The following is a 60,948-nucleotide window of genomic DNA, read 5'->3' on the forward strand; positions in this document are numbered from 1 at the left end:
AAATAAATCTTTTTTTTAAAAATAAGCATTAGTTGTTCAAAAAAAATAAAAAGAGAGAGATACATGCACCTCAATGTTCATAGCAACACTATTTACAATAGCCAAGACATGGAAGCAACCTAAGTGTCCATCAACAGAGAAGTGGATAAAGAAGATGTGGTGCATATATACAATGGACTATTACTCAACCATTAAAAAGAATAAAATAATGTCATTTGCAGCAACATGGATGGACCTAGAGATTATCACAGTAAGTGAAGTAAGTCAGACAAAGACAAATATCATATGATATCCCTTATATGTGGAATCTAAAAGAATGTTACAAATGAACTTATTTACAAAACAGAAATAAACCCATGGACATAGAAAACAAACTTATGGTTACCAAAGGGGAAAGGGGGGGAGGGATAAGTTAGGAGTTTGGGAATAAAATATACACGCTACTACATATAAAATAGATAACCAACAAGGATCTACTGTATAGCACATGGAACTATACTCAATATCTTATAACAACCTATTTGGAAAAGAATCTAAAAAAGAATACATATACGTATATGTATGCATGTATAACTGAATCACTTTGCTGCGTACCCGAAACTAACACAACATTGTAAATCAACTCTATTTCAATAAAATTTTTTTAAAAAATCAAAGGTGATTGTACATGGGAGTGTTGTAGCCTGAGAAATATATGTCCACTAAAAAGGGGAGAAACAGCGCTGAAGTAGAACCTCAAAGACCTGCGTGCTAGTCCCGCCTTTCCCTCTGACATGGAGATGGTTTAAGGCAAATCCCTTAATCTTGCAGTTTCAGTCTCTTTGAGGTTCATGATACCTTGGGAGGGGGCCAGTTGCTGAGGGTCCATGAACCAGGGAATGGGACCTCACTTGTCACCATACACTGTGACAAGCCACCAAAGGGACAAATGTGAACCCCCTGAAAAGAAAATCGTGTGACTCCCACTTAGAAGAAGGTGTAGTGAAGGACTTTTTTGTTTGCTGAGCGCAAACTATCTCTATCCTTCTATCCTGGTCTCTAGCAAACATGAAGGCAGTATTGATAAATGGTAGTAGTTTGCATGTTTGGATATAAAAGCTGAGAGAGCTCTCACTTGTCCAATCTGAGATAGGGAAAGAGGACAATTCTCAGGAACAGTGAGGGAGAGGGGGTGACTGAAGCCTGGCACTCTGGAAGCTTCAGCCAAGGAGAAATAGGCTAGGAGACACTTTGCAGAAAGCTTTTTTTGAAGTCGTGTGCTGTATGGAGTGTCGTGTAAAACTCTCCATCACTTCCCTACAAAATCTTTAGTAGGATCTGCACTGCTTACTAATGCTTAGGGAAACATGACTTCTTTTTCAGGAGATGTGAAGAAATACCAAGTGCTGCATTAGCTGTATCACAAGGTGAAAACTGAAGTGATCCTTAAGGAGAAGCCAATATACCAATTGTCATAACATCCTTGGCCTCAGGAAGTTCAAACCTCAGAGAGTGAGATCTCTTTATCAAAGCAATCATTAAAATATAATCTGGTATGATTGAACTTGGTGTACCTCAAAAAAAATAATAAAAAATAATAAATAAATAAAAGCAGAAAAAATATATAATCTGGTAAATATTCTAGAAATACAAAGTATTGTATGCACACATTGGCGGCAGTAACTAGCTCTACTTGGGAAACTGAAGAACATTTCACATTTCAAGGTGAAATGATAGTTTGACAGATGGAGAAGTAAAGAGAAAATTATTCCCTTAGAACTAACAGAAACTGTCTCAGAATAGTCACGTTTCTCTTGACTGCTGCAGATAACAAAGTAAAAGAGGGCAGAATCCTAGGAAAATGGAGTAGATGAAATAAGTGAATAGGCAATGAATTAGAGCACTAAAAAATAAAATACAGATGAATAAAAAAGGAAGCAGGAACTACATCCTAACTGAGATTTGATTTAAAGAAGAAAGTATTAAACTAAACAAAGAGGTTTATGTTAATGATGACAGAGGTACAACACACATGAAGATCTAACCATCATAAGTGTTGATATACCAAATGACATGCCCTCAAAGTGCTTACAGCAAAAACAGCAGAAACTATAAGGAGAATTAGACAAAAACACAGTGGCAGCAAATGTTCATTCAATTCTCTCAGCGCATGACAGATCGAGTAGATGAAATATAGGTAAGGATATAGAGATTACAATCAGTACAGTTAATGACGTTGAGCTTATAAATAGAGGCATAAACATGAAAATGATAGTCAGTCAAAAACTATTTCTTGAGCACCTACCATGTGCCCAACACTACTCTAGGTGTTCAAGATACAGGAGTGAATACAACAGAAATAAATCCCTGTGCCTGGGGACTTACGTTACAGTGCAGAAAGAAAGATATGATCATTGGGCTGAGGTGATGCCAGCCAGTTCCCTCCACTGTCAAGCTACTATTTTTCCTTTTGTAAACAAATACATTTTCTTTGGGGAGATACTCTGAATTATGTAAATATCCTGTTTCTCATCACACATTTACTTACCAGTTTTAATATCCATTGATGACGCTTGCCTGAAAAAATTATTGCTGTGGTCACTGCCACGTGGTGATTTCCTAGTTCCTTCATTGCTTCTATATTTACTAATTGGAATTCTACTGTAAGCAAAAGCTTTCCCTCCTCCCCCACTTATTTATTTATCCATATAGTTACTTAAGTCTATGTGGACTCATGGATTCTTATTTTATTCCACATATCATCATCCACATTACTATCATTATTTATTTTGTTGTTCAGACTGTCCTGGATTTGGTCAGTGGGAGACCCTTAACACTGGCTCCTAAGTCCTCTTCACATGTCCCCATCATTTGAGTACTTCCCTTGCTTGCTGGTATAAGATATTCCAAGTTCATACTATACTTTCCCTGCCCTTGCCTTGGAGTCAGACATTTCTCCAAGACACCCTAACTCTTTATATTGGAGAATGGGACTTAGACACCAAGATGTGGGTACTAGGTTCATTATTACCAGGGTGTCATTGCTTCATTGCTTCTAGGCCAACTCAGAGATGATAGATAGATAGGTAGATAGAGAGATAGATAAATACATAGATAGATAGATAGATAGATAGATAGATAGATAGATAGATAGATAGACAGACATATACATAAATAAATCTATTTCTGTTTTTTCTACCCATATTTTTTTTTGGCTGCACCACACAGCTTATGGGATTTTAGTTCCCTAATCACTGCCCTTAGCAATGAGAACATGGAGTCCTAACCACTGGACAACCAGGGAATTCCCTCTACCAATATTTAAAACCATGAACTCACACTGATATTTCAAGTTCCAATCCAACACCATTGGGTTTATTCAAGCTGTTACTTTTCCCACATTTGCCCCTTTTTCTGGCAGTCAGAAGCTTGTCTCTCATTTTTCACAATATATTTCCTTACTAGGATACATGTAAAATAGTTTCAGAATTGTTACTTTCTTAAAAACAAATATTTTGAGGAGTTCCTTTTCTAAAACATTGAAAGACTATGGCTTGGTCTTTTTAGAGGAGAGAAAGAGGCGAGAAAAGTAGAGCCCAAAATATGCACTGAAGAGGGATACCAGAGGTATAAAAACAGATCTTTTCAACAAATCAGCAGGGAATCCCAAGTCCACAGATGAGAATCTCTCATTTCTTTTCCAGCAGGATGAGAACCTCACGTGTGACGCTAGTTTAGCTGAACGTAAAAGTCTGAGTTCAAAATTGCTTTGCCTCACAAATTTGAAATCACTGATTAAATTGCCTTGCAGGAGGCTTTTAGATTTATCCTCCATATTTCTTTTTTTTTTTTTAAGAACTTTTATTGAGATACAGTTGACATACAATAAACTGCATATATTTAGAGTGTACAGTTCGGTATCCCATTCTCCCAATTCATGCCCCCTCAGTCCTCCCCACTTTCCCCACTTGGTGTCCAGATATTTGTTCTCTACATCTGTGTCTCTATTTCTGCCTTACAAACCAGTTGATCTGTACCATTTTTCTATAGTCCACATATGTGTGTTAATATATGATATTTGTTTTTCTCTTTCTGACTCACTTCACTCTGTATGACAGTCTCTAGGTCCATCCATGTCTCTAAAAATGTCCCAGTTTCACTCCTTTTTACAGCTGAGTAATATTCCACTGTATATATGTACCACATCTTTTTTATCCATTCATCTGTTAATGGACATTTAGGTTGCTTCCATGTCCTGGCTATTGTAAATAGTGCTGCAATGAACATTGGAGGGCATGTGTTTTTTGAATTATGGTGTTCTCTGGGTATATGCCCAGCAGTGGGATTGCTGGGTCATATGGTAGTTCTATTTTTAGTTTTTTGAGGAATCTCCATACTCTTCTCCATAGTGGCTGTATCAATTTACATTCCTACCATATGCAAGAGCTTTCCCCTTTCTCCATACCCTCTCCAGCATTTACTATTTGTTGATTTTCCGATGATGCCCATTCTAACCAGTGTGAGGTGATACCTCATTGTAGTTTTGACTTGCATTTCTCTAAGAATCAGTGATGTTGAGCAGCTTTTCATGTGCCTCTTGGCCATCTGTATGTCTTCTTTGGAGAAATGCCTATTTAGGTCTTCTGCCCATTTTTTGATTGGGTTGTTTGTTTTTTTGATATTGAGCTGCATGAACTGTTTATATATTTTGGAGATTAATCCTTTGTCTGATGATTCATTTGCAAATATTTTCTCCCATTCTGAGGGTTGTCTTTTCGTCTTGCTTGTAGTTTCCTTTGCTGTGCAGAAGCTTTGAAGTTTCATTAGATCCCACTTATTTATTTTTGTTTTTATTTCCATTACTCTAGGGGGTGGATCAAAAAAGATCTTGCTATTATATATGTCAAAGAGTGTTCTTCCTATGTTTTCCTCTAAGAGTTTTATAGTGTCTGGCCTTACATTTAGGTCTTTAATCCATTTGGAGTTTATTTTTGTGTATGGTGTTAAAGAGTGTTCTAATTTCACTCTTTTACATGTAGCTGACCAATTTTCCCAGCACCACTTATTGAGGAGGCTGTCTTTTCTCCATTGTATATCCTTGGCTCCTTTGTCATAGATTAGTTAACCATAGTTTATCTCTGGACTTTCTATCCTGTTCCATTGATCTGTATTTCTGCTTTTGTGCCAGTGCCATACTGTCTTGATCACTGTAGCCTTGCAGTATAGCCTGAAGTCAGGAAGCCTGATTCCACCAACTCCGTCTTTCCTTCTCAAGATTGCTTTGGCTATTCAGGGTCTTTTGCATTTCCATACAAATCGTAAGATTTCTTGTTCTAGTCCTGTGAAAAATGCCATTGGTAATTTGATCAGGATTGCATTGAATCTGTAAATTGCTTTAGGCAGTATAGTCATTTTCAGAATGTTGATTCTTCCAATCCAAGAACATGGTATGTCCCTCCATCTGTTTGTGTCATCTTTGATTTCTTTCATTAGTGTCTTATAGTTTTCTGAGTACGGGTCTTTTACCACCTTGGTTAGGTTTATTCCTAGGTATTTTATTCTTTTTGTTGCAATGGTGAATGGGATTGTTTCCTTAGTTTCTCTTTCTGATCTTTCATTATTAGTGTGTAGAATGCAAGAGATTTCTGTGTGTTAATTTTGTATCCTGCAACTTTACCAAATTCATTGATTAGCTCGAGTAGTTTTCTGGTGGCATCTTTAGGATTTTCCATGTATAGTATCATGTCACCTGCGAACAGTGACAGTTTTACTTCTTTTCCAGTTTGGATTCCTTTGATTTCTTTTTCTTCTCTGATTGCTGTGGCAAGGACTTCCAAAACTATGTTGAATAGTAGTGGCAAGAGTGGACATCCTTGTCTTGTTCCTGATCTTAGAGGGAATGCTTCCAGTTGTTCACCATTGAGAATGATGTTTGCTGCGGGTTTGTCATATATGGCCTTTATTATGTTGAGGTAGGTTCCCTCTATGCCCACCTTCTGGAGAGTTTTTTATCATAAATGGGTGTTGAATTTTGTCAAAAGCTTTTTCTGCATCTATTGAGATGATCATGTGGTTTTTATCCTTCAGTTTGTTAATATGGTGTATCACATTGATTGATTTCTGTATATTGAAGAATCCTTGCATTCCAGAGATAAAACCCACTTGGTCATGGTGTATAATCCTTTTAATGTGTTGTTGGATTCTGTTGGCTAGTATTTTGTTGAGGATTTTGCATCTAAATTCATCAGTGATATTGGTCTGTAATTTTCCTTTTTTGTAGTATCTTTGTCTGGTTTGGGGATCAGGGTGATGGTGGCCTCATAAAATGAGTTTGGGAGTGTTCCTTCCTCTGCAATTTTTTGGAAGAGTTTGCAAAGGATGGGTGTTAGTGCTTCTCTAAATGTTTGATAAAATTCACCTGTGAATCCATCTGGTCCTGGACTTTTGATTGTTGGGAGATTTTTAATCACAGTTTCAATTTCATTACTTGTCATTGGACTGTTCATATTTTCTGTTTCTTCCTGATTCTGTCTTGGAAGCTTATACCTTTCTAAGAATTTGTCCATTTCATCCAGGTTGTCCATTTTATTGGCATATAGTTGTTTTTGGTAGTCACTTATGATGCTTTTTATTTCTGTGGTGTCCATTGTAACTTCTCCTGTTTCATTTCTAATTTTATTGATTTGAGTCCTCTCCCTCTTTTTCTTGATGAGTCTTGCTAGAGGTTTATCGATTTTATTTATCTTCTCAAAGAACCAGCTTTTAGTTTTATTGATTTTTGCTATTGTTTTCTTTGTTTCTATTTCATTTATTTATGCTCTGATCTTTATGATTTCTCTGCATCTACTAACTTTGGATTTTTTTTTGCTCTTCTTTCTCTAGTTTCTTGAGGTGTAAGGTTAGATTGTTTATCTGGGATTTTTCTTTTTTCTTGAGGTAGGATTGTATTGCTATAAACTTCCCTCTTAGAACTGCCTTTGCTGCATCCCATAGGTTTTGGATCATTGTGTTTTCATTGTCATCTGTCTCTAGGTATTTTTTGATTTCCTCTTTGATTTCTTCAGTGATCTCTTGGTTATTTAGTAGCATATTGTTTAGTCTCCATGTGTTTGTGTTTTTTACAGTTTTTTTCCTGTAATTGACTTCTAATCTCATAGCATTGTGGTCAGAAAAGATGCTTGATATGATTTCAATTTTCTTGAATTTACCAAGGCTTGATTTATGACCCAAAATGTGATCTATCCTGGAGAATGTTCCATGTGCACTTGAGAAGAATGTGTAATCTGCTGTTTGGGGATGTAATGTCCTCTAAATATCTATTAAATCAAGCTGATTTATTGTGTCACTTAAAGCTTGTGTTTCCTTATTAATGTTCTGTGTAGATGATCTGTCCATTGGTGTAAGTGGGGTGTTAAAGTCCCCCACTATGATTGTGTTCCTGTCAGTTTCATCTTTCATAGTTATTAGCATTTGCCTTATGTATTGAGGTGCTCCTATACTGGGTGCATATATATTGATAATTGTTATCTCTCCTTCTTGGATTGATCCCTTGATCTTTATGTAGTGTCCTTTCTTGTCTCTTGTAACATTTTTTTATTTTAAAGTCTATTTTATATGATATGAGTATCGCTACTCCAGCTTTCTTTTGATTTCCATTTGCATGGAATATCTTTTCCAGCCCCTCACTTTCAGTCTGTATGTGTCCCTAGGTCTGAAGTGGGTCTCTTTGAGACAGCATATATATAGGTCTTGTTTTTGTATCCATTCAGCCAGTCTGTGTCTTTTGGTTGGTGCATTTAGTCCATTTACATTCAAGGTAATTATCAACATGCATGTTCCTATTACCATTTTCTTAATTGTTTTATGTTTTTGTAGGTCCTTTTCTACTCTTATGTTTCCCGCTTAGAGAAGATTTCTTAAGTTTTCTCTCATAATTTCTTTTCTTTTCCTTTTGTTGTCCTTTTATGCTGCATGCTGAGACAAACCACCACAGATTTTATTTTCACTGATGTCTTTTCAATAATTTAGTCTTTTCAATAAATAGACTAAATTATTGAAATTAATTATTGAAATTAATGATCTTACATAAAGATCATTTCAAGATCTTTAATGGTTCTTTTTCATATCAGCCTATAAAATGTTTTGTGAATGCTATTTCTTATCTAATGACACTTAAAACATGAGTTATATTTACTTTAAAGTCTTGCTTTCCCATATTTCCTATTTTCCTCTTTCCATGCATGTTAGTTTTTCAGGTTACTCAATTTGTTACCTACTTTTTAATAATGTTCTTTCCCAAATATTTTTGTGATTCCTGAAGGTATGCTTACCTTTCAAATGAGAAAAAGAATAACCCAGGAGCTCCAAGAACTTTTAAAAATGTAAAACCAGTTACCCACATAAGAAAAAATAATCATAGTATCATCAGGATTTTTAACAACACTAAATAATAGAAGACAGAGAAGCAGTGTCCATGAAGTTTTTAGAGAAAATTACGTCTAGACTTCTAGCTCTAGTCCAATCTATGAAGAAACACAGTGCCATAAAAGAAGAGCCCCAAGCCTATTAAAGAGAAAATTAACCCCTAAAAAAATTACAGTTAGTTGAAGAGGCAAAAGAAAATATTAAATTGTATAATTAATAGTTTCAGAAATATTCAATAAGTAATCACACATTAAAAACTCCTGTTAAGAAAAGTAAATAATTTAATTATTAAATTACTTACCTTTTAAATAATTTAAAACTGGAAAATTTTAAAAACATGCTCACTGTGCTTTGACAATATATGGACAGTGTAGACTTATGGACTTAAAAGTCTGAATTTACAGTCTGAATGATCAAGTTGAGAAACTCCTAGAATGAATCATAAAAGGACAAAAAGATTAAAAGTCTTAGGTAAAAAAATTCAGAGAAGTAGAGAGTAAATACAGAATTTCTACCATTTGTCTATCAGTAGCTCCAGAAAAGGGGAACACAGAAAATGGAGGGGACAAAATAATAAAAGAAATAATAAGGGAAAACTTTCCCCATGGTAAGGAAATATAAATCTATGAATAGTCAAACTGTGCATAAAATGTATTAAAATAAAGTTGTTTTTAAGACATTCAAGCGTTCAGAGAATTGACCTCTCATTCTTCTAAAAAAAAAAAAGCCCTCATTCTTTAAAAAAAACAATCAAAAAAGAGGAAAACATAGAATCTAAGATAGAATGGAGCTACCTTAGTAATACATGAAAGCGAGAGCCCTGGACATTTGTGTAGCAGGTCCAGAAAGCAACTAGTTTATATCTAAGCTGGAAGTCAGAGGGCTATGGGTGAGATGTCTTTGTAAAAAAAGACTACACTCAGCAGAGAGTGGAGTTAGACATCTGTTAGAAATATGGTTATGCTTAGGGTAATCAGGAAGGCACGCTTCTTGTGTGGGTTACAGAGAGAAAGAAAAAAAAAGGAAAGGCAATGAGAAGTTCCAGAACTACTCCCCGCCAAAAAAAAAAAAGGTATATAAGAAAGTTAGGGTCTAAATATAAAGCCAACCTAAGTGTGAAATGATTTTTGAGCAACTGATGGATTCTAAGAAGAGATAATCCACTTCATTTGGATATACTGGAACACTTACTTTCAAGCACACAGGTTTAGCAACATAAGATCATATTTTCCTTTCTACAAGTCCAATCACACTATTTGGCTCTGCAATGAAAGACATTTACATTATCATAATATTTATAATATCATAATAATAGGTAGTATTTGCTTATTTTCAATTTCTGTACTAAATCGATTAGCAAAATGTAAATATTATGAACTTTGCAATGCACAGAAGTTGGGAGGCAGAGGACAGTGAAAAGTGTAGGAGTACTAATTTCTACATCTTTGATAGTATCAAAAGGTATTGTTTAAAGATAACGGAACAATAAATGAAAGTTCATAGATCATATTTAATTTACAGGAATAATTGCGAGACCTACCAATAAAGCAGCTAGTTAAATTTGGAGGTGGGACTTTTAAGTAAAACTATTCCTTTTTTTGTTTTGTTTGTTTGTTTTTGCCAGTTAACAACAATTTATTCTCTTTATTCCTTTGCCTGAAGAAATTTTCCATAGTTTTGACAGTATTATCATCAGTTTCACAAAGATATCATGGCACTTTTTTTTTTAATCTGGAACTATTTTGCTTTTTTATTTTTTTAATTTTTATTCTATATTGGACTACAGTTGATTTACAATGTTATTAGTTTCAGGTATACAGCAAAGTGATTCAGTTGTACATATATATATATCTATTCTTTTTCAAATTCTTTTCTCACTTAGGTTATTACAGAATATTGAGCAGAGTTCCCTGGGCTATACAGTAGGTCCTTGTTGGTTATCTATTTTAAATATAGTAGTGTATATGTCAATCCCAAACTCCCAGTCTATCCCTCCCCCCAAACTTTCCCCTTTGGTAACCATAAGTTTTTCTACATCTGTGAGTCTGTTTCTGTTTTGTAAATAAGTTCATTTGTATCATTTTTTTTTAGATTCCACATATAAGCGGTATCATAGGATATTTGTCTTTGTGTGACTTACTTCACCTAGTATAATAACCTCCAGGTCCATTCATGTTGCTGCAAATGGCATTGTTTCATTCTTTTTACTGGCTATGTGGTATTCCGTTGTATATATGTAAGGTAAGACTTTTCCTTAACTTTCAAAATGGAGCTTCAACCAATACTGTCAGTATAGGATAAATTTGAGAAGAAAAAGTATAAAAATATTATTTCTTATGAAAGTAACAATCATAATAATTCAAAAGGGAAATGGTTAAAAAATAAGATCATGCTGAGGAGTGGAATCAGGGGTGGGAAGTCTGGAAAAGTTTTGCTTTTCATGTTATGACTTTCTGTATTGCTTAGCTTTTTCTTCATGTTTGTGCTCTAATTTAGTAATGATTTTTTAATGTGTTAAAATATTAGGGCAACCACTGAAGAACAGAATAGGATCTATAACTTCCAAAACCCAATATGGAAAAAAATGAACCAAAGAAACTCAATCAATGCAATAATATGCAGGGGAATGGGGGAGGGGAGGACAAGAACAAGGAAGTATTGTAAACAGAAAACAGAAAATATGATGGAGGAAAAAGGTACAAAACTCCTAAAAGGCAAACTGGTCAGAAGGTAAATCTATTGTATTAAAGGAGAGAACATATCAAGAAGTAAATTGGCAAAGGGTTTGGATACATTACGTATGGCATGCTAATAGCAATAAAATTCAAACTGTGAATTCAGGGAGGGCCTTAGGGCAAAAAGACTTGAGAAGAAGGAGAGAGAACAAAGGGTTGTATATTCTTAGGGCCCCAGGAGTGAGGTGAGCCAAAACCATAGATGAGTACAGCCAGGTTCAGCTGGGGGCTCCAGCTGTGACTGAATGGGGCCAAGGCCATGTCTGACCACTCAGAGGGTTATGGGCTGAACTGTGTGTCCCCACTCCCACCCCCATTCATCTGTCCAAGTCCTTACCCCTAGTACCTCAGAATGTGACTATATTTGGACATAGGGTCTTTTAAGAGGTGATTAAGTTAAAATGAGGTCGTAAGGGTGGGCCCGAATTCCATATGACTGGCGTCCTTCTAAGAAGTGGGATTAAGACACAGACACACCCAGAGGGAAGACCATGTGAAGACGCAGGGAGAAGACAGGCATCTACAGTCAAGGAGAGAGGTCTCAGGAGAAACCAATCCTGCTGGCACCTCGATCTCAGATTTCTAGCCTCTAGAACTGTGAGAAAATAAATTTCTGTTGTTCAAACCACCCAATGTGGCAGCCCCGACAAACTAATACAGAGGGTCTCCTTTTCTTAATAATGATATTACAATTAGAAAACTCGCATGCCAATGAAATGGACAGAATAAGCAGGTAGAACAGCATATGGTCTAGCCAGCTCCACTTTGGCAGAAGGTCTGGGGCGGGGTGGGGTGGGGGGGGCAGGGGGCGGGTTGAGAGGTTTATGACCAATGAGCAAAGGGTAAGAGGGAGAGATGAGCTTGGGATGTAAACTCAAGGAATCGGGCTGAAGCTGAGAGCTCAGCAAATTCTTGGCTACTGCAGCCCTACTCTGCTGTTCACTGACATGGTCATAATTTAGGTAGAAAATGTTGGTAAATCCATGTTGCCTAATTCTTTTATCTGACAACCATTGATTAGTGGAAGGAAAAACCCACACGAGTAAAAACAGGCTCATTCTCCTGATGGCTTTGTGAACCAGCTTACTAGCAGTCGGACAGTCATCTGCCTTGTTTTTCTTATCCCTTGCTGTTACCAAGAAAGATTGGGCCTAATTAAAGAAATTAGGATACATAGAAGAAAGTCGACAAAGTACTTCAGTAATCTCCAGTTAAAAGACAAAGACTCAAAGTAAGGATAGGCAAATAGATCAATGAAACAGAATAGAGTCCAGGAAGACTCACACCTACTCAATCCACTTATTTTCAACAAAGGTGCCAAGTCAATGCAATGAAGAAAGAGAAGAATTTTTAACAAATGATGCTGCAACAATTAGAAAAAATAAAAATAAAAGGACCTCCACCTCTGTCTCACTCTATATACAAACATGAATTTGAAATGAACCATAGGCTGAAATGCAAAAAGCTCAGAGCCCCATTTTTTAAAGGGCAAAACACTTGAACAGAAACGTCATGTTACCAATAAGCACAGGAAAAGGTGCTTGATGTCATTATTCACCAGGGAAACACAAAAGACGGAGACTCTTTATTTCTGTGTCCTGCTACCCCGCTACGGGCTGTACATTCCTAAAACAAAAATAATTGCTTAAAAAATGTGGGACATGAAAGGGTTGGAAAAATCACTCTCATTCTTCATTAAGAATGTAATTGGCACAGCCTTTTGGAGAGCAATTCAGCAGAATTTAACATCATTTTTTGCAATCATCTTTGACCCAGTGGTATCAATTGCAGTGATAATCTAAAGAAAACTCACCCCTGTGCACAAAGATGCATAGGCAGAAGTGTTCACTGTGGATTTATTTGGAGTGAGAATCTGGAAACTCTCTAAAGTGCCCATTAGTATGGGGAAAGGTTAAGTTATGCTGCATCCATTACTCATATGAGAGATGCAGTTGTTAAAATCACAGGGTAGATGTCTATTTACTGACATGGAGAGATCTCCGAGGTATATAGATGTATTGCTAAGTTAAAAAAAAGAAGTCACTGACCAGTGTAAATTGTTTACATTATTAAAAACTTAGCATCTTTAAAGACACATAAATAAAGGCAAAGGTAAATTTCTGGAAGGATACACATGAGAATGTAACAATGTCCACCTCTGTGCACACAGGGATTGAGGTTACCTTTCATCACTTTTTACTTTTTCTATGTTGTTTGCATTGTTTATAACTAGGATGTGTTTACTTGTTACCTATGTAATTAAAATAATAAAATCTGTCTTTTAAAGTACTGAATATTAATTATTAATGGAACCATCACTGACAAGATTATGTCCCACACTCTGTGCTAAAAATCCTTATATACACTATCTCATTTCACCTCACAAAATGAGCACTGGTACTCCTTTTTTATTACATGAGGAAGTCAAAGTTAGAAAGTTTGTTAGTGGTGCAGTGGCACCCTAAAATCATCTGAGGAGTGATCCTAAAAAAGAAATTCTGATGATTGGACCTCATCTCAGATCTACAGAATCAGAATGTCTGTAGGTGGGGGTCCAAGCATCTGTATTTTGTAGTTAAAGCTCCCGAAGGTGATTCTAATGTTCAATCAGGGTTGAGAACCAATGATTGACATTGATTCTCATTGCGAGGTCACAGTGCTTGCAAATGGAAGAGCAGAGGCTGGGATTCCGGGCTACTCTGCCACTTCATATGAAAGGATAATAGAGATTGGAGATAGAGATGGAGATGAAGATGGAGATAGAGAGAGAGAGAGAAGAGAGATGACATAGATGTAGGCACAGATATACATGCTGACTTTTTTTCAACTATTGAGGAAGAGCATCTCAAGCATAAAATGGACCATGCACTAGTTCCTCTTCTTCTTCCAGTAACCCATTCTCTGTATCTGTCTTATGCAGTCGTCCCTGAAACTCCTGAGAGGTGACACTTCAAATAGTTAACAACCAGACAGCACAGGCACTGACCAATCAGAATGGACCCTGGACTCAGCACTGGAGTGGGAGTCAGGCTTTCACCTTTTGATCACTGGATCCTGAAAGGGTGAGGCAGTCCCCAGGGAAAACAGCAGTGGGATGCCACTTAGCGAGTTCAAGACAGCAGCTGTATACTAACTGGTATGGAAATAGTTCAATATTTTGACAAGCAGTACAGTAGCACCAGTGTCTCTTTGTACCTAGAAAGAGGTCTGAGTATATTTTTTTAAGTATTTTTTAAAGGTTGTTCTAAGATGGTCTGCCTATCAGGCAACTATTTTATGTTTCTACCCAAAGACTGCTTGCTAAGTGTCAGGAAGAAAAGGAAGAGGCTGGCACACAGTCTGTGATGCACACCGGGCTGCCCCACCAGCTGTTGTGTGCCTAGCAGCCCCCGCTCCCAGCCCAACTCCTTCCCAGCTCCTAGGGAGTTTGTCACTTTGCTGGTGACTGCTATGTTTCCATCCTGAAGTGGCAGCTCCAGTTGTGCCTCCCAGATAATTTCCAAGATGCTAATTGCCACCTGCTGATTTCCTGTAAACACTATACTTTACACATGTGATTAATCAGAGAGCTGTGGACTGTTCTGAGGAAGCGTGTGTGTGTGTGCATGCACGTGGCGTTTCATTGCTGTGGTGGATTTAAATCACAGGCAATGTTTGCTCACAAAGCTGCATTAGCAAAATGGCAGCGAAAACAAAATTACAAAATAGCATAAACTGCAAGTTCACAGACTGTGTAAACAACAACTGGAGTCAGCCAACAATTCACTGACTAAATTCTCGAACCAAGCATGAGGAAGGTAGCCTCTCTAAAGGAGACTTTGAATCATAGGTGCTTGTGTTTTGGGGAGAAAACAAACCTGAAAACATTTTCAAAGGTTTGGGGGAAAGTTCATTCTCTTTAGATTCAAGATCAACCTTGTGCCAAACCCTAGCTCTTTCAGTGACTACCTGTAACATCCATGCAAATCACCAGGACCTTCAAACCTACATTTCCTCATCTGTAAAATGGAGATGATGATTTCTAAGACATCTGAGATAACACGCAAAATACTTATTGCATATATTAGTCAGAATTGTATGGGTCGTAAGTGACAGAAATTTAATTCAAAGTGGCTTCAGCAAAACAAGAAATTTATTGGCTCAAAATATTAAAAAGACTAGGGCCTCTGGCTTCAGGTCTACAAGCTCATATAATGACTTTAGAACTCTATGACACCCTCTCCACTTCTCGCCCTGCTTTCCTCTGTCTGGACCTCATTCTCAGGCAGATTTTACTTATGGCAAGCTAGTAAACTAAGCAACAGCCCCACACATATGTCTCATCATCTCGGCAACCACAGAGAACTGGTACAGGTTGCACCTCTCCTGGGAAATGACCAACTAGCCCATTCTCAGATCACATAGTTGGGTAGGGAAGTGTCTACTCACTTAGACCTACTCAAACCCCAGAGATATGCACATAACCAGTCACATGTATGAAGACACAGCTGGACTTCTGACCCCAAAAGCAAATGAGAAGTTTGAAGAGCAGCCAGCCCCATTTGACATTGTTCATAAGAGGGAAAATCGGGATTCCATCATCAGGATCTGAATCCCAGGATCGATATTCAACCTCTGTATAAGCAGATGTGCTGAGTGTTGAGAGAGAAAGAAGTTTGCTCAACTCAGAGGAGCTGGTCGGCCCTTCCCGCACGTGATTACATGGGATGAGTTGACTTCAGTCCCAGGCCAACAGTGGAAAGTGGGTAACTCGCAGACTGAAACCCAGGCACATTTGGCCAAGGTAAACATTTGCCATTTTCTGTTTCCTAGCCTCTTGGAAAGCTTACTGGTTTTCCTACAAGAAATTCTCTTAGTATTCCAGCCAGCAGTCCTGGTCTTGAAGGCATATAACCCATTGCTCTACCTAATCACTTAGCCTCTTTATCCAGCTCTGTCCCCACAAGTGGGGCAAGATGGGGTCCTCTGCCCCTTCATCTCCATTGTCCCTCCTCCTTAATTTTTCCCCTGATGTAAAGAGTGTCTTTAGAGTGTGATAATGTATCAAAGTTATCCTATGAGTGTTGGTCAATACATTAATGAAAATCAAGAAAAAGTACAGTAAAGGACCGTAAATTCTAAACAGAAGAAAAAGAGCTAAAACCATGGGTGGAAAGCCTGTGAAGATGGGAGCGGTTTCAGGGATGGTCCAAACTCAAAATAGGAAATAGTGGGTAGAGGATGATGAAAGGAGCAATTGGAGAATCGAGTTTAGAGCAACTGAGTGGTCAACCCATTCACTGAGACTCTTATGCCCCTGGGGAGTAGACAGCAACCACCGTTTCCTACAGAATAAAGCAGTGACTCTGAACACAAGGGAGGAAGACATAGGACATTGCCAAAAGTATCCTGCAACTCCCAGGAGAGTCAAGAAACTTTCAATCAGAAGAAAAACTACCAGCTCACTCTACCTGGCAGCATACCATTCCCCTGTTAACACTGAAGATAAGCTGATAAATCAAAGTCATCATCGATAGATGAATATCAAATGTCAATCTCAAGCATGAAGGAGGGGGACAAGAATCCCCAAATATATTGCAAAATATAATCTAACATGGCCATCATCACAAAATCTGGAAACCACAAATGTTGGAGAGGGTGTGGAGAAAAGGGAACTCTCCTGCACTGTTGGTGGGAATGTAAGTTGGTACAGCCACTATGGAAAACAATTTGGAGGTTCCTTAAAAAACTACAAATAGAACTACCATATGATCCAGTCATCCCACTCCTGGGCATATACCCAAAGAAAACCATAATCCCAAAAGAAACTTGTACCATAATGTTTATTGCAGCACTATTTACAATAGCCAGGACATGGAAGCAACCTAAATGCCCATCAACAAATGAATGGATAAAGAAGATGTGGCATATATACACAATGGAATATTACTCAGCTATAAAAAGGGATGAGATGGAGCTATATGTAATGAGGTGGATAGACCTACAATCTGTCATACAGAGTGAAGTAAGTCAGAAAGAGAAGGACAAATATTGTATGCTAACTCACATTTACGGAATCTAAAAATGGTACTGATGAACTCAGTGACAAGAACAAGGACGCAGATACAGAGAATGGACTGGAGAACTCGAGGTATGGGAGGGGGCGGGGGGTTTAGGGGAAACTGAGACGAAGCGAGAGAGTAGCACAGACATATATATACTACCAACTGTAAAATAGATAGTCAGTGGGAAGTTGTTGTATAACAAAGGGAGTTCAACTCAAGGATGGAAGATGCCTTAGAGGACTGGGGCGGGGAGGGTGGGGGGGACTTGAGGGGGGAGGAGTCAAGGAAGGGAGGGAATATGGGGATATGTGTATAAAAACAGATGATTGAACTTGGTATACCCCCCAAAAAATAATAATAATATATATATATATATATATAAAATCTAACAGTTCTTTCTCTATATTCCTCTTATTTTTTTTAATTTATTTTATTTATTTATTGGCTGTGTTGGGTCTTTGTTGCTGCACACGGGCTTTCTCTAGTTGCAGCGAGTGGGGGCTACTCTTCATTGTGGTGTGCGGGCTCCTCATTGTGGTGGCTTCTCTTATTGTGGAGCACAGGTTCTAGGCACGTGTGCTTCAATAGTTGCGGCACACAGGCTCGATAGTTGTGGCTCACCAGCTCTAGAGCACAGGCTCAGTAGTTGTGGCACATGGGCTTAGTTGCTCTGTGACATATGGAATCTTCCCAGAGCAGGGCTTGAACCCATGTTCCCTGTATTAGCAGGTGGATTCTTAACCACTGCACCACCTAGGAAGTCCTATCTTCCTCTTATTTAATCTTTCAACAGCCTTTAATAAAAATGGCCACTCAGGACTTCCCTGGTGGTGCAGTGGTTAAGAATCCACCTGCCAATGCAGGGGACATGGGTTTGAGCACTGGTCCAGGAAAATCGCACATGCCACAGAGCAACTAAGCCTGTGTGTCACAACTACTGAGCCTGTGCTCTAGGGCCCACAAGCCACAACTATTGAGCCCACGTGACACAACTACTGAAGCCCGTGCACCTGGAGCCCATGCTCTGCAACAAGAGAAGCCACCGCAATGAGAAGCCCACACAACACAATGAAGAGCAGCCCCCACTCACCACAAATAGAGAAAGCCTACGTGCAGCAACAAAGACCCAATGTAGCCAATTAATTAATTAATTAATTAAGAAAACTAGCCACTCCCTTGCTGCAACACCTATTTTCCTTGGTTGCCATTACATCACACTCAAGTGGTTTTTCTGTTACTTCTCTGGTGACTTCTACTCAGTCTTCTATGCTACATTCTTCTATTGGTTAGCTAGGGCTGCTGTAACAAAATACCACAAACTGAGTGGCACAACAGAAATTTACCATTCATAGTTCCAGGGTCCAGAAGTCTGAAATCAAGGTGTCAGCAGAGCCACGCTCCCTCTGAAGCCTCTGGGGAATGATCTGTCCCAGGCCTCTCTCCTTGACTGCAGCAGCATAACACCAACTTCCATGTGCACTTCTCCCAGTGGGTGTGTCTATTTTCAAATTTCCCCTTTTTTATAAGGACACCAGTCATAGTGGATTAGGGGGTCCACCCTAGTCCAGTATGATGTCATCTTAATCTAACTAATTATATCTTCAATGACCCTATTTCCAAATAAGGTCACATTCTGAGGTACTGAGGGTTATGACTTCAACATATGAATTTTGGGGGGACATAATTCAACCCATGATAACCCATTCTCCTCCTCCACTGTCTGCTAAATGATGGGGTGCTCTAGGGTATGGGCCTATCTTCTCTTCCATTCTATACCTATACTCTTTCCCTACATGTTTTCATCAAATTAGATGGCTTTTAATATATACTGATGACCTCCAGATTTATAACTCCACCGATGGCCTTCCCCTTGAGGTATACCCCCTGTCTACCTGACACTTACATGTCTGACAGAGATCTCAAAATTATCGCAACTAAATCAAAATTAATTTTCCCACCACCACCCTACTCCGAAAAAATAGGCCCCTACCAGCTCTCCCCACATCAAAAACTGTAGTGACATCAACGTAAATACCCTCAAATAAAAAACGTGGGCACCATCCTCAATTCCTCTCTCTCTTATGCTCCATAACCAAGCTGTTCCAAGTCCCTACAGCTCTACATTCAAAACATATGGAGCACATCCATTTCTCTCCATCTTTGTTGTCACTCCCAAATCCAAGTCACCATCACTTTTTGCCAGAACTAAATCCAGAGGCCCATATCTGGCCACTCTTCATTCTTGCTTCACTCCAATTCACTCTCAACATCATCCAGGGTGATTTTGTTAAAGTATACATCAGATTATGTCACTCGCTAGTTTAAAATCCTTAAATGTTGGGCTCCCCTGGTGGCGCAGTGGTTAAGAATCCACCTGCCAATGCAGGGGACATGGGTTTGAGCCCTGGTCCAGGAAAATCCCACATGCCACGGAGCAACTAAGCCCGTGTGCCACAACTACTGAGCCTGTGCTCTAGAGCCCACATGCCACAACTATTGAGCCCACGTGACACAACTACTAAAGCATGTGCACCTGGAGCCCATGTTCCGCAACAAGAGAAGCCACCACAATGAGAAGCCTGCGCACCGCAATGAAGAGCAGCCCCCACTCACCACAACTAGAGAAAGCCCACGTGCAGCAATGAAGACAATACAGCCAATTCACTAATTAAATCCTTAAATGTCCATTTTTAGAATCAATTACATACCCTCTACCATGGCCTGCAAGGCTCTTACAACATGGTCTGGCCCCTACCTGGCACTGCATTTCACTCTGGTCCCGTCCCATCCATCCCATTGCTTATTATGCTCCAGCTACACTAGTCTCCTTTCAGTTTTTTAAACACCTCACAGTTTCCTACCTCAAGGTCTTTACATTCTCTTGCTATTTCCCCTTCCAGAAATGCTCTTCCACAAGTTGCACATCTATGGTTCCTTTTCATCCTGCAAACTCCAGCTCAGATATCAAACCTTAGAGAAACTTTTCATTGATCAGCCTTTCAAAAGTAATTTCTGCCTAGTTACAGTCTGCCCCATCATCCTATTTATTTTCTTCTTAGTATTTATAACACCTGATTTTTTTTTTAATATTTTGGCTGTGCCATGAGGCATGTGGGATCTTAGCCCCCTGGATCCCCTGGAAGTGCAGTCTTAACCACTGGACTGCCAGGGAAGTCCCAACAAACTGATATTATCCTGATAACCTATATGTTTCCTTGTACATTATTTTTTCCTTCTCCAATCTCCATCTAGAATGTAAGCTCTTTCAGGGCAAAACTCAGGTATGTCTTTCAGCACTGTGTCTTCAGTACTCAACACTTTACCTGAAACATAATTAGCTTCTATATATATGTTTAATGGGTGGGTGAATGAATAGAAAACTTAATAGACCCTAGAAATCAACTTCCTCAAGTCCCTGTATGCTGAGTACTCTCTCGGCATACTATTTCCATAGTGGACCTAGTCCGAGAGGTCTATGTGGGAGAGAACTTTCTCCCAAAGACACAGTGATGCCCTCACCTTCCTACAGAAATGGGCACACTTTCCACTGTCTTTGTTATAAAGTCCAAATTCTCTCCAGCCTGTGTGCACAGCTTCATCTTCTACCACTTCCTTCCCCCACACTAAGTTCACGGAACACTCAATTTCACACCATTGCATGAAAATACCACTCATGCTCATGACCTTGCCTCTCTTTGGAATACCTTTCTACCCCCTCCTACTAAACATCCCTCAGATTCCCTCTGTGAAGCTTTTCCTGGTAGCCAGAGAGACTACACTCTGTACTGTCACAGGGATTCATGCATCCCTCCACCACAACATTTATTCCAATATATGGCAATTCTATGACTAATTTTCCCCATTTTACCGTTACTACTTTGAGTAAAAGGGTTATGTATTATGTCTCTGTCTATTCTACTAGTGCCAAGCATGGTGCCTCAATAGTGAGAAATGCAGCAAAAAAATGGTTGACTGTTATAGATGCATATCAAGAAATAATGGAGAATTTTTCATTATTGTATTGCCCAATGGAGTGAAAAGAACTGAAACATTTTAATGCTTGTTATTCTGTCAAATACCTGACCATCATTAGTGAACCAGTGGGAGAGGCAATTTTTAATTTGTGAAACGGAAATTTATTTCAGTTATCACTCGGTTAAGAAATCATATTTGAAAATATTTATACAATGTCTGAAATAGACATACCAATACACCCATACTCAATCTTTTCACTTTCAGCTTGGATTTTTTTTTTAACTGAGCACAAGCATTGATAGCACTTCTTGGAATTATTTACTGTATATGTAATGTTCACTTTTATGGTAACTCTACATTAAATTCCATTGACAAAAAGCAAGTTATAGCTCCTCTGGTTGCTGGCCAAGGGCTAGTGGGTCAGAACCATGGACAGATGAAAACAGTGCAAAAGGTCACTCTAAGGCTGCTTGTAAAATGTCGCTGTGATAGCAGATGTATTACCAAGGAGAGACTGGTGTGAATGTTCCTCTGTGAATCATGGGAAGAGTGTGCCTTCAGGGTTTGGGTCAACTTAGAGCAGGGGGGTTAAGAAAATGACCATTCCTCCAAGATGTCTCTGAGTAGCATGATTTGCTTCATTTACTGACCTACACTGATTCACCACTTTTCGAAAAACTGCTCTTCTGTTTCCTAGGTGCCAACATTTTCATGCTGATGTAAATGTAAATACTTAACTAGAAAACATGAAGGACATTTGTTCTTTTCACCTGTTCAGCATCTATGACCCTTTTTTCCTTTGCAAACCACCTTTCAAACAAATATGCTGTTTTAAAAAGATGACACTAGGTAATTGATGCTATTGGGAAGTGTTTATGATGATAACTGAAGTTATGTTTAATATCCATATGATGGATATTAATGGATATTAATATCCAAGTCCATATGATGGAGTCCCTGTCTTTTAGCAGTACATTCTCACAGCTAAAAATAAAGTAATATGATATCTGGGTTTTGCTTCAAAATAATCCAGGACCAGGGAAATGGATAGAGGTATAGAAAAGACAAGATTGGCCAAGAATTGCTAATTGTTACAGCTGGAGCATAAGAACATGGGAGTTAATTCTCTCTATCCTTTTACGTTTGAAATTTTCCATTAAACATAAACATACACGTGTGTGTATGCATGTGTTACTGAGAGATGATAAAAAAATAAAAATAACAATGACTCCTGAAGAATGTATAATCCTGCACCTAAGAGCTAATGCAGAGCAAGCTCTAATACCGTCTACTCCAAGAGGAGTTTTAAGGAGGCTCAGCTATAACTGTCCCCTGCAGACAAGACTTTTGTCTCACTTAAGTGCATTTGGTGGAATAGGGAGTTCAGATGTCTAAGGATGTTCACTTTCTTCTGGAGCAAGATGTCTCAGGAGAGTAGTTTCCAAGAAATGAAACCTTTCATGCACCTCCTCTGACAAGAAGCAGCTGGGGGCTGCCTGGAGTTGCAGAGACTGAGGCTGAGTGTAGGGAGGGGGTCCCTGGTTGTGATGATAGACTCAAGGTCAACAGCTAAAATTTTGGGTCAGAACAACAACAAAGCATTGCTTAAACAAAATGGGCTAGATAAGTAGAGGAAATCAGGATATGATGCCAAGTATATACGGAGAGGAACTAAAATATGAAGAGGGTGGAGAGATACAAAAAGAAGACACACCTAAATATTTCCTGGATTGGGGGAGGGGTTTGGGGGCATTTCATACAGTACCCAGGTCAGAAGCAAATAAGGAGCCACCACAGATGCAGATGGATAAAATAAGAAAGTGAATGTAAATGTGCTTCAAAATCTGTGGAACTGTGGACACATGGGAAGAGGCCATGGACAGCAGATGAGGTTGTGTGAGTGCCTCCTATGCGTAAGGCATTTCTCTAAGCACCAGACACATAACAGTTAAAAAAATAAGTACGAGGCTGAGTCAAAAATTATCTGCACTCATCAACAGATGAATGGATAAAAAAGATGTGGTACATATATACAATGGAATATTACTCCTCTGTAAAAAGCAATGAAACTGGGATATTTGTAGAGACATGGATGGACCTAGAGACTGTAATACAGAGTGAAGTGCGTCAGAAAGAGAAAAACAAATTATCATATATTAATACATATATGTGGAATATAGAAAAATGGTACAAATCACCCAGCTTGCAAGGCAGAAATAGAGACCCAGATGTAGAGAACAAACCTATGGACACCAAGTGGGGAAAGTGGGGAGAGTTGGGGGGGAATGAATTGGGAGATTGGGATACCAAATTGTACACTCTAAATATATGCAGTTTATTGTATATTAACTATCTCAATAAAAGTTCTTTAAAAAAAATTATCTGCACTCTAGCTGTAGAATTTAATTAACTTTTAGAAAAGACAAATACATCATTTTTTGACATAATCTCCTTGCTTTTCAATACACTCTGTCCATCTGTCAACAAGCTTTTGTATTCCCTCATCAAAAAAAAACTTTTTAGGCTGAACTACAAGCCACAAATGCACCACTGTCTTCACTTCTTCATCAGAAATGAATCTTCACCCTCGTAGGGCTGCTTTCCAGGGACCAAACAGATGAAAGTCTGATGGAGAAATTTCAGGACTATAGATGACCTTCTTCGAGACAAAACACTTTCTCCATACTGCTCACAAAGTCTTCTATAAATAACGGCACCAGGTATACCCTCAGAACACACACAAAAAAACGAGTCACTGTATGCTGCTCTTCTTTCGTGCAGATCACAAGTGGGGCATCCATTTTTGCTCACACAGCAATTACAAATGAACTGATGAACATGTTCACACCACAGCAGAGACTGGGGAGACAATAGCCTTGAACGGAAATTGCTGGTAAGACAGTGCGGCCAACAGAAGTTTTAATATAACCAGAGTGCGGATAATTTTTGACCCACCCTCATAAATAAAGTCCTGCTTCATTGAGCTAACATTCTAGTGTGGGAGACAGATACATGTATTTGCCAACTATTTAAGTGTGATAACTTCACCTGGCTTTTTTCTTTTGACCAAAAAGATGGCCTCCAGCTCACTGCAATCCCCACTACTCCCCACTCCCTACTGTCTTACACTCTACCTCACTCATGTATGTTATCTGCCTGAGCCCTGCAGCCTTTCGAGTTTGTGACCCCTGCTCCCTAGAGTCCCTGAGCTGCTTGCGACACTTGCCTCTCCTAAAACACCAAATGGCTCAAGGAGCATATAAAAGACCCTATTCTTAGCCAACTCAGAATCGTGGGTGGCCACTCAGTCTGAAGTAACCTTGGGCAGTTACATCACTTCACTGAGGTGGCAATGTCCTTAACTCTAAAACGGAGGTAACCTTATGGCTTTATAAGATTTCTATGAGGACTAGACTTTGCCTAGTCAGCTCTTACTCCCCATTTGGATCTCCTCCCTAGTTTTACCTCTGTAAAGAAACTTACCCAGACCTCCTGTCTAGGTCAACTCCCTGTACTACACATAGATTCTTAGCATCACGTTCCTCTTGTCGGCAGTAGCTGCCGCAGTTACAACTGTACATTAGTTTGTAGATTATTTGATTAATGCCTGCCTCTTCCACCAGACTGAAAGCTCAAAAGTGGCAAGGGACGCTGTGTTTTTTGTTTGCTTTGTTTTTCTCACCACCTATCACCATGTCTGGAGAAAAAAAAAAAAAAAAAAAGGTGTTCAATAAATATTATTTTAAAGAGACCCCAACAAATAAAATAAAGCTTTGCAGACAGCTGTGTAAAGACAACTTCTGGCATGTACTAGCTGCCCAATAGATTCTCACCTAATGCCTCCTGGCTGCTAGAATTTGCACGTCAAGTTTTAACTAAGGCTTTCTCTAAGAAAGAAAAGTCACGAAGCTTTACTTTCTAATAACCTATCTACCCGCCCACCCCAGAGCAGGGATTTCTGCTCTGCCCACTGATGTATGCCAAATGCCTAAAACTGCTTGGCACCCAATCAATAAACGGATGGAGGGAGGGAGGGAGGGATGGGTGGACACAGTTCTGGGGTTTCACTAAGTTGGGAGACTGGACAGCTCCTCCTGGCACCACCAGAAGGAAGATGGGGCCTGCTCGGAGGGACTCGGAGCCAAACATGACATCCTCTCCCAACAGTTTTAGCTACACCGACTTCCCCGGAGCAGTAAGAGCCCTCAAGGAGAAGAGGCGCCCGTTGCGCTGCTCCACAGGCAACGGATGCGGGCATTCACAGAGGCGGACATTCACAGATGCTGGCCCTAGCGAAGGGCTGGCGCTGCGACATGCTCCTCCACGAGTGCCACGGGAGCCCCGCCCACGGAGCCCCGCCCACGGGAGACCCGCCAGCACGCTGTCGACCCCAGCGCGTAGCGGAATCCTCCGCCAGGAAAACGAGTCCTCACACCAAGCGACAGAGAGGACTTCGTGCCGCCCCCTCAGTAGCGCTCCTCCTTCTCATAGTGTCCCCGCCGCCCAGATTCCCCGGCTGAGGGAGTACGTGCACTCCCCTTTCTCACAGTGTTCGCCCGTCTCCTGCAAAGTGCCTGCGCTGTGTCCCTCCACCCCAGGGAAGCGCCGCCGCGTCCCCCTTCATCCCTAAAGGGTCTCCGCGGCGAGTCACCGCGCTGCGCGCTCTCGCGAGAGTCCACCGCGCAGCCCCTTCTCTCCAGCCCCTTGCCGGCGAGAAGGCCTCCGCGGCGCAAGGGCGCGAGTGGCGCATGCGTGGCCGCGGCTCCCAGCACCCTCCGCGCAGTCCGGGAACAGAGCGGACGGGGCCGCGCGAGCCAGGAGAGCCCCAGCCACCGGCCTGCGAAGCCTTGCTTGGCGCCCGCGGCTTCTCTCTTGTCAGGGGCAGGACCGCGTCACGGCTTTCCTTAGCGTCCGGAGGTCTCCTGGGGACGGCCCGGGCCACCTTGGGCCAGAAGAGCCCGGCGCTGGCCTGGGATAACGCCGGCCGCCACCAGCCACCCGCAGCGGCCTGCGCGCGCCGCCGTGCCCCGAGCCTCGAACCGGGGCGCCGGGCGGGGCCTGCACATATCCGGCCCCACCCACTCGGGGCCTCGCCTCCCCCCGGGCCAGTCCCCGGGTGTCTGCCACACCCCCTCCCGGCCCGGCTGTCCGCCCCCGCCCTCCTGTCCTCTGTCCCCTTGATTTTCTCCCAGTCCTCTAGCGTCACTGTTTCCGACATTGCACTAAAAGATGCACCCTGGAAAACCACAACGCGGGGACACGTCTTGCTGGGAGAAGACGGAGAGTTTTTGGACCTTAGGGTACACGTTCACCTTTTCAAGGGCCTAGGATAGGTTTGATTAATCAGCTTGGGGTCCCCTTTTCCTGCTGACACTACGGTTTTCACCTGCCTGCCTTCCCACACTTCCAAAACCATTAGCAGGGAGCTCTCGGAGGTTTGGTTTCTTTGAGGCTCCTTTGAGCGAGACGTGAGGTTGAGTCCCCCGGGTTGGAGCATGGCTGCATCCCTGGCCCCACAGATCGACGCGCCCCTGGAGGTCGAGGGATGCCTAATAATGAAGGTGGAAAGGGATCCCGAGTGGGCATTGGAGCCCATTCTGGAAGGATCGGATAGCTCTGAGTCCGAGACCTTCCGCAAATGCTTCAGGCAATTCTGTTATGAGGATGTGACCGGACCCCATGAAGCTTTCAGTAAACTCTGGGAACTTTGCTGCCGGTGGCTGAAGCCAGAAATGCGTTCCAAGGAACAGATCCTGGAGCTGCTGGTGATTGAGCAGTTTCTCACCATTTTACCCGAGAAGATTCAGGCTTGGGCACAGAAGCAGTGTCCGGAAAGTGGAGAGGAGGCCGTGGCCCTGGTAATACATTTGGAGAAAGAGACTGGAAGACTACGGCAGCAGGTAAGAGAGGATTTTCCAAATTTGTGTATTTAGCAAGAAGGGGGTGGGCAAGGGATGCATTGCAGGAAATGCAAATTATGGAAGGATACATGGTACTAATGAATGACCTTTAGAGGGAATCTACTTAAAAGGGATCAGAATGTCATATTAAATAGAAAAAAAGCTTTGGTTGAAAGCATATCTTGCAAATGACACTAAACATTATGCATTTAAGTATTTGTTTTAAATCTTCGCATAACGTTTCACCCCCAAAAATTATATGAGAGAACAATACATTATGCTTCACAGGGTTTTACTTTTGCAGTTTGATCCTAAAGAGGGCTATTTTGCCCACCCCCATTCCCCCACCCCCGCCCAAAAAGAAAAGGAAAGGACTTCATCAGTTATCCCAGGGCTTCCTGTAATCCTTTAGTATTCCAATCCGTGTCTTCTGAAGTGCCCTCAGTGTCATCATCCTTGTCACTCTTCTCCATTTTAATTGCTGATCCATGTTTGTCAGTGGCTTTGCGTGCTCTTCTAATTGTTTTTCAACAACCCTTTCAGTAACCTCATGAAATCCTGCAAGATTTGCACTTTCACCTTGCACAGGGTTTGTGTAAAGACCTGACTTAGCAAGTTGCTGTGTTGGTCAGAAATAGACACTAGATGTCGAGATTAATTTTCTAAGTTTTCAGTTCACTAGTGAATTAATTAGCGTTCTGAGAACTTTGACTTCTCTGTGAACCTACTAGATATGAGGACTCAAATAATGTCTATTCGGATAACAAGGAGGCTCTGTATTTCACTCCTAACAGTAAGAGTGAAAATCCTAACAGATGTTCCCCGTCTGCATGTTAATAAAGACCCCCCCCCATTCTCTTATGCCCAGACTTCTGGACAGTACTATTCACCTGAGGTCCTCAGAGGTCCCATTGGGAGTGGAGAGAAATTTTCATTCCCTCTCACATCTTCTATCCTTCTTTGATCTCTTTCTTGGGGACTTTGGCCCTGATCTGGCCCTCTTTTCCTCCCTTTTTCCATTATGGCATTGACTTTATTTTCCAGGTTAGCAGTCCTGTTCACTCAGAGAAGCAGGCCCCACCTGGAGCAGCATGGGAGGTGGCAGACTTTCAGCCAGAGCAGGTGGAGACCCAACCCAGAGGGATGTCTCAGGAGGAAGCTGAAAGCCTCCACTCAGGAACCCAGGAGCAGCTGAACCAAAAGAGAGAGCTTCGGCCCTTACCCAAGAATGGTAAGAAGAAGAACTCAGAGTCTGCCCAGTGCAGAGACTATGGCCCTAACACTCTTGACTTGTTCCACATAGGGTCCCCTCAATACATATTTGAAAATAAATTGAATATTTGGGAAGAAAGATTCATTAGCTTCCAGAATTGGGAATATGTGTGACATAAGTAAAAGGGATCTTAAAGATGGAATCTGAGAAAACATAGATTGCCCACACTGGCCTTAAGGTCTCGTAGTGTCATTTAAGAATCTCCATTCTGCAGTCAGCTTGTGGTTTTTAGTCGTGCTGCATGTATAAGTGTGTGTGTTCTTGGCTGACTATAAGCAACTTGGAAAAACTGGTTGGAAGAGGAAATGAGATTTATTTTCAAAAAGTGACTCAGTAAGGCCTCACAGAAGTGGCATATGACAGGGAAAAACAATAAGACTTCATAGAGAAGAGACCACTGATGTTCATATCTGCCCTAAACATTAATGCATCAGGTCAGATACAAGGAAGTGAAGACCCTGTCCTTCCTAGTTCACAGTGATCTCTCCATCTTCTGCAGCATGGTGTCAGGCTTAAAGAGAGGAATGGAAAGATGACTGAACCTACAGTAAAAAGGAATTGGTTTGTGTATCCTTTCTCTGCCCCTATCTCTATGTTACCTCGGGCAAGTAATATTAATTAACCTCTGTGTATTAATGCATAGAGATTAAGAGATTAGACTTTAGAGGCAGACAATATGGGTTCAGTACCTAGCTCTGCCATTCTTTATCTGTGTGGCCTTGGTCAAGTTACTAAACTCAAAATTTCCATCCTGTCATCTGTAGAAAGAAAATAATAAGGTTGTTAACGTATATTAAACGAGGCATTGTAAAAGGGTCAATGCATAATAGTGCTCAATAAATGTTAGTTTCCTTTCTCCTATAATGGCATGATTATTTTTAAACTTCAAATGTGTTAGACTTACACAACCCGTCATCAAGAGGCAAGATTCAGGACTTACCTGGTGGCACAGTGGTTAAGAATCTGCCTGCCAATGCAGGGGACACGGGTTCGAGCCCTGGTCCATGAAGATCCCACAAGCCACGGCGCCACAGCTACTGAGCCTGCACTCTAGAGCCCGTGAGTCACAACTACTGAAGCCCACACACCTAGAGCCCATGCTCCGCAAAGAGAAGCCACCTCAATGAGAAGTCTGCACACCACAACGAAAAGTAGCCCCTGCTCGCTGCCGCTGGAGAAAGCCTGCATGCAGCAATGAAGACCCAGTGCAGCCAAAAAAAAAAAAAAACCTGAGGGAGGCACCTCCTTATCCCTTCTGAAATTCATATGATGATAGACGGCATCGCAGCTATTAATGGTTTCTGGATTTTTCATTGTTCGTTCATCAGCATCAAAGTTCCCTTGTTCTCATGGATTAGATGCTGTCGGTTACTTTACCTAATAAATTCATGGTGTTTCTGGGTTTTGTCATCTCAGGGTGATAAGGAATTCCGAAAGTGAGAAAGTTTGTCCTGTTGAGGTCCTTACTGGGGGTATGGAAGACAGAAAATTTGAGGGATAGATATCTCAGAAAGGTGAATTCCTTCTAAAAGATCTAGGATTTCAGCCATGTGTACCTAAGGGAATAATGTATTTCCAAGGAAGTGATTCCATTTGGTTCCATAGAAAGTAGTATAGCAAGCTTTTGAGTTCTTGGTCACAGTGATATTGATTCTTGAAGTTTTCCTAGATGGTTCTAGAGTATAAGTTAAATCACAGGTTGTCTTATACTACATAAGCTTCTATATCTTCCATCCACCTTTCTGGGGATATATTTGCCTGTAGTGTTCAGTACTATGTATCTATATAGGCTAACTTTTTAGGACAATATTCACTCAAAGGATTGATTTATGCTTGAGATGGCAAACTGGTAACTCACATGCCAAGTTGGACTTTTTTTGTTTTGCCTACAAGAGATTTTGGTTTGGGGGTTTTGTTTGTTTTTTAGTTCTCAAGATTTAAGACTTGAGATTGTACATGAAAGTCCTGCTTTCTGGCTTCTTTTGAAAAAATTAAAAGCTCTGGCTATACCAGGGCAATAGTCTCACAACGAAGCCTCAGCAGGAGCCAGACACAGGCCGTACCCTTTCAGTGGGACACGTGCTCTCCAGTTCCCCACAGTCCTTACCTCTCCCCTTTCGTGATGTGCTTTACCTGCTTATTCCCTGAAAACATTTGCCTTTGTGAGCCCTGCTTTAGGCTACCGTGGCTTGGGGCATTGTTCTGAACTCATTGAGAAAATGGCCAGTTTATATTTGCCGGATTTTTGTACATGCTCATTTCATGAAAGGAGAAGCAGCGTGAATAAAATGGCCAGAGCCCCCAGCACTGTCTCTTTCTCTTCTTACAGCTCGGCCTTCTCCCTGGGTTGCTGCTCCTGCTGATGCGTGGAGTACCATAGATCAGGAAGTAACAACCACACGAGTTCCTGTTGGGTCCCAGGTAAATTGTGATTGTTCTCTCTGGCCTGACTTCCTGGGACATTCAGTCACCGCAATTTCCTCAAACTTTTATACTCCCTCCAGGAGACTTTATCCCCCTCGCTCCTTTTCCAGAAAAGACTGCACGGGACTCCTCACTGAATCATCTCACAAGTCTGTCTACTACCTTCTACTTCTTTTGGCTCATAATATACACTTGGTTGTTCGATTTTAATTTTCTTTGATTTTAATTTTGGGGCCTTTCTGTGCTTCAGCCATGATCACTCATCCTTCAGAAACCCATGTGGTTATCTTGGTAGTCATTACTGTTAGTGTGTTACAGGGACCAGTGAAAGATGTCCACATGGCAAGAGGTTTCTCCTACAAAAAGAGTGTGCATCAGATTCCTGCTCACAGAGACCTCTACCGAGATACTAGAAAGGAGAGTGTTGGGAACATGGTCTCCCTGGGTAAGGATTCTATCCCTTTTCAACTAAAAGATTTGGGATTTATAATATAGTCATGTCTACTGATGATAAAATAGTTATAAATGTTATCACTTTAAGGACCTCCATGGGTTGTTTAGTCATTTCTGTGCTCTAGCATACCGTGTTCTCTTACCTCACTCATTCCTTTCTTCAGTTTATATTATAGATTTATATATATTCTTATAATTTACTGATTAAAACATAGGAGAGGTTTATGTGTGATTGTCATATTATTTAAATATAAACGGATCTACATCCACTAGACTAAAAACTCCATAAAGTCACAAGGTCTTTTTAGGATTTGTTTTTGTTTAACTCGTAGTAACCCCAACGCTGTGCACAGAGCCTGATGTATGGCTGGTGCCCAGCATATATTCATTGAGTGGGTGGAAATCTTATAAATGGAAGAAAAAAAGTAATTTCAATACAATAATCTTGATAGTGTGTTGTGAATTTCTTAAATAGCACAGATTTTTACAGGCACACGTTAACCACTGAAGTGTAATTTTACAAGCAAACTTTTGAAGAGCTGTATCATCTGCTTTAACAGTAGAGATAAATATGGTTCATGCATATGTAAGCTACAAGTCCAAGATTACTTGTGAATAAAATTATAGGCCTAAAATGTGCGCCAGTGTACTCTGTAGGTACTGCAGACCTGTGTTGTCTAATAGAGGAGCTACTAACTACACGTAGCTGAATTTAAATTTATAAAATTAATTGAAATTAAAGTTTAAAATTTAGTTCCTCGGTGGCAGTAGTCACATTTAAGGTGTTCAGTAGCTGTATTGGACAGCACAGTCATATAACATCATCATCAAAGAAAGTTCTGTTGAACAACAGTACATATAGAGACTAAAGTACAGAGATTACAGAATGGGCCTGTCAAACTGAATGAGTTAAACCAACAATTGTTTATAATCAGAAGGCAATTAAAGCAATTTAAAAAAACGACCAACTTAGCATAACACTGATGACACACCAGGAACAAAGCACTCTTCCCAAAACAGCAGGACCCTTGATTTGATTTGATTTTTATTGTTGTTTTTTTTTTTTTTTTTTTTGGTCACACCAGGTGGTATGTGGGATCTTAGTTCCACGACCAGGGATCAAACTCGTGCCCCCTGCAGTGGAAGCTCAGAATCCTAACCACTGGACCACCAGGGGAGTCCCAGGACCCTTGATTTTAACTTCCACTTGGGGCCTCTGTGCTTCATCGCTGATCATTCATCCTTCAAAGACCTGTCTGGTTATTTCGGTAGTCATTGCTGTTAGTGTTGTTACAGGGGCCAGTGAAAGACGGCCACATGGCAAGTTGCCTACACAATAGGTGTTTCCTGGTGTTGCCTTGGATCACACAGCATCCAGACCTAGTAAAATGATGAATTAGAGGCCTTAGTAAAATCTGTCATGAGTGGGTTAGAGACCATACTTTGGACATTCAGATTTAACCCAGTGCCTCCATGTGTAATAATTACATATGGAAAGGCCCAGGCCCAGAGACAACTGGCCCGGTCTTTTATCATAGATTGTAAACTAAAGGCTCATGAATCTAGCCTATAAACATATTTGGGCCTTGCATGGAGTTTTTATTTAAAATTAGTTTATAAATCCAGATTTCCAGTATCTCTTAAAAAAATCAAACATCAGGCACGATGGGCCCACCTTCTCACACAGCAGCACTTGACCAGAGCTGAGTGGAGGAGGTTGTTCTGAACTGCCAGGGCTCTCACTCCAGCCACTCACTCCTTCACTTTGCCTGCCTGGTCCTTATAGGTGTTTGAATTTTCATTGTCCCTGCACTTACTTCTCTCATGTGAAAGTGAAGAGCAAATCTCCATCCCCAGGGTTCTTTCAGCAAGGATTTGATTTGATCCTGCTTCTCTAGGAAAATTCCATGAAGCTCCTGTGTATGTTTTCTATAGAAGAAAAATGTTATTACATACCTGCTAGGCATCGGACACTTCACAGATGATCATTTGTTTAGTATTCCCAGCACCTTGTTGAATAGATTATATTATTCCCTAGGAAACTGAAGCTCAGAGAGATTAAGAAACTTCCCCCGGTCAAAAAAGTAAAGTAAGTGGTGGAGCTAGGATTCAGATGTAAGGTGTGTTTATCTCCAGAGGAGATCAAGTCGCTTCCCTATTCTTACATCTCTTTCCCATTAATTTCATCACAATGTCTCCAAAAACTGTTGACTTCTCATCTCCCATAGCCCCAGTGTGTGTGTGTGTGTCTGTGTGTGTGTGTGTTGAGTGGAGGAGTGAGGGGATGTGGGGAGCAGGTGTAAGCACACTTTATTTTATAAGTAGCGAATACTGGTTCACAGGAGCACGCTCTGAACCTAACACAGTGTTCGATACTTGAGAGGGAATCAAAGGTAATGAAATATGTGTTTCTTACCCTTAAAGGTTTTCTTTCAAGAACTGGCTGGGGAAGGAAGTGGTCCATATGTGAGAAGTGAAATGGTAGTGTAAGTTAGTAGATGATTGTGCCAAACAACCCGTACAAGAATCTAGTGTGCACTGTCCTGGTTGAGGAAGGCTTTAGAAAAGAGGTGTGAACAAGTGGTCCAGGAGACCATGCTACAGTGGAAGACTGGGGGATGCAGTAATGATCGCTCTAGCATAAAATATGTTTCTCTTACTATAGGAAGCACAGTGTCTACAGCTAACAAGATCGCTCGATTGGAGCAAAGAAAGGAGCCGTGGACCATAGGTCTGCAGTCCTCTAATAAGAGTAATGTCCTGCAAAGCAACTACATCAAGGAAAAGTCAGTTCATGCTATTCAGATCCCTGCAAGGAATGCAGGGAAAACATGGAGAGAGCAGCAGCAGTGGGGTCTGGAAGATGAAAAAATAGCAGGCGTGCATTGGAGTTATGAGGAAACTAAGACTTTTCTTGCAATTCTCAAAGAGTCTCGCTTTTATGAAACACTTCAGGCTTGCCCCCGGAACAGCCAGGTATATGGTGCTGTAGCTGAATGGTTGCGAGAATGTGGCTTCCTCCGGACACCAGAACAGTGTCGGACCAAGTTTAAAAGTCTCCAGAAGAGTTATCGAAAAGTGAGAAATGGCCATGTGCTAGAACCCTGTGCCTTCTTTGAGGACATGGACGCTTTGTTGAACCCTGCGGCTCATGCTTCGTCCACGGATAAGCCAAAGGAGATTCTGTATCTCCCCAGACTTAAGAGAATTGATATCAGTGCTAAAGAACAGATCAATTTGGTGGAGGAGGAGGAAGCTGCAGAAGAATCTGATGGTGATGAAATGGGCATTGAGTTTATCCGGAAGTCTGAGCTTCGTGGTGCCCCTGTCTTATTTCAGAACCTGAGTGGTAAGAGTGGTACTCTTATTCTGGTATGAAAATGGATGATGTGGTCTTGTGGGAATAGACCGGAAGTGACCAAACCCAGGGCATTCTGTCACGCACACCTGGCCACTCCTCATTGTGACTGGCCACATAACTGAAAGTACTCCCAGGTGTGAGTTGCTGCCCCCAGTGCTGTCTGAGTAACAGCCATGAAGGGTTCTTTTTCAGGTTAGAGCACAGCATGGATTTTGAGTATTTGGGGTCTGTAGAAGGAAGACAGATGGAGTCTGGGGTTTGAAGGATCTAACATTATCTGAGAATTGTTATAATGTAATCAATTATATTAGATTGTAACAGCCAAGGATACATTAGCAAGGATAGCCAGTAAAAGAATGCATAGCCAACAAGAATTGAAAAAAAAATGAAATTCTAGAAGAAAAGAAAGGAGAGAGAGGAACACAAAGTAGATGCATCAAATGGAAAAAAAAAAAAAAAGCACAGCAACATGGTAGATGTAAATCCACATGTCATTAATTACAAATTTAAAAGATTAAGGTTGTCAGATATATTTTTTAAAAGTATATTGCTTACAAGAGATATATCTTAAATATAAGAACACATAAGTGTTAAAAGGATAGAAAAAGATACTATGCAAAAGAAAGGTGGTGCTGAAATTTGGGGACAGGGAAATGCGGAACTAAACCACCAGTTGACAGCAGCTGTGTCACAGTTGCCACATCATATAACAGCTTCGAACTTCAGTTTTCTATCTTTAAACTATGGCTAAGAATATGAGGGTAGTTGTTATTGTTAAATGAGATAATGCAGATGAAGGCATTCTGCAAATGCTAAAATGCAATAAAACATTGTCTGCTATCATTAGTAATGTTTCTGTATTCTACCTTATGAAAAGATGATAGTTTCTTAGATAGGATGGAAAGATAAACCAGGCTAGGAGAGCTGAGACTGTTGTCATGACTGTACCTATTCAGAAGAAACAGATCTCAGGAAAAAAGGTGGGAAAATGTATTATGCATATACAAGTATTCACCATTCTGGAAATCCATAGACATGAGGGTCAGACGGTTTTAAATATGGGAATCCAGTGATAAGACTGGAAGAGACCACCCAGTAAGGTAGAGGACAGGAAAGACTTTCCTACTACAGATTACAAAACACCCCAAAAGCATGGTTAACAAACTATATCCACACATCCTGACAAGTTTAATTCTGCTATAAAAGCAGGACATCTGCCTGTCTTACAGATCATTTCATCTCTCAAAGTAGAGGACTCAGTAACATCAGAAACTACTCTGGACATAGTTCTGTGGTTCAAAGAAGATGGGCTAAAGAAATAATAGGGACTTCAGGGGAAAGTTGCTGTTGGGTATCCTAGTCCATTATTCCTAACAGTTTTTAAAAGACAGCTAAATCCTTAGTAACCATAGCAATGGCAGGTTTGGGGGACTGCATTTTTATTCTGCCAAATAAACTTTGAGATCAATTTATCAATTTTAATTTTAAAATCCTATTGGGATTTTGACTTTATAGATTTATTTAAGAATTGATATCTGTACAGCTTGAGTCTTCCTATCCAGAAACACAGTGTCTCTCCATTCTTTCTAGTTATTTTATGTCTTTTAATATAATATTATATATTTTTTATATAGACCTTCTCATTTCTTGCAAAGCTTATTCCCAGGCATATAATAGTTCCAGGGAATGGAGTTTGTTTTCTTGTACTTCTTATATTTTGTAATGTGTGGAAGTTACAGACACCCTGTATCTTTGAACTTTATCCTTGAATGGCAGGTGTGCACTGGGGCTATGAGGAAACCAAGACTTTCCTTAACATCCTCCGTGAGACTCGGTTTTATGAAGCACTGCAAGCCTGTCATCGGAAGAGCAAGCTGTACGGGGCCGTAGCTGAACAGCTGCGAGAGTGTGGCTTCCTCCGGACCCCGGAACAGTGCCGGACCAAGTTCAAAAGCCTTCAGAAGAGTTACCGCAAAGTGAAAAATGGTCACATGCTGGAGTCCTGTGCATTCTACAAGGAGATGGATGCCCTGATTAACTCTCGGACATCTGCCCCTCCCGCCAGCACCCCCGAAGAAGCCCCGTCACCCTTCATTCAAGAAAGAGAGGACGTTGAGATTGAACCCCAGGAACCTACGGGCTGGGAGCCTGAGGAGGACTCACAGGAGGCAATAGTTGAAGATTCCGGCAGCGAGGGAATGAGTGAGGAGGAAATTGTACAAGAGCCAGAATTCCAGGGACCTCCAGGTTTACTGCAAAGCCCGAGTGGTAAGGATCATCAGGGGCTGTGGTCTAAAGGAGGAGGAAGTGGGATTTATTGACAAATCAGGAAAACTGGCACACAGTTCATGAATGTCTGTTCATTAAACAGATGTTTGCATGTCCTGTGCCATTTGAGGGAAGGGGGCAGGTGTCGATGAATAAAACAAAGTCCCTGTGCTTGTGGTGCTTCTGTTCAAGGGAGGAGCTTACATTCTCGTGGTTTGGTCCTTGGGATCTCAGCCTCGGTTTTTGTGTGTATGGGGCAGGTAATGTTTTATATCTCCTAGAAATACTATGGGAAAGAAGAACTTGGAATTATACATGAGAAAAACTCAGATAAAGGAGGCATGTCAGTAAGCGCAGGACAGAAACGTCTCGGTTACGTGTGATGTGCATGATGAAAGGGATGGGCAGAGACAGAAAGACTTTACTCTGGTTCTGAGCTCCTCCTGCGGGTTCCCCGCCGACTGCTGGCTGCCCTCAGGGGCGTCTCACCAGCAGCCCAGGCTGAAAATTTTCAAAACTAAAATCAGCATCTTCCTTCCCACACTGTGGCTCTTCCTGTGCCCTCCCACAGGCCATCCAGACTTAGAGGTGTTTTTGTTGCCTTCTCTCTCATTGTTTACATGCAGGCAGATGACATGTTTTCTCAGCTGCTATAGAACATCCATCTGCCCCCTCCTTAGTTACCATAACCACTACCCCAGTTTAGCGTGTCTCTGTCTCTTGCCTGAACTATTATAAAAGTCTCCAAACCAGTTTTCTCCATTAGACTTGTTTTAAGCTTCCACAACTTTCCTTAATCTGAGCTTATCTTCTTTTTTTTAATTAATTAATTTATTTATTTATTGGCTGCATTGGGTCTTCGTTGCTGCACACAGGCTTTCTCTAGTTGCAGCGAGCAGGGACTGCTCTTCTTTGTGGTGCACAGGCTCCTCATTGCTATGGCTTCTCTTGTTGCAGAGCATGGGCTGAGCTTATCTTTTTAACCTTACTTGTCATTATTTTTGTTCCTGTACTCTAGGCTTATTCAAAACAAATATTAGGAAAGGCAGTTCATGCTCTTTGGTAGTTATTTAAATATATGAGAATTTATAGTATGAAAGCTGAAATTGTTAACTCTGGAACTGGAACTGTTTAGTTGATAACTTTGGAAACAAAGTCCTTCTGAGCCATCTCTTGTGAATCTTGTTTTTTAAGGTGAACTGCAGACCTGTCATCAAATTATCAGACTCTATCTGAGCCACAACTAGGCCATAACTTCCTGCAAATCCTAGAACAGTGTTGGACCCAGTCAGAACACTTCAAAAGATGACATGGTTGGGGCTTTTTACCTAAGTCAGTGTATTCATTGATGGCCATCCTTGGAACTAAAAGAAAATAAGGCCCAGTGAAGCAGGAAATAGTCCCTGCCTGAGGCCAGTGAGGCGCATGGGGTCCTAACATTGAGGCCTGTAGGCCATGTTGTTTATGTTAGTACAGGACTGGTCTGAAACTTACTGTTGGGTTTTTTTTTGTTTGGTTTGTTTTTGTTTTTTGTTTTTTGTTTTTTGTTTTTTTCAGATTTTGAAATTGGAAGTAGTATCAAGGAGGATGAAACACAGGTAATATATAAGGACATGGCGCAGCACAGGGCATTAATGGAAAAGTCTGCAAGGGTTGTTTCCCAGAATGCTGATCCAGGTAAACACCGTAAAAGGGATTGCATCTCAGGAAGACAATGGGAAAACCTTCACGGAATCAAACAGGGGAAACTGGTATCTCAGCCTAGAGATTCAGGGAAAGCTGTCGTGCATCAGAGGCCTTGCATGGGGAAGAGGCCCTACCGACTTCTCAAATACGGAGAAAGCTTTGGAAGGAGTGCTCGTCTTCTGTGCCGGATGACCCACCAGAAGGAAAATCCTTATAAGTGCAGTGTCTGTGGGAAGTGCTTTGGTAGAAGCAGGAGTCTAATCAGACACCAAAGAATCCACACAGGAGAAAAACCTTTTAAATGTCTTGACTGTGGGAAAAGCTTTAATGACTCCTCAAACTTTGGTGCCCACCAGAGAATCCACACAGGAGAGAAGCCCTACCGATGTGGAGAGTGTGGGAAGTGCTTCAGTCAGAGCTCAAGTCTCATCATACATCAGAGAACCCACACTGGAGAGAAACCCTACCAGTGTGGAGAGTGTGGGAAAAGCTTCACCAACAGTTCTCATTTCAGCGCCCACCGCAGAGTCCACATTGGTGAGAATCCCTACAAATGTGTGGATTGTGAGAAAAGTTTCAATAACTGTACAAGATTTCGAGAACATCGGCGAGTACACACTGGAGAGAAGCCCTATGGGTGCGTCCAGTGTGGCAAACGTTTCAGTAAGAGTTCTGTTCTCACCAAACATCGGGAGGTTCACGTGAGAGAAAAGCTTCTGCCACACCCGCCAGCGCTCTATTCCCCGGAAAACCCCCACAAGGGAAAGACCAGTGAATTCAGGCAAACTTTTTGATGATGATCTCTTCTCTTCCTAAATGTTCCCTTAGTCATTTTACCGTAATCTCACTCTTAGAAGCAATCGTTTCTTAGCTATAAAGTGTTAAATCCCAAGATAAGCTTGAGAACATAAATAAACTAAAGACTTGGATCCTGTTCTCACCTCTGCCTCTAACTTGATCAGTCTGTCCTCTCCTTCTGTGTGTCTCAACTTTTCCTTTAATAAAGTGAAGAAGATGTGGTTTCTGAGTACAGTATGGAATTCTCTTCAGCATGTCGAGGCCACTGCCATGGGATCGCTAAAGCAGGCAACATCCAAGATCCTTCCGTGTAGGGGAGAGTGGTTATCAGGGAGATAAAAGATGCTCAAAGTTTTTTTCATTATCTGCCGCATGCGATCCTGGATGCCATGTGATTACAGAGTTTCCTGTTTCCTCTTCAAGAGCCTGATAAGAACCACATCAGATCCATCTTGGTTTTGAAGATATTCACAAAAGGAGATTGAAGATTTTATAGTTGACGTCAGACGTCTGTTGCAGAGTACCTTTTTTGTGTCAAGAAGCTGATCTAAATAGCTGGGGTAGAAGCCCGTGTTGTCACTGAAATAACGCCTTGCCCTCCATAGAGATGAGAAGCAACTGGTCACCCACCGTCCTTTGCAGACTGACCTTTTCTGTACCTGAAGACTGAAACCCGCGTGGCTGCTGCTTCTCCAGCCTATGAGTAATCCCGTTCCTTTTACTGTTTCTCCGAAGTCCTACACTTACCTCTTAATTGTTCTGGGTGCGCTTGTCTGACTCCTCTGAACTGCCATGCCCTCCTCAGACTGAATAGCACGCATGTTTGTGGTGTGTCTCATTAAAGTAGAACTTCAGACACATTCTAGTTCTGAATGTGTAACTTCTCTGGTTTTTATCTAGAATATGACCGATATGTTGGCATATATTATGCCTCCCAACCCCACACTTCAGTATAATATTATATAATTTTAGGTAGTTTTCTAAAACTCTTAGGAGGTAGGGAAGAAGTGAGGTGGAGACCTGAAATATTCAGTATTTTTAAGATCAGTTGGACTCCTTACACCTGCTTTAGATCAGACAGCCGCCTTGGTCCAGACCAGCCCTCTAGGGCTGTTTGTTAAGTTTACCATGCTCTCGTCTGAGGCTTCTAGTCCCTGTTCCTGTGGTCATAAACCTCTCTGTAGAACCCTGAGTAATTTAGACAACTCTGTACCTCACTGAGTGAAGGTGGAAATAGTTACTGAAACTTCCAATCCAGGACACTTTGTTTTCCACATTAACGTGTTGGTCTGAAAGATCTCTTTGACGACCCCCACCATTAGCCTAATAGACATTGAAGGAAGGTTCAGATGGGGAGATAGTTTACTCGTGGGCGTTGCAGATGAAAACCAGGGATTTGGTCATCCAAAGGATGTTACTTCAGGATGAGGCCAGTGACATTGATACCCTTAAGATGAAGGTAGCCTCGGGGGGTACTTTGCTTTGGGGAGGGAGAAGTCATAAGTTTAGAGGAAAGATCACCAGAGTCAGGGCTGTGTGTAGATCATTTTTTGATCTTATCTCTCCTTTCCTTTGTCAGATGCTCTCTTACGTGAAGACATCTGAATGTGTTTGAATCTTTCGAAACTTGTTCAACAAAGTACCAAGGAGGGTAGGCAGTGTAGAAAGAAGTCCAACTTATGGTGCCAGGGTAGGGTGTGGCCTTTTGGAAGGCATGCGACTCAGGTAAACACTGATAAATGTTTCTTACCTTTGTTAGGGATGTGACGATTGTTCACATCTCAGTAGCTTGATTTCCTCTGTGTTGTCCGAATTATAGACTTCTAATGGTAAGTGCAGTTTCATGTCGGTAGTGTGCCCAGCGCAGTGAGGTGTGTGTGGTGCCAGTGGGCGTGTACTCGTATTGTGTAGATGTTCTCGAATTCCAGCTCTAAAGAAGACACACATTAATAGAAATCACCACGTAGTAATAGATACCCAGGATTGGTCATTATATCGAAGCATGATTCAGGAAAGTAGATGATGTACTCATAAATATTTATGAAGCACTGTTCTTTGTAAGGCTGTGTTCCAGGCACAGCGCGGGATATGAAAATGAAAAAGTGGCATGGTGTCTGTGCTCAAAGAACTTGCAATATGATGGAAGAAGTATTGCAGCAAAAGGTCATGTCAATTGCGTCTGTGTCAGTTGCAGGACGTAATTAGTTTATTAATGAAAAAATCACGTTCACTTGCAAGAAGAGTTTTTCTGATTGTCTGAAACCATAGTCTCTACCTCTGTCTCGAGAATTTCCCCAGTGGCAGGAAAGGCTCAAGAACCATTCCTGCCCCCGTGGAGCAGCCCAGTCTGTCTGTCACATGTCTGGGATCAGGCTAAGGTGGAATCCGGGTTCCCTTACCTATTCCCAGTTGTAAGTGGACTGTTTGAACTTGTGTGAAATTAACTTAATGAACTTCGCTTCTGGAGAAATAGAAAGTCCTACCCACCATCTCTGGCCAAGGCTGTTTGTATTTTACCTTTTTTTTCAGGTAGAGGATGAAGTCAAAATGCACAGTCACGCTCTGATTACTGTGTCTCACATCACATAACATTGCCTTTATGAAGATCCATAGGAGAAGGTTTTTTCCTAGGTCTCAGAACCAGAGAAAGCTCTGATCCTAAAGCAAAAAAAAACCAAAGTTAACCTTACAAACAGTGATTTTTTTTTTTTTTACAACTTACTGCTTTTCTTTCTTTGTTCTGGCTGCTGGAACAAAGAAACTTACAAAAATAGAACTTACAACTCACTCCAACCAACTACTTAAACCTACATTTAATTAATCCCGTCTTTTATTTTTAAAAATTACCCCAAATCCTGTTCTTTAAAAGTGGTGTAAACAGGTAGGCATTTTATTCTCTGATCTCTTACCCGAGGCACTTTGGAACCTGGTTGTATCTCTACCTAGGCTTATTTTGTTACTCCCACAAATACCCTATTTCTTACTGGCATTTTTATTACACATACAACCTACTTTATTCATCTGGAAGGAAACCTTAGTTTTTTTAAAGAGGAAAACTTCACAGTATGCTTAAACAGCTCAGGCAGCTTGCATGTAGAATGAGCGTTAGACCAGAAGCCAAAAGATAAGTTTTATTCTTGTTGCTACCACTTTCTGGGTGGTGTTGGACAAATCCGCTTGTCTCTGCACCTGAGCTCCTTATCCGAAGAGAAGTTGAGCGTGATTGCCAACACCTCTCAGGCTCTGATGTTTCGTGAGGCTGTGGGGCAGCATGTAGAGAGGAAGAGGTGATAAGACCAGGCCACTGCCCCAGCTTGCCACTGTAGGCAGCATTCAGGCCTAAATGAATCCATCCCATACTTTAGCAAGAGGATGCTATGAGCAGTCTGGGAGCTTGCTCAGTGAGGAGAAAGGACAGATCACTCAGGTTCAACAGCAGGCAGCCCCGGAGTCACCTCGATGGGCAGTGGCAGGTAGCTGCAGTGAAGAAAGCCTCTTTTGTGAGCTCTGGTGCCCAATGACAGACACGACTGAACTCTGAGGGAGCCGGGGAAGCCCCAAACGCAAGGAGCGTCTGAGTGACTTGTGTAGTGATAAGCCGTTACCTCTGAATGCATTCCAAGTATAAATGTATGTCTGTTGTTTTGTATTCATGTTCACTTGGATGTCTTCTTGAAAACTTGTATGTGAAATAAATGTCTAAAATAAATGCCTCCTATTGGTTTAATAGATCTTATCCTCATAGCTGAAGAGAATTTCAGTCTCTTTCCAGTCGACTCTTCTCCGCCACGGCTGGCAGGGATCTCTTGTGAGTCCACAGCTATTCCCAGGCTGCAGTCCTTGATAGTTGTCACTGCCGTTGTCCTGGAAAATATTTGGCTCCAATTAAGAGCGGAGCTAGCCTTGGAGGCACACACTGCGTGTATTTTTGGGGGGGCGCTCACCCACAGCCTCTGCGGTGGTGCCTTTGGTTTACTCTTTGATTTAAAGAGTTCCAGTGGCTTCCACTTAGCCCTTCGTCCCATAACAACTCCAACTCCGTGGGTCATAGAGTCAGTGTAGAGATTTTGCCGCTTGCTGAGGATGTATTTGCAACTGCACTCTTAGAAACTGTAAGAAGAACCACAGGGTGGATTTAGAGCCAGTTCACCTAAACAGGTAGATTCCAGACAGTGTATCGCTCACCTGTATTTTATAAGCAGCCAACTGCAATAGAACCCAAGGTTCTCAAGAATTACAGCTGCTCAGGGTCAGTGTCTGAGAGTCCCTGTACGTGTTCTGTATTTTCCTTGAGAAAATGGGCACAACCTTTTCGGAGGAAACGATAAAGGCTCAGAGTATCCATGTGCGTTGTTACATCAGAGTTCTTCCACAAGATTACCTGATCTTCCATTCCTTTATAGAGATTGAGGCTTGTGAACTGACTCACGTCTGGGAATTAGATGAGAGATTTTAAATCTCTAAGGGGAAGAAAATCTCTAAGGCTACAAACTTTCAATTCCTTATAAACCAGTTAAGGCAATTAGATTTTAAAGAAGGAGAATGAATGCTTTGTGTTTCAAACACCAAAAGGGAAAAAGCAACCTCAAGCTCCATGATGAGTCCAGGGACTCGAAGGGGAAGCAATGGTTTGGGGTCCCAAGAGAGGCGAATGCCTGAACCTGCTCTGAGGTGGTAGGACTTGAAGGAAGTGGCAGTGTGGGAATAGAGGGGATGGGGGGTAAGACCCGAAAGGCCCGGCCTTAAGAATTGCTTGGATGCATGAGCATGTAGCCCATGGAGCACGCAGTTGTGCTTGGCGTGGAAGTTGTGGCATTATCAGTAAGCGACCCCTCTTTCTAGAAACCACCCTTGCCGACACTTGCGTGACTAGTACATGTCATCTCTGAGGACCACACCCAACAGCGGCACCATGTGGTAGACAGGCAAATGGCAGCCGCAGCCGGCCCAAAGTAAAAGGTTAGAACATGAAGACCCTGGACAGAAGAGTGGATCAAGCTGATGTGGTATATTTATACAATGGAATATTCCTCAGCCTTAAAAATGAAGGAAATAATGCCATTTGCAGCCACATGGATAGACCTAGAGATTATCATACTAAGTGAAGTAGGTCAAAGACAAACATATGATATCACCTATATGTGGAATCTTAACAAATGATATGAATGAACTTATTTTCAAAACTGAAATAGACTCACAGACACAGGAAACAAACTTATGGTTACCAAAAGGAAATTGGGGGAGATATATTAATTTGGGATTAAAAGAAACACACTACTATATATAAAATAGATAAACAACAAGGACCCACCAGATAGCACAGGGAGCTGTATTCAATATTTTAATAACCTAAAATGGAAAAGAATCTGAAAAAAAGTGTATATATTTAAAACTTAATCACTTTGCTGTACACCTGAAACTGATACATTGTAAATCGACTATACTTCAATTTAAAATTATTTTTAATTTTAAAAATAAAGGGATTTCTCTGGTGGTCCAGTGGGTAAGACTCTACGCTCCCAATGCAGGGGGCCCAGAATCGATCCCTGGTCAGGGAACTAGATCCCTCATGCTGCAGCTAGGACCCAGCACAGCCAAATAAATAAATAAATATTTTAAAAGTAAAAATAAAAAGTTAGGACAGGAAGGAAGAAGATTGGCATACTTCCCCTTTGGATTGCTTAAACTCTCAGAGTTCTTAGTCTGGTGAGAACGTAATAGTGTACAGTACTAGGCTTCTCAAAAACATAGTAGGTGAGGACTCAAGCCAATTCTGGCAAAAGAAAATGAATCAGTACTTGTGCTCCAAGGGTCTAAAGCAGCACATGCCCACTGCAGTAGAAAAAAACACTAGAGAGTGGGTCCAAAATCCTAGATTCTAATTGAGCTTTGCCACTAGATCACTATGTGATTAGAGTCAAATTATTTAGCTAGCCTCTCTGGGTTTGGGGGTTGGACAGCATGAGCGGTTCCCAACCTTTTCCCCTCAAGAGGCCCAAAGGCCCCACGTGAAGATAGTTGATTAAGAAAATACAAGGGACTTCCTAGGTGGCGCAGTGGTTAAGAATCTGCCTGCCAATGCAACGGACACTGGTTCGAGCCCTGCTCTGGGAAGATTCCACATGCCATGGAGCAACTAAGCTTGTGTGCCACAACTGGGCTTCCTAGGTGGCGCAGTAGTTGAGAATCTGCCTGCCAATGCAGGGGACACGGGTTCGATCCCTGCTCCAGGAAGATCCCACATGCCGCGGAGCAACTAAGCCCGTGCGCCACAACTACTGAGCCTGCGCTTTAGAGCCCGTGAGCCACAACTATTGAGCCCATGTGCTGCAACTACTGAAGCCCACGTGCCTAGAGCCTGTGCTCCGCAACAAGAAGCCACGGCAATGAGGAGCCCGCGCACCACAACGAAGAGTAGCCCCCACTCACTGCAACTAAAAAGAAAGCCCACGCACAGCAAAAAAGACCCAACACAGCCAATAAAATAAATTAATTAATTAAAAAAAAAGAAATGTGACTTAAAAAAAAAATACGTATGCACAAAGTCTGTTCAGAATCTCCTTGCCAGAACTCCACCTCCTTGCCATGATTCTGATACCTGCAAGTTTCAAAGCCTTTGATTAGATGATCAGAAATATAAAAGCTGTTACACTGTCCACTTACTAGGTACGAGGCATTGTGCTAATGCTCTACAAACATTTATTCTCAAGCATTCTGAGGCAGGGTTCCCATTTTACAGATAAGGAAACTGAGGCTGAGAGAAGTTAAACAGTTTCTGCAAACTTATACAGCAAAAAAAAAGTGAGTGTTCTGAGACTTAAACGTGGATCTTTCTCAGAATCCAAACTCGTAGCAACTACATTTTACTACTGTCATAGGGTTTCAGCTCTAACACCCTAAAATTCTGTGACCTGGGAAGACGGGAGGTGGGCTAGAGGTAAACGGGTGATTTGGGTCAATTTTGGATTCTACTCTATGGGGTCAGAATGAATTTGAGAAGCTTTTGGACCAGCCTATGCCATTCTTTCAGTCAACAGCTACTCAGTCCCTTCTATACAGCAAACAGTGAGCCAGATAACGTGGAATCACAAAGGAATTAGCCTCGATCTTCCTCTTGAGAGCTTGTGGTCTAGAAATTGACATGAACACCAGAACTTGAAATCCAATTGCAAGTTAGAAGTGAGAAGCTTTATAATACACGTCCTTCTGTCCCCCTCTTGGTGGGGGACTAAGGGGCAAGTAGGAGACAAGGCAGGAGACGTATCGTCCCTTATTCAACATCAGTAACGTGTGATGAAAAAGGTCATGAACCCTGCAGTCACACGTACCTGATCTTAAATTTTGACTCCACCAGTGTACTAACTACGAGGGTGAGTCAAAAATCATCCGCACTCCGGTTATAGTAAAACTTCTGTAAATTCTACAGCCAGAGTGCAGGCAATTTTTGACTCACCCTTGTGTGTGACTCTAGGTAACGTCATCTCTTAGGATCTCCATTTTCTCCTCCTGAAAATGGAAAGAGAAGAGTGGCTACCTGTATTCCTTTCCTGAGGCTGCCAGGACAAATGACCTCAACCTTGATGACTTAAAACAACAGGTATTTATTCTCTCACCATTCTGGGGGCCGAGAGTCTGAAATCAGGGCATCAGGAGTCCACGCTCCCTCCAGAGGCTGCGGAGAGAACCCTTCCTTGCCTCTTCTAGCTCCTGGAGACTCCTAGTACTGTCGTGTGGCACCCTAACTCCGCCTCCATCCTTCTACGTGGCTGCCTTCTCTGTGTGTCCTTTTCTGTCTCTTATAAGGACACTCTCGTTGGATTTAGGGCCCACTCTGATCCAGAATGGTCTCATCTAGACCCTTACCTTACTTGCATTTGCAAAGCCCTTATTTCCAAATAAGGTCACATTCTGAGGTTCCAAGTGGGCGTGAATTTAAGGGGAGACACTATTCAACCCACTACACTACCTCATGGGACTGCAGTGGGGAGTAAATGAAATAATGCACGTAAAGCATTCTGCACAGTGCCGAGCACATAATAAACACTCAATAAATGTTAGCTGTACATGTGTGCAGGTGTGTATGGGCATGTATATATAGATACATGTATATGTATAACTATTTTGTTGTTTACTAGATTTACCAAAGGTTGATTTCATTATTCATTTCACCAAAGGATGTAGTAACTTTTTTTTTTTAAATCGTTTGTGCTTCATAGGATACAATGCTAGATTTTTTGTTTTAATTTGTTAGCGGGGTAGATCTCATTTTTTTAATTTAAGCTCTTTATTGGAATATAATTGCTTTACACTGCTGTGCCAATTTTTGAGGCATACCGAAATGAATGAGCTGTATTTATACACATATCCCCACCGTCCCGCGACTCCCTCCTACCCTCCCTATCCTGGCCCTCTAAGTCATCACCCATCATCGAGTTTATCTCCTTATTTTATGCAGGAACTTCCCACACGCTATCTATTTTACATTTGGTGGTGTATATATGTCAAAGCTACCCTCACACTTCATCCCAGCTTCCCCATTGCCCCGCCCCCCCAACCCTGTGTCCTCAAGTCCATTCTCTATATCTGTATCTTTATTCTTGCCCTTTCACTGGGTTCATCAGTACCATTTTTTTTTTTAGATTCCATATATATGTTAGCATACAGTATTTGTTTTTCTCTTTCTGACTTACTCTGTATGACAGACTCTAGGTCTATTCACCTCATTACAAATAACTCAATTTCATTCTTTTTTATGGCTGAGTAATATTCCATTGTATATATGTGCCACATCTTCTTTATCCATTCATCTGTTGATGGGCATTTAGGTTGCTTCCACGTCCTGGCTATTGTAAATAGTGCTGCAATGAACATTATGGTACGTGTTTCTTTTTGGATTATGGTTTGCTTCGGGTATATACCCAGTAGTGGGATCTCATTTTTTTTTTTTTTTTTTTTTTGGCTGCCTTGGGTCTTCACTGCTGCACGCAGACTTTCTCTAGTTGAGGCGAGTGGGGGCTACTCTTCATTGCGATGCGCGGGCTTCTCATTGCAGTGGCTTCTCTTGTTGCAGAGCACGGGCTCTAGGCACCTGGGCTCCATAGTTGTGGTTCGAGGGCTCTAGAGCACAGGCTTAGTAGTTGCGGCACACGGGCTTAGTTGCTCCAAGGCATGTGGAATCTCCCCGGACCAGGGCTTGAACCCATGTCGCCTGCATTGGCAGGCAGATTCTTAACCACTGGGCCAGCAGGGGAAGTCCCAGGATGTAGTAACTTTTAATGTTTTCATTCTTTGTGAATTTTCTAATTTGCTTGTTTCTGATTTTATCATATTATTTCCTCCCTTTACCTTTCTTTTTTTTTTTTATAAATGGTGATGGTAGCAAACTTTTACTGAACATTCACTGTATGCTAGGTGCCATGTTAAGTCCTTCCCATGCATTAACTCATTGGACCCACACGATACGGCCTGTGGCTGAGGAAACTGAAGCTCAGAGAGCTTAAATAAATTGCCCAGGCAGGGCCACACAGCTAGTAAGTGTGGGAAAGCTGGGATTTGAACCCAGGTTCAGCCAACTCCAGGGTCCCAGTTCTTAACTAAAATAGATCCATCAGTGCATACACTGGGTCTTTTTTTTTTTAGATTCTATTCCCATATAGGTCATTACTGATTATTTTTTTTATCTTTATTGGAGTATAATTGCTTCACAGGATTGTGCCAGTGTCTGCTGTACAACAAAGTGAACCAGCCATAAGTACACACATATCCCCATATCTCCTCCCCCCTGAGCCCCCCTCCCCTCTGCCCCATCCCACCCCTCCAGGTCCTCACAAAGCATCAAGCTGATCTCCCCATGCTCTGCAGCAGCTTCCCACCAGCCATCCACTTCACACTTGGCAGTGTGTATATGTCAGTGCTACTCTCTGACTCCTCAAGTCCGTTCTCTACGTCTGTACGTCTACATCTCTACTCCTGCCCTGCCACTGGGTTCATCTGTACCATTTTGCCCTCCATATACATATATGGAATCTAGAAACATATGCTGGGTCTTGAATTTGCCTTCACTGAGTTCTTTGTGTTCCCTCTCTTCACGCGATTCTATGAGCACATCATCCTTTCCTATCTCACCATACTCATTTGCTCTACTAGATAAATTACAGGTTTTTACTAGATGTTCTTCCAGCAAAGACTCCTCCTTTCCTGACTAGCCCTGATGGCTTTTCCTCTTATTGGATGTTTCTGGCTTATTACTGCATAGTTCGCCTGTTAACAATTGGGGTTCTTCACCCCGAGAGTTAATGTTCGCTATTTGTCTTTAAGTGCAGCTATATGTCTTACAATTACACGAAGTGTATAAGAGCCCAGACCCTGGAGCCAGACCCCTGCGATTTGAATCTCAGCTCTGCCACTTCCTGAATGACCTTGAGTAAGTAATTTGACTTCTCTCTGCCTCACTTTCCTCATATGTAATGTAGAAAATAATAATAACAACAATAATATGTACCTGTACAGTTGTGGAAATGAAATGAATTACCAGTAGCTATTTAGTTACTAGCTATTTTTATAATCACCTTCACATCATGGAACACGTTGTCTGAGTAGCTCTTCCGTTTAGGTTTGTTGTTATTCAGATTTATTTTTCTCTTTTTCTCCAGAATGTCTCGGATATTTGAGTAGGATATTCTCAACAGGCAATCTCTTCTTGTGTGGGTAATATTCTCCAATGAGCATTTTCTGCCTTTTTACTCAGGTGAGTATTTTGCTTCTCCGGTAGAAGTGGGTGATGTTTTTGTTTGTTGTTAAGAATTATTTTCCCCTAGCACCCCTTTGTGGTGTTAGAATGATCATCTCCCATAAATTACCCACAGATTCTTATAGAGCAGATACACACTCTACTCATAAGGCGTGAAGTTCAGAATGTGTCTTTTTATGTATTTTTTATCCTTAGTTGTTCACTATACACAGATCTTCCATCCAAACGCCTCTGTCTCCCCAGAGCTATATTATGCCACATTATATATTTCCTCGGGAAATCCTTGCAGCTCTGGGCCACCCCCATACCCACCCTCATCCCCGGCTGGAGTGCGATGAGCAGATCAGTCCATGCCCTGGATAGCTCTGGGCACCAAACCACACCCTGGAGTCGACGCTGGGCTCTTCAGCAGGGTCTCGAGGTCTGTGATCTGGAACTGTTTCTGACTAGAGTCCAAACTGGACTGTAGCATGGACTCTGAGCTCCAGACAGCGCGCCCGTGGGTCTGGCTGAGTGGGAGACAGGCTCTGGGTCGGTCTGCCCTCTAAGTACCTGCCTTGGCCCTGGACTCTAAGCTGGGCTCTCGCTAACTAGACTCTGGACAGATAAGGTTCAACCCCGCCCCGCGGTGTCCATTTCTGAAAAGAAAGGCCAACCAGTGGACACGCGGAAGGAAACATTGGACTCCTTATTACAAAGCTAGATTGACAGCTCAGGGAGCAAGGAAACAGACCAAAGAAGGCCCTTCTATAACAGGAATTGGGGAAGGAGAGAAGGAGAAAGGGGATGAGGGAAGTGAGCAGAGACACGTAAATGGCCACCTCTTCCAACCATTCTTCTGCCCCTGGGACCTTCCCTGTCAAGAAAAGCTCTTCTGTTGTGCTTCTGTTTCTGTCTCCCGCTGGGCAGTGCTGGCAACACATCCCCCAGGCTGAGGTCTCTGTTGAGCACAAAGGCATTCGAAGGACCTAGCACATCTGAGAAGCCAGGCCCAAGTCAGGGGAAGCAAGTCAGTCGCTCCTCGGGGCTCTGCCCCAGCAGGAAATGCAGAGCTATCTGGTCTGCAGTCCAGGACGGGTCCACGGGGGGTCCCTGGGGCGGCAGGAATTCCACCATCTCAGCTTCACCGTCCCTTTAGGATTAGGCGGGTTTTCTCATCTCCAATGACGAACCTACAAAACAGATGGCCCAGTGAGGTCTCCGAGTCTCCGGGAGAGACCCAGCCCTTCATCACACGTCTCCAGGCCCAGAATTCTCCAGAGAGATGCTGTCCAGCTTCAATAGCCAGATTTCCCTGGGGAAGAGGGAGAAACACTTTCCTATTGGGTTTCCAACCTTTCCCTAAAGATACCCTTCTCTTCCATTCTGAAAGCATCAGAGACATATTCGTGATCCTTTTCACTAAGCCATAGGCTAAGCCAGGGCTGCAGATGGGCAGTGATGCAAGCAGTCTAGATCAGCCCAGCCCAGTGCCTGTCGTCACCCAGACAGCAGGCGCTGTACCAACTTGTATCCCTGAACGGCCTGGAGCAGAAAGGACAGGACCCTAGGCATCCTTGAGGCTCACGAGAAGGGAGCTGGAGGAGAACAGTCAGGCATATATTATCCTTCTGATAACACTATCAACCTTATTATCCATTGCACAGCTCCAGAGAGCACTGCTCACGTTGTGTATCATGTGAATGGTACCTCCTGGCATGCACGCTCTTGGGGGTACCGTCGACATGGTGTTCTCTGTGGATAGGTTCCCCTGAGTTGTACAACGCCCCTGTGAGGAGCTATTCCTCCCCTACTTTCATTCCATACAGTTGTTCAGATGAGGCTGGACTCACCCCAACTCCAGGATAAGACACATGCTCCAGACATAGCCACTAAGAGTGCCTGGCCCTATGGCTACAGAGGTCAATTCAGAGGTAGACATGGCCCAAGCTGGGCAGTTCCAACGCAGAGAATAGCAGGCCCAGGCCTTTTGTAAGAACTGTTTCCTGTTTCCTCTGTTTCCAGTTATTAAGCTGCCAGGATGTAAGTCTGGAGTGCCTGGTGGGCATCTTTGCCTCTATCGGAACGCCTATAGGAGCATGAAGTCTACCCAGAGGCCACCTGTAGGGGTTATGAGAAAGACCAAGCCCTAAAGACATTGTATCCAAATGGATTTCTGTACCTTGCAACCAAAGGTCCCAGAGCCATAACCTTTGCCTCTGAAGAATGCTCATTTTTTTCTCCTCCAAACCCATGTGAGACCCTAACCCTCTAGCCCTGGACGTTCTGGGAACTATCACCAAGCCCACCAGATGGGCCGTGACCCCGTGTCATGTTCCTACCTGATGAGCACACCTACAAGCAGGCTGGCCAGGAGCGGGCCCAGCCAGTAGATCCAGTGGAAGTCCCAGCGGTTGGCCACTACGGCAGGTCCGAAGGCACGGGCAGGATTCATGCAGGCTCCAGACACAGCACCCCTGCAAACACCCAGCCACACCAGTTAGCAGAATCCCAGCCAAGGAGCCCCGACTCACCCAAGTTCGCTTCCCCAAGTAGCCGTAGGTCACACGCTACCCAGAAACCCTCTCTAAGCTACCATATCATGGGGGTCTGGGAGGTTCCAAAGAAGACACAGGTAAAGAGAGTTTTAACACTAGGAAGTGAAAGGCTTGACTCCTCCCTGGAGTCCTCCCCACAGTCTGCCACTCCCCACACACCCCTCTAAAAGAATGGCCAGCAAGTAGTGCCTGTTCAGTGATGGCAGGAAGGAAGGGAGGGGGGTCTATGCCTTCTCCAGAGTTGATGAAGCAAAGTCAGGCAGTTTTCAGCTATGTGAACTTTGAGGTCACATGGACCTAGATTCAAAACCCAGCCCAGCTACTTATAGCTGTGACCTTTGTTCAACCTCTCTGTGTTTCAGTTTTGGTGAAAGTACATATCTCATAGGTCGTTGTCAGGAGCAAATGAGAAAAGGCATATAGAGTCCATGTTTCTCATATAATTTATGTGCAAGTGTGAACTCTAACCTAGCTCACCCAGTTGAGGTCTTTGCTGCAAGCTTGGGGCCCAGCGCTTCCATAGCGGAACTATTCCCCAGGAGCACCTCTCCAGCCTGGTGTCTGTACCCTTGCCCCATTCGCTCAGGCTGGGGTCCTTCCTCAGGCCTCACCCCTCACTGACCCCACCTGTGTCCAGTAGCCAAAGCCAAATGGATGTCAATAGGCTTGTAAGTGAAGCAAAAGCCACTAGAGGGCAGCAAAGCACTGCCACAGCTTTGCCCACACATGTCCCCAGACTCCCCAGATTCCACCTCCCAAAGGATGACTTAGGGCTGATTTAGGGCAGAGAACGGCTACACTTGGTCCTGTGTCCAAGAGGAAAGGAAGGAGTTGACCTTTAGGAAGGAGCTCCCTTATCCCCTGTAACAGGGGCTCTTATCCCAGATCTGTCACTTAATTTGCCACTGCCCTATGACCTTAAATAAGTCACTTGAGTCCTCTCTGAGCCTCAATTTCCTCATATATAAAATGGGAGAAATAATCCTTTGTCTCCTTAATGCCATCCCAAACCTACGGAGAGGCTCAAGATAAACGAGACAGTGGGTGTGGAAGCTCTTTAAAGGTACATCTGAGGGTAAAACCTGGCTGCCCGCTGGCTGGATAAACACTACAGAAATGGCTTATTGATACTACAAAAATTAGAAAATTCCCATAAAAATCCAGTCTTCTGACTTCCCTGAAATGAAGTTGGAAGGGTCACCCCAAGCCCGTATTCCCACACAGAGATAACTTATCAGAGGTGCATGGTGGTGGCCTCCTTAGAAGCTACAGTCCCCGCCACTCAATGTTGTCTGCCTCCTGCCAGACATTAGCTGCGTGGCTTCTATTGGCAACCGAGTTTGTGACCCTCAGGTTGGCTCTGCAGACCCGCCCTCCTCCAGGGCCAAGCCTTGGCCCAGGGCTGAGCTCTGTGGTCCCACGGCTGAGCGGCACTCACCCTGCCAGGATGTCCACGGTGACAGAGAAGCCGATGCAGAATGGGGCCAGGGGACCCTGTGTCTTCTCGTTGATGGCACCCATGCATACAGCCAGTACCAGCAGTGTCGTCAGGATGATCTCCGCCACCACTGCCCCCGCCACCTGCCCTGGCTCCTGGACTGTTACGAAGGCCGCCCCAGACGCATTCCAGAACCTCTCGTGGGGACTCACCGCCTGCAGAGAGCGGTTCTCAGCTTCTCAGTGGGGGTGGAGAGACAGCTGGGGGCTGAGGGGAGGGGCCCCATCCTTTCAAGCCTGGGAAAAGTCTTGTCCAATATGTGCATCCCAGCTCCATCAGTTCCTATAGTGTGGTTTTGCCTGAGCTACTGGACTTCTCTGAGCCTCACTTTGCTCATCTGTAAAATGGGGATAACCTAGCAGTGGCTTCAAGTGCTGTGGACCTGAAGCATATATAACTTAGATGACCTCCTTGAGAAAGAATACAGACATACCTTACATTTACAAACTCTGCAAATATGTATACCGAGATGAACACATTACCAGCCCCCTAAAAGGCCCCTTTGAAGGGATGAGAAGAGCCCTGGAGCTTAAGCCCCATTGGCTTCCCAGGGAATCGGCCTCGGGGTCATCACGGCACCCGGGGAGGGAAGACAGCAGGACAGACAAGCTTCTGGGCCCCAATCCAGGCCCTGCTGCTCCCCAGCTCATTTGGACTTGGGCAAGTTACTGCCTTCTCTGTGCCTCTGCTTCCTCCTCTGTAAAGTAGGGGTGGTCCTAATAATAGCTTCCGGCCCAGGTTGGGAGTGCTCTCTAAGGACTGATGCTGGCTTCTGGTCAAGTTGGAGATTAAATGAGAGGATTCTGCCAAGTGCTCAGTGGCGGGGGAGGGGGGTGGGGGTGAGGGGACGCTCAGTGAATGGCCGCTGCTGCCCTGCACTGGTCTCCATCGTGTTGGACGAGTTTACAAGCGGCCTGGCCTGAAAGAGAGTCCGGCACTGCTTTCCATTGGGAATCAGAGCAGGAAGGTCTGGACCCCGTTCTGAATAGACAGGGCAGCAGGGTCTCAAACAGGGGCACAGGGAGACCAGGGCAGGGGAGACAGCAAAATGGGATTCAAGACCAAAGTCTGTGATGGGCAGTGCTTAGAGCCACAGACCAAATCCCAGCCGGGCTAATAGGGCGCCCCCTTCACCCCTTCCCACCTCCCTAGTCCCCCCGATCCCACTCCCAACACAAGCCAAGCAAGGCCTCATCCTCCTGGATAAGACTTAAGAACAGCAGGGGTGCTTCCCTGGTGGCACAGTGGTTACGAATCCGCCTGCCAATGCAGGGACTGGTTCTAGCCCTGGTCCAGGAAGATCCCACATGCTGCGGAGCGGCTAAGCCCATGCGCGACAACTACTGAGGCTGTGCTCTAGAGTCCGCAAGCCACAACTACTGAGCCCATGTGCTGCAACTACTGAAGCCCGCACACCTAGAGCCCGTGCTCGGCAACAACAGAAGCCACTGCAATGAGAAGCTCGTGCACCACAACGAAGAGTAGCCCCCACCCTCCGCAACTAGAGAAAGCCCATGCGACAACAAAGAAGACCCAATGCAGCCAATAAATAAATAAATAAATAGGGAAAAAAATTAAAAAAAAAAAAAAAAAGAACAGCAGAAAGGAAAGAGAGAGAAGGAAAGAAGGAAAAAAGGAAGTCAGGTAGGCAAAGAGGGAGGAAGAGCTAGCCGTGGAGTTACGTAGAGCTATAGCAATTCTGCGGCTAAGAGGAAGAGCTGGCCTTCCTATGGGAATGGGAGGGATTCCAGTAAATTGAATATTCACTCCCATCAAAGGTAGAGTAACTCAATTTAAAAGCAGGCCAACCGGAGAACACACAAAGAAATTAGGTCAAGAATTTCCCAAGGAGAATAACCGGACTCATCCCATACCCTCAGACGGTGCTTACTGAGATGTCTATACAATGAATCAATGAAAGAATGAATAAAAAAAGTTAGAATTATCTAAAGCCAGAAATGGACTCAGGAAGAGAAAACTTGAGTCCTGAATGCTGCTTCCGGGTCTGTCCAGGAGGGCTGTGTCCACCCATGGACAGAATAGGGTGGGTTTGGAGGAAACCAAAGGCCCTTTGCGTGTCCCCTCCCCGGTAGAAAGGGTCCACCCAATCCCACTGGAGGCAACAGGAAAAGAACCGGACAGTCCCCACTCACCATCCCCCACCCACCCACCCCAGCAGCCCTGTCAGAGCCGAAGTCCCCAGCCCAGCCCCCTGGGGGATCACCCACCTTGGCCAGGGCGGCCCCGATCATCCCCCCGCACAGCTGGGAGACCCAGTAGGGAAGGAGCATCACCAGGTTCAGGCCTCCGACCAGCATGGCGGCCAGGGACACCGCAGGGTTGAAGTGTCCACCGCTGTCATCCATAGAAGCAGAAGCAGTCGTGAGGCTGAGGCCCAGGGACTGGGTCCCAACAGCCCCCTCCCCGGCTGGCCTTGCAGGGCCTGAGTCCGTCAAGGGCATCCCAAGTAGAAAACAGGCACCAAACCACACCCGCTCTCCCTGAGGTGCTGGGTGGGTGGGGGGAGGAGATGGGGGACAGCCTGGGAGGGGAGCGCAGCCCCGTTCCTAGCCTACACCCCGACCCCAGAGGAAGGACACGGTGGGAAACCATCCTCAGCTCCTTCCAGACCCCCTCAGAGCTGTGTCTGGCCCTTCAGAGCTGTGGCCACAGGTCAGAATGAGACCCCAGGCTTCAAATTCATAGCCCAAGAGCGGTATCCTGGCCTCCCCTTAGAAGTAACCAGGCCCTGAACAACAGCTCCTGATTGGTTGAACTATTCACCCAATAAAATTACTATTTTTTGTCTGCAAGTATGACTGACATTGCGTGCAAAATTGAGATTAGAGGTCTGTGGAAATGGCACTGCAAATCAGGAGTGAGGTTAGAGGTTCATGACTAAGTCAGAGATTGGGATCTGGAGTTTTGGAGGTGACAAAGTTGAACCTAGGTCAAAGGGCAGGTTCAGGTTGACTCCATGGGGCAGGTTCCATTGGTCGTGGGTAAAGAGCCTTTCTTTTCACCGAGACGCTCAACCAGCCCAGGCTCCAGAGCCAGGAGGCCCCCCGATACCCTGCTACCCCCACTGGCATCCTATCCAGTGCCACTCAAATGGAGGTTGGCTGAGAGGCTGGCTCACCAAATCCCTCTGGTGCATGGGATGGACAGGCCCAATAAGAGGGACAGTAACCCCAAGACCCCCCATGTGACCCCACCTGTTTAGAGCCCACCAATGGGCCTGCCCACGCAGTGGACACAGGGCACTGAGCCGAGGACCTTGGCTCTGGACACAAGGAGTTCGTCCAACATGCTGACACTTCAGCACCAGCTGCCCCAACCTGTCTGGCCCAGCTCTGTGCACAGGCCTTCAGGTGAGCTTCCTGCCGGATTGGGAAGCACCAGCTGATCTCAGGCTTGATCGGTGGGGAGAGGGGCAGCCCGGCCCACTTGGTTTCGATTCGGGTCCATGACCGAGCTTAGCCTGGGCTCCGCCAAAGCAGGGGGGTGAAGGTAGGGATGGGGGGCCTCCCACAGGAGACAGAACCCTCTCTGCCATCAGCCTCTCCTCCAAAATCACCCAGCCCAAACGAAGAGAGTAACTGTCACTCAGAGCATGGCTCAACCAGGAGGGGGCTGGACCATCACATATGTTCCAGAAACTCACTTCACACTCATTAACAATAAAACAATGCTGGGCACTGTGTTGGGTGCTCCAACAACCTCAGAGTCAGTGCCTGGCACGCAGTAAGTACCGAATAAATATTTGTTGACCAAAAACAAATGGCTGGGACTTCCTAGGTGGCACAGTACTTAAGAATCCTCCTGCCAGTGCAGGGGACACGGATTCCATCCCTGCTCCAGGAAGATCCCACATGCCGCAGAGCAACTAAGCTCGTGCACCACAACTACTGAGCCTGCACTCTAGAGCCCATGAGCCACAACTATTGAGCCTGTGTGCCACAACTACTGAAGCCCACGCACCTAAAGCCTGTGCTCTGCAACAAGAGAACCCACGGCAATGAGGAGCCCGCCCACCATAATGAAGAGTAGCCTCCACTTGCCACTAGAGAAAGCCCACGTGCAGCAAAAAAGATCCAATGCAGCCAATAAATCAATTAATTAATTTTAAAAATGGCTGAATAAAAGCCTGGCATTTCAGATAGGCAGTCTCCTGCAGTGCAAAGTGATGTTCTCTCCAGCCAGCTGGCCTGGGTTCAAACCCTAGCTCTGCCGCCAAATAAGTGTGTGACAGTGGGCAGGTTATATAACCTCTCTGTGCCTCAGTGATCCCTACCTCATAAAGGCTGTTGCAGAGATCATTAATACATGTTCATACAGAGTACTGGCATACAGTTAGTACTCAATAAATATCAGTTACTGTTATCATCACCTTTTATTATACTGAACATAAAGAGGTTCAGCTCCTTGCCCTGGTCACCCAGCTAAGCAGTGATAAAGTTTGCCTTCAACCCCAGACTGGCAGGAACAGAGGACTCTGTGTTTTTCATCCCACCTGCAGCTTCCCTTAGATATTTAAAGAGAAATGTTAAAGTTCTCTTCCCATCCTGTTTTTCTAGGAAACAATATTTTAATTTCCCTACTCAGATCAGTTTTCAGTGTGAGATTAAATACAGACCAACCAGGTTCTAGATCCTCCTGCCAGGCACCCCATCCAAGACATTCGTCATTGTGGTTGGTTCTCCCAGAGCCCACGACCTCCGGGTGGAGCTTCCTTCCAGGGGAGCGCCCCACAAGAGGAGCCCCTCGGCCCTCCCTACCACCCACCCCCACCGCACTCCACCCCACCCCGGTGGATTCTTCTGCGTAGCTCTACCTTCCCCTAGGCTGGAGCAAAGCCCCGTCCTCATGGTAATAGCAACACGGCAACCAACAGCGACTGAGCGCTCACTATGGACTAAGCTCTTCACATCATTTCATCCTTGTGCCTCCCCCAGGAGGTGTTGGGTTCGCCTCCTGGCTCTGCCATGGGATCCCGGCCGAGTTACCTGGCTTTCTCATTCACAGCTAGAAAATGGGGATAATAATAGTACCGGCCCTACGGGGTTGTTTTGAGAATCACATGAGTTGCTATCTGGCAAGTGCTGAGAATAGCCCTGTATGTGTGTTGGCTTGAGAAATAAGATTTAGAAAATACCCCCACTGTTCCCATTTCATAGGTGGGAAGTCTGGGTGTGGGGAGTGACTTAGTCAAAGCCACAGAGCTCACAGGCTGAAGAGTCAGGATTCGAACCCAGGCAGCCTGACCTGACACCCCCCCACCACCTCCCAGCCCACATTCTTATTCACGCTGCTCTGGAGATCCTGGGCGTGTGCCCAGGGGTCCCTGCCCACAGCGCTGCTCCCTGCCGCCGGCTCCCCAGACTGGCAGCAGGCTGAGCGCTCAGGGCTGTTCCCACCTGATGTTCCCCAGCGTGGCAATGACCAAGCCCAGGGCCAGCCCGTGGGCCAGCGCCGGCTGCAGACGCCCGGTGTCCGGCCCGTTCTCGATGACCGACAGGCAGCCGATGAAGATGAACAGGGCAGAGCCCAGCATTTCGACCAGGCAGGGCTGCACGAACAGCTCGTACCAGCACCCACGCCACCTGCCCCCCTGGCCGGGCTCCTTCACCTTGACGCCACCAAACTCCAGGTCACACATGGATGCCGCTGTCTGCGGGGGGGAACGGGAGGGGGACACATGGGAGGAGAGCCCAGAAAGAAGCCCCCCAGCACCCCAATCTTGCATTCATTCTCAGCAACTGCTAGGATGGCCAGGCTGCAGAGGAAGAAGCCAGCAGTGAACTCACCTCTATAGACATCAGGGTGGAAGTGACTCGGGACGGGGCTCTGGCCTGCACTGGCTGGGAAACCCACACCTGCTCTCCCAGAGAGGACGCTCTTATCTGCAGGGCTGCGGTGCCAGCCCACTACAGGCTCTGCCCCTTTTAAAGGGCTACAGAGGCTCCCGAGGGTGTCAAGAAAGCCATAAAGCCCAGTGGGAGGTGACCCCGAGGCCCAGGGGAGGAAACTTTTTTTAAATCTCAGCTGGGCAGGGCAGGGGGTGGTCAGGGATTGCTAAGCTTTCTGCCAACAAAGGGAAAAGGTGTTGTCTTTGCTGGGTCACCTGGGGAGGGCTCCAGATCTTCCCCAGAGGAGATGGAGAGAAGTTCCCCAGCTCCCGTGGTCACCATCGGGGCCCAGAGGAGATCCACGTGTGTGAGTGAACACGGGGAGGGCCCCACCAGATCAGGACCACATGTGGCAAGGAACAGTAGACTTGTCTTCAGTGATTTTTTCCCATGGATTTCCAAGGACACCTCCTCGTATCTGAGGCCCCAGCACCTCCACACACTCACGCCAACAGGCTGATCCAAGACTGAGGGTGTAGACAGGTGACTGTCCCCGGAGATTGCAGAGGCAATGGTAAAGCCTGTGGACTTTGGAAACAGGCCACCTGGATTTCAGTCCCAGCTCCTCCAATGAACCAGCTGAGTAATCTTAAGCAGTTGCTTACCCTTCTCTGCACCTTAGTTTTTCTCCCCTGTGCAGCATGGATAATAGTGGTGGTACCACTGACACATGCTTGTGTGGCTTAAACCAGTTGAGATCATTAAGTGTTTACGACAGAACCAGACACATAATAAACCCAAAACCAGTGGCTGCTGATTTAGAATATATATTTATGTGAACTAATATTTTTTTTAGCTCATTCTTTTTTTTTGTTTTTAAGCTCTTTATTGGAATATAGTTGCTTTACGCTTTTTTTTTTACTAATTTTTTTTATTAAATGGAAAGTTCTCTAAATCCTATAGTTTACAATATTCAAAAGTTTCACACATGAGA

The 60,948-nt window shown here is 43.5% G+C and overlaps 3 protein-coding genes across 3 annotated transcripts; 1 reads left to right on the top strand and 2 right to left on the bottom strand.

Moving 5' to 3' along the window:
- Positions 1–23,555: 23,555 nt before the first annotated feature.
- Positions 23,556–26,375, bottom strand: LOC130861011 (uncharacterized). The gene is made up of 2 exons (XM_057749516.1): positions 25,705–26,375; positions 23,556–24,854 (listed from the first exon to the last, which is right to left on the bottom strand). The coding sequence occupies exons 1-2, from the start codon at positions 26,373–26,375 to the stop codon at positions 24,836–24,838; spliced, it is 690 nt and encodes a 229-aa protein (XP_057605499.1). The 3' UTR covers positions 23,556–24,835.
- ZKSCAN2 (zinc finger with KRAB and SCAN domains 2) lies at positions 25,957–42,999 on the top strand. Its single transcript, XM_057695408.1, has 7 exons — positions 25,957–27,057; positions 28,102–28,288; positions 30,660–30,751; positions 31,073–31,199; positions 33,873–34,556; positions 36,345–36,836; positions 38,394–42,999. Exons 1-7 carry the CDS (start codon positions 26,653–26,655, stop codon positions 39,314–39,316), a joined length of 2,910 nt encoding a protein of 969 aa, XP_057551391.1. The 5' UTR covers positions 25,957–26,652; the 3' UTR covers positions 39,317–42,999.
- Positions 43,000–51,193: 8,194 nt separating this feature from the next.
- Positions 51,194–59,764, bottom strand: AQP8 (aquaporin 8). Its single transcript, XM_057749518.1, is given in 8 exon segments — positions 51,194–51,242; positions 51,578–51,621; positions 51,623–51,647; positions 52,392–52,526; positions 54,046–54,260; positions 56,334–56,520; positions 56,522–56,677; positions 59,523–59,764. Coding segments are annotated over 8 exon segments (1,053 nt in total).
- Positions 59,765–60,948: the final 1,184 nt, after the last annotated feature.

This window comes from Hippopotamus amphibius, chromosome 9 (assembly GCF_030028045.1).
Source record: "Hippopotamus amphibius kiboko isolate mHipAmp2 chromosome 9, mHipAmp2.hap2, whole genome shotgun sequence".
Taxonomy (NCBI): Eukaryota; Metazoa; Chordata; class Mammalia; order Artiodactyla; family Hippopotamidae; genus Hippopotamus; species Hippopotamus amphibius.

Excerpts from the sequence above, each read along its gene's own strand:
- LOC130861011 (XM_057749516.1), bottom strand. The coding sequence starts at position 26,375 with ATGTCGGAAACAGTGACGCTAGAGGACTGGGAGAAAATCAAGGGGACA.
- ZKSCAN2 (XM_057695408.1), top strand. The coding sequence starts at position 26,653 with ATGGCTGCATCCCTGGCCCCACAGATCGACGCGCCCCTGGAGGTCGAG. Across the intron at positions 34,557-36,344 it reads CTTATTTCAGAACCTGAGTG|GTGTGCACTGGGGCTATGAG; the intron begins GTAAGAGTGGTA and ends CTTGAATGGCAG. Across the intron at positions 36,837-38,393 it reads TTTACTGCAAAGCCCGAGTG|ATTTTGAAATTGGAAGTAGT; the intron begins GTAAGGATCATC and ends TGTTTTTTTCAG.